This window comes from Natrix helvetica, assembly GCF_964273705.1.
Source record: "Natrix helvetica genome assembly, chromosome: 3".
NCBI lineage: Eukaryota > Metazoa > Chordata > Lepidosauria > Squamata > Natricidae > Natrix > Natrix helvetica.
This window is the reverse complement of record NC_138549.1, coordinates 3,899,511-3,971,599: the sequence shown is the minus strand read 5'-3', so window position 1 is coordinate 3,971,599 and position 72,089 is coordinate 3,899,511.

The following is a 72,089-nucleotide window of genomic DNA, read 5'->3' as shown; positions in this document are numbered from 1 at the left end:
ATTATTATTATTATTATTATTATTATTATTATTATTATTATTATTATTATTATTATTATTATTATTATTATTATTCAGTTCCAAGCCAACTTTTGTACTCTCCTTCTTCACCTGCACCCAGAGTCTCTTTAGTTCCTCTTCACTTTCTGCCATTAGAAAGGTATCATCTGTATATCTGAGGTTGTTGATATTTCTCCTGGCAGTCTTAATTCCAACTTTTGATTCATCTAGCTCTGCCTTTCTCATGATGTGCTCTGCATATAAGTTAAATAGGTGTGACTGGGAGGCACCTCCAGTTTTGGATGGTGCCTGATTGGGCCAGGTGATGGACATGTGGGTGCTGGGCAGGGAGTTGAACTTTCACTTGGGTGGGCAAAACCTGGAAGCTTTCAGATTTGGGTTTTCCCAGATGTGCCAATATGACATCTCTAATACAATGGAACTTTGAGGAAACTCAACTCTCGGAGTCTTCTTTCATTGGGGGTGTTTCTTGGAACACTGACAGATTCATGTTTATTATTGTTGGTTGTTGTTTTGTTTTTAATGAAAAGTATAAATCCGGGAAAAGTCAATTCACCAGAAGACAGCATTTGCGCAACCTTATACATGAGATCAAATTGGGGAGCAACCCAATTATTATTATTTCATGATTGCATTTGTTACCTGCCTTTTCTTGAGGCAAGGAATGAATGAAAATAATACAAATGTGTTTTTCATGTCCTAGAAAGAGAAACAGACAGCCTGGTCTATGTTCTCTCAAGAAAATGTATGAATTTCCCTCACATCGGCATTACAATGTTTAGTTTACTAAATTTACCAAGGCAAGGTTGAGAAAATCCATAAAATCTTATTATACATAAATATTCACAAAGGAATGTGTTTAGCAGTGTGTCTGCATAATTGAACAAGGCTCAGATACAGTCCTAAGTCTTCTGTATTCTCCTCCTCCTCCACCTCCTCCTCTTCTTGTTCTTGTTCTCTTTCTCCTCTTCCTCCTTCTCTCCTTATACTTCTTCTTCTTCTTCTTCTTCTTCTTCTTCTTCTTCTTCTTCTTCTTCTTCTTCTTCTTCTTCTCCTTCTCCTTCTTCTTCTCCTTCTTGTTCTTGATGTTCTTCTTGTTCTTCTTGTTCTTCTTTTTTTCTTCTTCATCTTCTTTTTCTCCTTCTTCTTCTCTTTCTCCTTCTCCTTCTTCTCCTCCTCTCCCCTCCTCCTCCTCTTCTTGTTCTTGTTTTCTTTCTCCTCCTCCTCCTCCTCCTCCTCCTCCTCCTCCTCCTCCTCCTCCTCCTCCTCCTCCTCTAGTTGTTCTTCTTGCTCTTGTTTTCTTTCTCCTCCTCCTCCTCTTGTTGTTCTTCTTGTTCTTGTTCTTCTTGTTGTTCTTCTTTTTGTTGTTCTTCTTCTTGTTGTTGTTCTTGTTCTTCTTGTTGTTCTTGTTCTCCTCCTTCTTCTTCTCCTTCTTCTCCTCCTCCCCCTCCTCCCCTCCCCTCCCCCTCCTCTCAGTTTTGATTCCTACCAAGTCCCTGTGAGATTTCAGAAGTCATTCATCTTTTCTTCCTAGGACTGAGAAAGTAGGACTGGCCCAAGGTCCCCCACCTGGCTTTATGTATATGGCAGAATTAAAACCTATGGTCTCCCAGTTTCTGGTATGATGCCTTAACAACTTTATCAAACTTGCTGTCCTAAGCATGTAAAAAAATCTCCTTCTCTCACTGCTAGACATCCTCAGCCACCCACCAAGACAGTCCAAGTGACTGAGGTTATTGCTTTTAGGTGATATTTGCTGGACCAATTTCTTATCTTTCCCCTCTTAGTAAGGGGTATAATGTAAAAACTAGGATGAAAGTAGGAAAAAAATATCTTTCTACTGGTTGAAAACAGAGACAATCAATACAGCCAGTTTAAATATTTTGGCTAGTGGTCAATTCATATTGAGGCTTCTTACTAAATTATATCTCACTAAATTGCAACCCCCATGATACAAGCTGGCACCATAAATTTATCTTTCAAGTAGTACTGAGAGTTTATTAAGGCAAACACAACAGCAAGATGTTTGCTAGGTTAGAGGGAAAAAGGGATTAAGATTCAAAGCACCTGTGCAAACAAAGGAACAAAAGGTAGCCTGGTCCAAAATAGATGATGGGCCTCAGGAAAAATCATTTTTTAATGAGTCTCACAAGGCTTTCACCCTATCAAAGTGAAATTAAATAAAATAACAAACTGCATCTAGAAGTGGCACCTCGCTCAATAGTAGTAACTATGAGAGGGGTCTTGGAGTCTTAGGGGACAATCACTTAAATATGAGCAAGCCATGGGCGGCAGCTGCCAAAAAAGCCAACACAGTTTTTCTAGGCTGCATCAACAGAGGGATGGAATCAAGATCACGTGAAGGGTTAATACCACTTTATAAGGCCTTGGTAAGGCCACACTTGGAATATGGCATCCAGTTTTGGTCGCCATGATGTAGAAAAGATGTGGAGACTCTAGAAAGAGCGCAGAGAAGAGCAAGAAAGAGGATTAGGGGACTGGAGACTAAAACATATGAAGAACGGTTGCAGGAACTGGGTATGTCTAGTTTAATGAAAAGAAGGACTAGGGGAGACATGATAGCAGTCTTCCAATATCTCAGGGGTTACCACAAAGAAGAGGGAGTCAAGCTATTCCCAAAGCACCAGAGGGCAGGATAAGAAGCAATGGGTGGAAACTAATCAAGGAGAGAAGCAACCTAGAACTAAGGAGAAATTTCCTGACAGATAGAACAATTAATCAGTGGAACAGATTGCCTCCAGAAGTTGTGAATGCCCCAACACTGGAAATTTTAAGAAGGGATTGGTTATCCATTTGTATTAAATGTTACATGGTTTCCTGCCGGAGCAGGGGGATGGACTACAAGACATCCAAGATCCTTTCCAAATCTGTTATTCTGTTCTATTCTATTCAATTCCATTTTCTATTCTATTCTATTCCATCTATTCTATTGTTGCTGCATGTAAATTTTTCTTTCCAGAATACCGAAAAGTGTCACTCCATTCTTAAATTGACTTGTTTTTTGTCTTTTTTCAAAGCCACATCCATTGTTTTTCCAGGATAAATTAAAGAATGATTTAATCACGAGAGGAAAGAGCGTTATCTGTTCCTGAGTTGCGGATCGATTACCATTTTTTCAGCAAGCTGTTCGCGCATTCCAATTTCACTGAGAAGTCTGGAACTTGCTTTGAAAGAAAGAGGAACTACTTATATTTTCCTTTTTCCTTCAGCACCAGTTGGTCTTGCAAAGTGTGAAAATTAGGGAATGGTCTCGCACTGAAAAAACCCAACTGAACCGACTCTCTGGGTTAAATTGTCAGTCTGATTCTATTAAAGCCAGATTAACATGATCTTTTTCAGCGCACAGCAGGGAAACTCAAAGGTATGGTATTCACCATTCTGACAGTACTAAGCCTTCTGGGGTTACTCAAAAGGGGTGAGGTGGCCTCGCAGTTAAGATGCTGGGCTTGTCAACTGGAAGGTTGGCAGTGCAAGACCCAAGTACCACCTAGTGGTGTGAATTCTTGTCCTTCTACCAGCCCCTGCCAAAATAGCAGTTTGAAAGCATGCAAATGCAAGTAGATAAATAGGTATCACTTTGGTGGGAAGGTAACAGCATTCTGTGCCCTTCGGTGTATATTTATGGTGGCCACGTGACCAGAAAAGCATCTTCAGACAACACTGGCTCCCCTTACTAGGAAACAGAGATAAACACTGGTCCCTAGATTTGGACATGGCTGGACAGGGGAAACCTTTACTTTTTGCCATAAAGTGCCTCCCCATAAAGTGAATATGGGGAGTCTTATCTAGAATGAGATACCTGTGAAAACTTTCTGCAAATACTAATTTTTTACCTCAGTAAGACAATCAAGGGCCCATGATAGATCATCACCATCATTTAATGACCCCATAATCCCTTGTGAGGTGGAGTCTAGACAACTGAATGGAGTGTTGTAATGGCCAGATGCCTTTCCTGTCACCAATGCAGAGTTTTGTTCAGCAGATATAAGCTTATTGTGCCCAGAGAGAGAAATGACTGCCTCTACCTAGGATTGAACTCACAACCTTCTGATTGTGAGATGAGATCTCCACCTCTAGACCAGCAAGCCACTCAAGGGGTCGTAATAGATGCCTGGATCTATATTGGGTTTCTTGTCACCATCAAAAATTTCTCATATCCATGCTCCTTTCCAGGCGCATTACAGTATAGGATGCTGCTAGGGTACCACACAATCCATATTTTTATTGTGTCTATCAGCAAAATCTAACACAAAGCAGTGGATTCCCATCTGTCCTATTCAAAAAACATGATTCCCACTTACATTGTAATTAGATAAGACTTCCCAGTTTGAAAGAAGTACGGTGCTGCCTTCATGACCTTTCTACAGTATTGATTGGTCCTTTTACAAAAATTAGGAAATTTGTCATATTTTCCCACTTTATAGCCAACTATTTTTCTCTCTGTGTGGAAAAAAAAGGGGAAGAAAAGTCAATTCTCTGCTAAAATGATCTGAAATAATGTATCTTGAACAAATGAGATGAGAAACAAAGATCCAGGCAATCACACCAGAGAAATGCTGACATGGTTGGCCACATGGTCAACCAGATGTTTAGACTGATTTTGGCATTTTTATTCCCATCTTGAGTCCTTCCCAAGGACTAGGGATAGGCAGATGTTGTTCATTGATGGTGTTGTCATAGGATGTAAGCTGGAACCAGATTAACGAGTAAAGCTGCCTTGATTCATGTAGAATTTTGCCAATGCCAATGGTGTTCAAGTGATGCTCCAGTTGTTTTGCGATTGTCTACCAATAACATTGTTGTCAACCCTGTGTCAACCCTGAAGCTGACCACACTGAGGCCATTTTGAGGCTTTTGAAGCTAGAGTGTTGCCACACTGAAGCTGAGGGATAGGAAGGGGAGAATAGAGATAGTGGAGGTTTGTAGTAAAAACAAAATACCTTCTTTGGGAACCAAGGACATTCTCCCAGGTGGTTGGATGGAGGAGGAGCGATGTCCCATAACAACCGGACAGGATCTTGATTGGAGTATGTGACTGATTGTTTGGGGAAAGGAAGAAACTTTTGCATTTAATTAGGTGAAAACCACAGGAATATTCAGAGTCGGTTTTCATCAGCTGATGCCAATATGATATGTCCAATAAACCAGTTATTTGAGGAACCTATTTGCCTCAGAGTTCTGTTTGTTATCGATGCATTACTTGGAACCTTGACCCTGCTCCAAGTAAAGCCACCCTTCACAATTGATTCATTGGAAATTTGTCAATGCCAATGGTGTTCAAGGGATGCTCCTGTTGTTTTGTGATTGTCCATCGATAACATTGTTTAATCAAAGGAATCTGAAGCATGGTAACACTGCAAGATTGAATCATCCAGGGAAATGTTACGACTGATCAATGTTCCTTCAATGAACCAGTTTGTAAGACATGTAAGGCTCTGTGAGTCATAACCAGGCACTTGAAGCTACTATAGACTAATGAGCAACTATTCCAAGGGTGCTTTTTCAAGAGGCAATTGGACTTCCTGGTTTTTCTTTGAAGATCTTTTGCTGCTCATCCAAGAAGCTTCTTCAGCTCTGACTGGGTGGTGGGGAATGGAAGGATTTATGCACCTTTTAGACAGCTGGTCATTTGCATTATTTTAGAGAGTCACTTGTAGTGACCCTGATATATAGAATAACAGAGTTGGAAGGGACCTTGGAGGTCTTCTAGTTTAACCCCTTGCTTAGGCACTGCACCACTTCAGACAGATGGTTATCCAACATCTTCTTAAAAACTTCCAGTGTTGGAGCATTCACAAGTTCTGGAGGCAAGTTGTTCCACTGATTAATTGTTCTCACTGTCAGGAAAATTCCTCCTTAGTTCTAAGTTGCTTCTCTCCTTTAGTTTTCACCCTTTGCTTCTTGTTGTATCTTCCACCTGATGACACAGATAAACTTCCAATTGGTCTCAAAGACTCTATAAAAGGATGCAAATGTCTGAAAGGAATATAAATCCTTTCATTCCCCATCATCCAGTCAGAGCTGAAGGAGCTTTCTTGAATGAGCAGCGAAAGGCCTTCAAAGAAAAACCAAAAAGTCCAATTGCCTCTTGAAAAAAGTACCTTTGGGACAACCATGACCTGGATGCCTGAGAATCTTCATAGATAATGAGCAACTAGTTCAGCTCCAAAGTAAAGTTCTTACATAGACATACTGATGTCCATTACTGCTTGTACTGCTGCATTGCAGACCAACTGTTGCTTCTGGTTAGTCTTCAAGGGCAACACCATGTAGATCTCATTGCAGAGATATGAATAGTGCCAAGAATGGATCTGATGAAAAAAAAAAAACACCTAGATTTGCAGATGGGCCCCTAGATCAGGGGTGAAATTCAGCAGGTTCTGGAGAACTGTTAGTGGAAATTTTGAGTAGCTTGGAGAACTGGCAAATGCCACCTCTGGCTGGCACCAGAGTGGGGAGGGAATGGAGATTTTGCAGTATCCTTCCCCTGGAGTAGGGTGGGAATGAGGATTTTGCAGTATCCTTCCCCTGGAGTAGGGTGGGAATGGGGATTTTGCAGTATCCTTCCCCTGGAGTGGGGAGGGAATGGAGATTTTGCAGTATCCTTCCCCTGGAGTAGGGTGGGAATGAGGATTTTGCAGTATCCTTCCCCTGGAGTAGGGTGGGAATGGAGATTTTGCAGTATCCTTCCCCTGACATGCCCACCAAGCTACACCCACCAAGCACACCCACCAAGCCACACCACACCCACCAAGCCACACCCACAGAACCAGTAGTAAAAAAAAATGAATTTCCCCACTGCCCTAGATCGATCACAAGTCAGTACCACCGAAGGCCTTGTCACCTTTCTTGAGATCTCTGCCCAAGGAAGAGATAAGATAAGAGTTGATAAATCAAACCTTTGACTAAACTGAAATGTCCCTCACCTGTCTGGCTGTTATAATGGAGCTTTGGCAGACCAAGCATGGATTACTAATATCTGCTTTCAGGGAAAGGACTGTTCTTTGATGACAGCTTGACTGGGATATTTCCTTTAGATAAAATGTCCGGTGTCATCTGTCATTAGAGTTGAATGCTCCTGGCTCCTTAGGTGACTTAGTGCGAGTGTAAAATTGGGCATTGTTTTTCTCCATTTGGCTGAAATATAGGTAGAGATATAGAGATAATAGAATAAGATATTAGAAAGCTGGTTGCAGGTATTTCATTTGCAGATGAGAAATGTTTTTTATGCCCAGTTGAAAATCTTAGATTCTGAGCCTAATTTACGTTAGACTTCCACAGTTATTTCTTTTATTTCATTCGGTGATGAAAATGGGACCTTCTAGTAACACGTAAGGTAGAATTATGCTGTAGAAAAACAAATATCTGTATGGAATGTTATGCAATGCACAGCTTTTGGTAGTCGCAAAAATTGGTTTATTAAAAATAGCAACAACTGCTAGAAAGAAAAGCAACTCTGCTGGCATCATTATAACAATGCATATCTTCATAGCATGTCAGAAAGTCAAGGTCTCTTTAGTAGCAATTGAGCAAGATTCCTGGATCATTTGATGACCCCAAAACAGTTGTGAAGTTGACATGAGATCTGCCAGCAAAAAAAAAAAAGTGTAAATGTCATTCCTAAAGCATAGGAAAAAATGGTAATGAATGGCTGTTACTTGTCGCAAATAAAGACATCAGTTCCAGAATAACAATCAAAGTGGCATATTTTAAGCTATTTTAGCAGTGTGTTTTCTTATCAATTGTAGTAGGTGAGATAGATATTATTAGTGGAAAAAGAAGACACACATATCACTTAGGTTCTGTATGAAATGAGGGGGGGGAGGGAAGAGGAAGAGAAATAGAAAGAGAGAGATAGAGAAAGTGAAAGAGAAGAAAGAGAGAGAAGAGAGAGAAAGAGAAGAAAGACAGAGAGAAGAGAGGGAGAGGGAGGAAAGAGAATGAAAATAAAGAGAGAGAAGAAAGAATAAGAGAAGAAAGAGAGAGAGAGGGAGAAAAGAGAAAGAGAAGAGAGAGAAGAAAGAGAGCGAAGAGAAAGAGAGAGAATGTTATGCCTACATATTATGGCTATCAATGAGGTTTCGGAATCTCAAATGAAATCCATATAGTTTTTAAATTAATTCAACCAAAATTGAACAAGGTTTCCCAATCAAGTCTAGAACAGAAGTAAAAACTACAATTGATCCTAATCGTCAATGTTCATCATTAGTACATAATTCAATTTCAAAATGTAATTTTATCATGTGCAATAGAAAACTCACCGATTAATGCTAATTGGAAGTGTCTTTTGGACTTTTCAGGTGAAACGGGAGGGGAAAAAATGAAATTATAATATATGGATTTGATGCTTAGTAAGACTAATAGACTATAAAAAAGGATGTAACCATAGAGTAAGAGTTTGTTTTAATTTTCATTTATACCTGCTGTAAAAGAGCTCGGAAACCTTTTTTTTTTGGGGGGGGGTATTTCTGTTTCCTTTTTTATTTTTATTTTTTTACTGCATTGTGTTCTCTCTCACACGCTCTGTTCTTTCTTTTCTTCTTTTCTTTTTTCTTGGTGATTTGTTCTCATTCATGTTTATCTTTTTGCCTCAACATTTAAGAAAGTTTTTTTTTAAGTTACCAAGTACTGAGGATAAACTTTCGTAGCACACAAGATAACTGGCATATGGCCCTGGCCCCCTCTCATTAATGCTGGTAGCAACCCATCCCTGTGAAATTCCCTTTAGTTTCAAAAACTCAAGATGTTCCAGTGAATTAGACACATTACAAATACTACCTTCATACTTTTTAAAGTTTTCCACACTTTGGTTCACACTTCTATTATAGGCCCCATTTATACCCACAGTAAGCTTTTATCTGTAGGTCATATCACAAGGATATGGAAAGAATTTACAAAATTGAGGAAGAGGAGAAGTCCTATGGTTTAATTACGCCTTATAGCTTGAGGAAAGTTGGGGAATTACAAGGTGAAAAGGAGAAAGAGCTCACACTTCTGAGCTTCGACTACAAGGAGGATATTTTACCAAGCTGGAGTTGCTGGTGTCCAACTCACCACAAGTTCTATCATGTATGTATGTACAGTATTCATTTTATTGAGAGGCAGGTTGTACGATGGTTAAGGCATCAGAGTAGAAACCCGAAGTCCATCATTTTTTAGTCTCACCCTGGGCACAAAGCCAGATGGATGACCTTGGACCAATCTCTCTCAGCCCTGGGATGGAGGAAATGGAAAACCACTTTCGAAAAACTTTGACAGGAAAACAGCAGGGACTTCTCCAGGCAGCCAGCAGGAGTCCAAAATGGACTTGAAGGAACCAAATACACATAGACATACATATTTCGGTGCCGTGGCAAATCATAACAACTCTTGACAGGCTTTGTAGAAAACAACAACAACAATGTAAAAGATATCCAACACACACACACACAAATCAAAATACAACAATGTAAAAAAGATATCCAACACACACACACACACAAATCAAAATACAACAGACTGAAATAAATAAATTGGGGGTGGGGGCGGGAAACCCTCCAAATAATAGAAAGATAACCGAAAAACGTGCTGAAATATTTCCTGTAAATGGGTCAAATGGCTTTGTTTTCTCTCTTTTTTTTAAAAAAAATAGCATTATATTTACGAGGATTGCTAGTTTTATATTTTAATAATGTAAGCCATTCAGCGTTACTGCTGGGCGACGGATACATTTTAAAAATAAATAAAATTTTTTGACAGAGACTGAGATGTCAAAAGTAAGTAAGGTTCGGGCCCTTTTCTACCCTTAACACTGGAAAATGAAGCTTTCAAATAAGAAGAGAGGAGATCAAATGTACGAAATGAGAGTTCGCTTTCGTAAGATTAGCTACATCGGATTATATTCCTCACAAAAGATATCTCAATGGGTAAACCTTATGCACAATATAGTACCACATACAGGGGTGGGATTGAAAAAAAAAAAGCAATTGGATCTCTGCCCGGTTGCTGGGTGGGCGTGGCCATGGAGGCGTGGCCTGGTCGGCTTCCTGCACTACAGTGAGGGGCGTTTTTGCCCTCCCCAGGCTCCAGAGGCTTTCTTTGAGCCTCCGGGAGGGTGAAAAAGGCCTCCCCTGGGCTCCAGAGGCCCTCCGGAAGCTGGAAATGGGCCTGTTTCTGGTACTTCTGGGAGGCCCATTTTTTGCCCTCCCAGAGCCTCCATGCGGGCCATGCACTTACCTGGCATCCAAAACGGGCCATGTGTAGACTCCTGGGAGAGGAGGGGCAGAGTGGGCAGGGTCAGCCAGTAACAGTGATGGGTTGCAGGCAGTACGCCCTGGTACGGGCATTCTGGAGCCTGCCCGGAGCAACGGATACCATTCCGGTACGGTGCTCCAGAGGGCCCACCGACCCGCCTGAGCTCTTTACTCATCTTTTAAGTCTTTGGGGCTTCTGCGCACACATACAGCACCTATATGATGCTCCGCTGAGCAGCTGGAGCATCGTGGAAGCTTGCGGAGGCGTTAAGAGGATCCGGAACCCACCACTGGCCAGTAACCCGAACTGGTACGAACCAGCTGAATCCCACCCGTGATCCATATATATTTATTTGCTACAGTGAAAAAAAAATGGCTGCCCTGATATGAGAAGTTGAACATTATTCTAGGACTCTAACAAATCTTATTTTTTTTCCTTCCCCTTTAATTTAGCTACCTATTATTGTTTTTGTTTCTGCTTTCCAGATAGGGATAAAGCCCAGCAGGGACTGTCATCAGGGTTTTTATTATTTTTTTATACACCATAATAATCGTTCTGTATTTGCTGAGTGATCTGGAGATGACATCAAACGATGTACTGGAGGTAGGTAATCAGGCGGTATCTTTTCTCCTCTTTTCATAAGATAAAAATAACGTAGATAAAAGGAGCGTCTCTTTTACAAAGCAGAATTCGAGCAGTTTCAAGGTGGAGGTCCCATATAAAAGCCCACGTAAAAAAAATCCTAAGTATTGTTGAAATGATGAATCACCTCCCAAGCATAATCTATTTATCTGCATGTTCCCATAATTCCTTTGAAGTCTGTATCTTAGGAAATAATATGTAGTTCCTTGAAATAAGTTCATTTTTCCATTGAAATCAATGTACTGCTTCTCTCTCTCTCTCTCTCTCTCACACACACACACACACACACACTCACACACACAAACACACTTACCACAACACATAAAGGTTCCTCTCGCACATATGTGCTAGTTGTTTCTCACTGTAGGCGGTGTTGCTTATCTCCGTTTCAAAGCCGAAGAGCCAGTGCTGTCTGAAGATGTCTCCCTGGTCATGTGGCCGGCATGATTCAATGCCGAAGGTGCATGGAATGCTGTTCCCTTCGCACCAAAGGTAGTTCCTATTTGTCTACTTGCATTTGTGGAATGACCTTCCCCCGGATATTAGGACTACCTCTGACCTCCGCGCCTTCCGGATAAAGCTCAAGACGCACCTATTTCAAGTAGCTGGCCTGGGTCAACCATAGTTCGTTCACACTGCTCCTGACGGGTTTTTTAATTTTTGTGACTTTTAGACTTTTATTAGGGGATTTTAAACTATGCTTTAACTGTCTTTTCTTATCTTCATACCTCCTCCATGTGCGCGTGTTCGTTTATTCTGTGTGTGTATTGTCCATATTGTTTTTTATGTGTTTTATTGTACGCCGCCCCGAGTCCTTCGGGAGAGGGTGCGGCTAAGAAATAAATTTTTTATTATTATTATTATTATTATTATTATTATTATTATTATTATTATTATTATTATTATTATTATTATTTTTACGTGCTTTCAAACTGCTAGGTTGGGAGAAGCTGGGACAAGTAACGGGAGCTCACTCCATTACACTGCACTAGGGATTCGAACCAGCAAACTGCCAACCTTTCTTATCTACAAGCTCAGCATCTTAGCCACTTTACCACAACCTCCATCACCCCATTTAATGTTACTAGTAACTCTGCATTTATACTGAATATCACTGGGTAAAATTCTGCCAAAGACAAAATATTGAGTTTTCTTACATTTGGGCTCAGCATCAGTTAGTACTTGCGTATGGGGATGGGATTTTGGAGGTATGGCAGGAGAGAGGAAATGGAAGAAGTCTGGGATGAACAAGAAGGAGAGATGATATTGTCTCCTTCAAGAAAGTCCAGTTGCCTCTTGAAAAAAACACCTTTGACCTGGATGACTGAGAATCTCCATAGATGAATAATTATGGAAGCAGCCTACTATGTCTGGGTTAGCCAAGAAGCTTCTTCAGTTCTACAGTGGGTTATACTCTTTTATGTGCCTTTCTCAAGGGACTATATCTGTTTTAATTGGACTTTAGAATTTAGAATAGAATAGCAGAGTTGGAAGGGGACTTTGGAGGTCTTCTAGTCCAACCCCCTGCTTAGGCAGGAAACCCTACACCCCTTCAGACAAATGGTTATCCAACATCTTCTTAAACACTTCATGTGTTGGGCCATTCACAACTTCTGGAGGCAAATTGTTCCACTGGTTGATTGTTCTCACTATCACTGTTTCTCCTTAGTTCTAAGTTGCTCCTCTCCTTGATTAGTTTCCACCCATTGCTTCTTGTTCTACCCTCAGGTACTTTGCATAATAGTTTGACTCCCACTTCTTTGTGGCAACCCCTGAGATATTGGAACACTGCTATCATGTCTCCCTTAGTCCTTCTTTTCATTAAACTAGACATACCCAGTTCCTGCAACCATTCTTCATATGTTTTAGCCTCCCGTCCCCTCACCATCTTTGTTGCTCTTCTCTGCACTCTTTCAAGAGTCTCAACAACTTTTTTGCATCGTGGCGACCAAAACTGGATGCAGTATTCCAAGTTAAGCAACCTTTAATCATTTAGCTGTTTCCTGATTAATTGAATGGCCCACTGTGGGAATAAAGGGAAGGGATAACTCTGAATGGAATGGGGAAAAAAGGAAGAGGCTAAAAACACAAACCAGAATCAATTTTTAATGTTTCCTCTCTCATCATACCACACAACAGGTCTGCAACCTTTTGGAAAGAATTGTTTCCTGGTTGTTTTTTTAGCGTTGCTTTCCTGGATAGGGGCAGCCCACTTGTGCATTCTGTGTTGCTTCTTCGTGTGTGTGTGTGTGTGTGTGTGTGTGTGTGTGTGTCTGTGTCTGTGTCTGTGTGTCTGTGTGTGTAGCCTGTTGCTGCTGAATTATTTATGGTGGCCTACCATCCACTCTTGAAAGATCTTCTGCATTGGGAATTTCATGAACACAATCTCACCAGGCTGATTGAAGGCTTATTCATACAGCTATCCTGAAAGTGTATTCTGATGTTTGAACTCTAAGAAGTGCCATCAAGACAGGAATTCCTACACGACTTGTATCCTCAGGTGTGGATGGAGAGTAGAGAAAATCATTGTGCAAGGAGCTTAAAAAGCAGTTGTGTTGCTGCAGATAACACAAGCAGGGAATAGAAAGCTTCATTCAAAAAAACTCCTTATCAAATCTAGAATTCTGGACTTCCAGCCACCATGTGCAGATCTTTCTTCCAGCTGGAATATGAACTTCGAGGCACTGTTGACTCCTGGATCAATCCCTGTAGTTTTCTCAGTAAGATTTTCGAAGTAATTTGTGATTGCTTGTTTTTTAGAGCTAAGAGAGGCTGACTGGCCCTAAGGTCAGCAGATGGCTTTATGCTAAGGATGCACTACAGTTCAATGTCACTTGGCTTTTAGGACTCAGTTGGTACCTTAACCACTATATCAAATTGGCCCTTAGAGTCTGGAAGTCTACTAAGGATGTACTAGAGCTCACAGTAACCTGGTTTATAGGGTCCAGCTTGGTGCTTTAACCACTATATCAAACTGGCCCTTGGAGTATGGGAAATAATTAAGGAGGCATCAGATGAGAACAAACAAGAGCCATGTTGTCCTTCTATTGTTCTCTTCCAAGTTTAGGGGTGAGTGGGGGAGAAGCAAGGTGCATGGCTACTAATATTTTACTTCATCAAACAAAGGACCCCGATCAGACATTTGCTCAGCTCTGCACACCGTTCATTTTGAAAGCCACAAAACTTTGGACGCTTGGTGGGAACTCAACAAGGTAAGGAAGGCATTTTGTCTTTCCCGGAGATACTTGATTTATTACATGAAGGAGTCTCGGGGCAAGGATTAATTCCGCTTTCATCACAAATTCATCCAGGAAATGTCATCTCTACTTTATATACTTTTAGACTCTCTCCTCCTTGTGATACAGGTCGATCCATTTCATTAACATCTTTTAAAATATATTAAAAGGAACCTGCTTTCTGCGTGTGGTCTCCAGAACACAGAGAGTCAAGATTTACGTTACCTTCTCCAGAAAAAAGGATGGCAATTGTGACCAGGCTGAATCAAACACATGTCATTTATATGCAAATGCAGTCTTCATGGGGGCCTTTGATGAGATGCCAAGGTCTCTTGTCACATTATGATTTAATGATAGAATGCTCCTGCTATTTATTGCTGCGTTTGGAAACATTAACTGACCAGAAGAAGAAGAAGAATAAGGGAATGTGTAGGGTGTAATTTTCATGGGAGCAGCAGCGGGGGGTGGGGGTGGGAAGGGTGGGATGCACAGCCATATTCATAATTTCTCTGGAGTCCTTGCTTTCATTTTTTTTAAAAAAGGAACAATTTTATAATCCTTATAATGAAAAAGGAAGGAATGTAAGCTTTCACTAAGAATCAGCATGACAGGACTTTGCTGCTTTTTAGTCTGGCCTGTTTCAAGGCTCCTTGCAAATTGGATGGAATTGGGATCGTACTTCAGGGCAAAGGAATTAATCTACCTCATTATGCCACTGGAATGGATCCCATGTGAGCTCAGATGTTGGGGTGAACAGACCCTGGAGATCCAGTGACCCTCCAGGATGATTTTGCATTTCCCCTATAAGGGTGGTTTCCACTATACAGTAGTTGCTGCTACTATTGTTCTTGTTCTTGTTCTTGTTCTCCTCCTCTTCCTCCTTTTCTCCTCCTCCTCCTTCCTATCCTCCTCCCATCCTCCTTCCATCCTCCTACTCATCTTCTTCTTCTCCTCTTCCTTGCATCCTCCTCCTTATCTCCTCCTCCTCCACTTTCTTATCCTCTTCCTCCTCCTCCTTTTTGTTCCTATCCTCCTCACCTCTTCCCCCTCCTCTTTCCATCCTCCTCATCTTCTCCTCCTCCTCCACTTTTGTCTCCTCTTCCTCCTCCTCCATTTCTTGCTATCCTCCTCCCCACCTCCTCCTCTTCTTCTTCTTCTCCTCCTTCTCTCCATCCTCCTCCTCCTCCCCCTCCTCCTCCTCCTCCTCCTCCTCCTCCTCCTCCTCCTCCTCCTCCTCCTCCTCTTCTTCTTCTTCTTCTTCTTCTTCTTCTTCTTCTTCTTCTTCTTCTTCTTCTTCTTCTTCTTCTTCTTCTTCTTCTTCTTCTTCCCCTCTTCCTCCTCCAACTCTTTCTTTTCCTCCTCTCTTAGACTTCTTGGTGGTCTTCCATTTAAACTTGTTTGAGGTCATCACTTTTGGCTAAGTGATTTTTGTTCCTACTGATCCTTTTCAGAATTGACTTCAAACTTAGAAAGATAAGCTTCCTGGTTAGGAGATAAAATGAAGAGAAAAAAACTGAGGATATGTTGTGAAATTAAAAAATAACATACTAAAATGTAAAATATAATTTCTGACTCTATGGGATGGAAATTGGACTAAAATTAATTATAACTTTCCATTTCCATGCTTAGAAGTGAGTTAATGACGAATTTGTAATGCTCTGGAGCGTAAAAGCTTAGAGGTTTTTGATCCTAATATTCCCTTGGTTTGTTTATAAAAAGAAAAAGCATCATTGCATTTCATAATCCCACCCTCTTCTTTGAACACATACTAATTCAATGTTTTCTTTTGTTTTAGCTTTTTTTTTTTTAAAAAAAAAACAGCCATTCATTTATGCAGGAATTGTGCCATCAGCTTTGTAAAATATTATTATCCCCATGCAATTCCTCTTTTATTTTCATTGTTCAATGATTTAAACAATGTACTGGACTAACAACATGGGTTTTTGTTTTTAATAATTTAGAGAGGGGAAAAAGGCGGAGCTAGATGAATCAAAAGTTGGAATTAAGATTGCCGGAAGAAATATCAACAACCTCAGATATGCAGAGGATACCACTCTAATGGCAGAAAGTGAAGAGGAACTAAAGAGCCTCTTGATGCGGGTAAAGGAGGAGAGTGCAAAAGTTGGCTTGAAACTCAACATTAAGAAAACTAACATCATGGCATCCAACCCTCTCAATACTTGCCAAATAGATGGGGAAGAAATGGAAATAGTGACAGATTTTATTTTCCTGGGCTCCAAGATCTTTCTTGACTTCAGCCAAGAAATTAAAAGACGCTTGCTCCTTGGGAGGAAAGTGATGGCAAATCGAGACAGCATACAAAAAAGCAGAGGCATCACCCTGCCAACAAAAGTGTGTATAATCAAGACTATGGTTTTCCCAGTTGCAATGTATGGCTTTGAAATTTGGATTATAAGGAAGGCTGAGCACCAAAGAATGGAGGCCTTTGAACTCTGGTGCTGGAGAAGACTCCTGCAAGTCCCTTGGATTGCAAGGTGATCAAACCGGTCAGTCCTAGAGGAGATCAATCCTGACTATTCTTTAGATCCTGAAGAGGAAACCGAAATACTTTGGCCACCTAATGAGAAGGAAGGACTCCCTGGAGAAGAGCCTAATGCTGGGAAAGACTGAGGGTAAAAGAAGAAGGGGACAACAGAGAATGAGGTGGCTGGATGGAGTCACTGAAGCAGCAGGCGTGAGCTTAAATGTACTCCAGAGGATGGTAGAGGACAGGAAGGCCTGGAGGAACATTGTCCATGGGGTTGCAATGGGTCCACGGAGACATCTTTGGACAGTGCTGCCTCTTTAACTTTGTAACGTAGATGAGTACCGCCCCCTAGAGTTGGGAACAAGTAACACATATGTGCGAAGGGAACATTTACCTTTACCTATCTTGTCTTTTATAGGACAATTTTATTTCACTTTGTATTGATATACCATTTGGTTGGTGTGAGAGATGGGGGGCCAGCAATCAAGTAGGTATCAAATTAAGACTTACTCCACCAATTGAAAAATATAGCCACTATGAAGCTTCAGAAAGTGGAAAAGGAAGAAGCTTTCCATCAGTACTGGAAAATAAAAGTTACAATGACGTTGATGACATCTATACTTCAATCAGAATAGAGCTGGAAGGTACATTAGAGGTCTTCTAGTCCAACTCACTGCTCAAGGAGAAGACCCTAGACCATTTCAGACAAATGGCTGTCCAGTCTCTTCTTAAAAACCTCCGGTGATGAAGCACCCACAACTTCTGAAGGCAAAGCTGTTCCACTGGTTAATTTTCCTCACTGTTAAGAAGTTTCTCCTTAATTCCAGGTTGCTTCTCTTCTTGATTAGTTTCTATCCGTTGCTTCTTGTCCTTCCTTCTGGTGCTTTGGAAAATAAATTGAACCACCTCCTCTTTGTGGCAGCCCCTCAAATACTGGAAGACTGCTATTATGTCCCCCCCTAGTCCTTCTTTTCTCTAGACTAGCCGTACCCAATTCCTGAAACCGTTCTTCATATGTTTACGTCTCCTGGCCCTTAATCAGGGGTGTCAAACTGGCATTGTTATGGCGATGTCACATGATGTATCAGAACTTTTTTCCCCTTTGCTAAAACAGGCATGGCCATGGCCAGCGCATGACACATTCGGCCCATGAATCCTGAGCTAAACCATTCTTTCAACTAACAATCCACCTTATTGAAATCTACATGAATCCTGCTAGTAATGTCTGACATTTCCCTCCCCCCTCCAATAATTCGGTAGGATATCTCTTTGACAGTGACTTCCAAATTGTGCTTGCTATTTTAAAAGAGGAGAAGTTAGTGAAAGGAAGAGGGGAGGAAATGTTTCCTAAGCATGATAGAGTGAGACAAACAGAGGGACACGTAGACAAACAGTATATCCTAATTAAATTCAAGGCTGAAAAGATAAAAGGATTGCAATTTTATTTAATACAGATACTGTAATAGGAAAGCCATCATACCCTACTAGTAGAAGATTGTTTGCAGTTTGGAAAATCACAGCACTATAATATTATTTGCAGTTTGGGAAGCCCTGAGGCGAGTGGTATAATACAATTTTTTATGCAGGACTAAAATGATCTCTTATAACAGAACAGACAGAGCACTTGCATTTACTTGGAGACCCTGAAAATAAATAAACATTTATTGGCTTGATATTAACTTGCAAATGGAGTTTTGTTCTCAGGGCATTTTCAAAAGTATCTGCAAACATTTTAACTAACCTCTGTCATGTCTACATTGATAAAAGAGATGGATAAACCTAAAGTGAGTGAGGCATTCAGATCATCCTTTTTAAAAAACTTAATATAAGAATACTGAACTCACATTTTTGGAAATACTATTTGCAACAGTTAAGGAAATGCACATTACAATGCATATATCAAGGGAGAGTCTGATTCCTAGGGGAAAAAAAAGAATGCTTCAATTGAAAAATTGCTAGTGAGAGGATAGAAACGTATAAATAGTGAATGAAAGCATTCCAGCACATGTTTCCCTCTCTGTGGGAGTTAAAAACAACCAGAGGTTTCTGTAGATAACATGACATAATGTGGTGTGGTGATTATAATCAGCTTGTGGGGAGGGCTATTGGTGAAGACTCTTGCCTACTACTTGGCAGGTTGTGTTGGAATTCATTGTTGGAATATATTTTTATACCACAACTTCAGCCAGTAGATGGCAGTATTTAAAACTTTGGATCTATGGTATATACTCTATGGGCTTTTGTTCTGAGTAGAGTTTCCTGTATCCTGTTGCATTTAAATAGATGAGAAGTAAAGCGCATGGTGATTGTACTCCTCATTTGCTCTGTGTGGTGCTTTATATAAACATAATTTCTAAGAGGTTGAGAGCTTAATCTTAAGTAGTGGCACATATTTTTGTCCCGGGCGCAAAGAAAAAAATAACTTCTGCGAACTCCACGTGGCATCGAGAAAGGCCTTCAGCCAGTAAATGCTCAGCTCCATCCAGTCGCCCTGACTCTAACCTGAAATAAAGGGAGTACAGGTTCATAAAAACTTAATAAATAAATAAATAAAATTTAAATAAATAATGAATAAAATTTAAATAATAAATACAATTTAAATGAAGAATTAAATTTAAATAAATAAGAAATGAAAAATGAAAAAATAAATAAATTAAATAAATAAATAATTTAAATAAATATTTTTAAATAAATATAATTTTGGTTGAAGTTTGGCTGATGCAATGAAGGGGCTTGTTGGGCAGATCCTATTGTGGCTAAGGGCTAACCCTACCTTTGTTCAGACACTGCAGCAGGAAATTTGCTTATGAATAGAGCTACCTAGATCTCAATAAGCTCTTTGTTTCTTAAGTGCTGACATCTGCTGAGGGCCACCAAGAAAGGTGAGTGCTGCTTTCTGCCTCTAAAAACATATTTCTCCATTTCTCATTCAGGGAAATGTAATATTCTGGCTTTTTAATATTTCTCAAATATTAAAGGAGAGGTGTGGCGCTAACTTTCTACAATATGCTATGAAACAATGATCAGACCACGAACAAAGAGGATGACGATTTACTGGAACTCTTTATTTTATTGTCAAGAAAAGAATGATTATTTTTAACCAGATAATCACCATCCAATGCAGCTTCAACCTTTTATACTCTCCTCTTATTATGAGTACATTTCACTGTAATATAGTGGTTTCATTTAGAGCACATCAAAGGGCAATAAACGGTTCTCTCCAGTAAAATTAAGGAGTGAGTGCATGAGAAGTTGGAACTTTTATTTGCTGTAACTTCAGTTTAAATGTATTTCGTGTTCAGTGCATTTTCTTCCTTTTCATATCAAGGAGAGAAGCAACCTAGAACTAAGGAGAAATTTCCTGAGAGTTAGAACAATTAATCAGTGGAATAACTTGCCTCCAGAAGTTGTGAATGCCCCAACCCTGGACGTTGAGAGCATTAACTGTTGCAAGATCCTCTGATCTTGGTTTTCCATGTTTTTCAGATCTGATGTCAATTTTTTTTCCATCTCTCTTTAGAGATCCTTAGAAAAAATAGAATAGAGTAGAATAGAATAGAATAGAATAGAATAGAATAGAATAGAATAGAATAGAATAGAATAGAATAGAATAGAATAGAATAGTTGGAAGGGACCTTGGAGATCTTCTAGTCCAACACCCTGCTTAGGCAGGAAGCCCTACACCACTACAGACAAATGGTTATCTAACATCTTCTTAAAACCTTCTAGTGTTAGAGCATTCACAACTTCTGGAGGCAGGTTGTCCCACTGATTAACTGTTCTCACTGTCAGCAAATTTTTCTTTAATTCTAGGTTGCTTCTCTCCTTGATGAGTTTCCACCTATTGCTTCTTGTTCTGCCATCAGGTGCCTTGGAGAATAGTTTGACTCCCTCTTCTTTGTGGCAGCCCCTGAGATATTGGAAGACTGCTATCGTGTCTCCCCTAGTCCTTCTTTTCATTAAACTAGACATACCCAGTTCCTGCAACTGTTCTTCAAATGTTTTAGCCTCAGTAAGGCCTCAAATAGGATACTGCATCCAGTTTTGTTTTGTTTTTAAAACTTGTAAGTGTCATAGACCTGACATGGAAGATGCTTATCCTTGGGAAATAAATGTGCAAGCACAAAATGTGGAGAAAAAAGCAGACATGAAGGTAAGGTGAAAAAATCTTACATGAATGTTCTTGAAAGTTATGTCCCTATCTCTCACAAACCTCTCCTCCCCACTCCCATAAACAAACAAACAACTAAACAATCCTACCAAATCTAAGAAAGTAAAAAGAAAAAAGAAATACCTCTCGCAATGTTCTCTTTAAGAAAAGCCATGGATAGTTATATTATGTTGTGCATCATCTGAATATTTTTTCCCCAAGACTTTTTCAAAGTGCATATTTCTGTCTGATAATGGTGTTTTATGTGATCTCGCTAAACCTGAACAAAGTAGCTTTCCTTTTTGTTTACAACCATCTCAATGGCTTCTATTTTCTACTTGTTCTTGTTTTTGTTTTGCTCAGTCCCATCTGCCACCTGAAGGACCTTGGCTTACATTGCTTCCAACTCCGTGAAAAACAGTATATTTGCAATCCCTGCTGGGCTAAACCCTACTAAATGCTTCTTCACTTTGCTTAAAAAAATAACAAATCCACCAGCAATGGATATCAGTAAAAGGTGATGTGCTAAACATTCAATTGGTAACTAATTGTTCTAACCTAGGCTTCACCAAATCACGAAGCAGACTCCTTGTCCCAACAAAACCCCTTTTTATTAAGCTCATGTGAATTCCTCTCATTCACATCCAGCAAAGTCCTGGCAAACAATCTTTCAAGGGTGAATTTACAACCACAGACCTTATCAGGCTTGGAGAGCTGCCAGGCTGATATCTTCCAAATGTCATGCACTACAAGAAAATACTTGACAAGGAGTCTGAGAGTCACAAACAAATCTTCACACTAATTAAGAAAACGAATTGTCTCCTGCAAACTCCACTCCCCTTTCACGCCTCTTTTATTCCATATGGGAGGGGCCGTTCACCATCCACCTGTGGCCATACTTCCAAGTCGGCCCTTGTTCCTTAGCTGTTCCCTTCATATGGCAACTCTGTGCATGCGCACACTGGGAACAGACTCCAGCTGTTCATCTGCCTCACTGATGTCTGACTCTGAAGGCAGCTGATAACAGTCGTCGGCCCTGGCCCCCTCTCTGCCTCCGACACAGAGCCCTCATCAGAGCCTTCCCCAGACTCCAGGATTGGCCCATGTTCCTCCCCAACCTCCTCACTGTCTGAGTCTGTCCCCAGCTCTGCTGGCTGCTGGTGGGCCACAACACTAATAACATTACTTATATTTAAAGTGCTAAGTGAAGTTTAGGGTTTTTTTCATAAACATGCTATTGTGCGCATATTTCTCAGGCACAAACAACCACAGCCACTTGTAAATATCTAAAATAAGCAACTTTATTGCTCTCTACCTACATTACAAGAATCTTCTCAGATTGCTTCCTGGGAATGACCAGATAATGTTTCGTGGATCTTGGAGGAGATCAAACAGATCTAGTGACCATGCAAGGATTCTAAGCTACGTTCACACTTGACACCCCCTTCCAGCCTAGCTGGCAGTATCCCAATAGTATTTAAATGTTGTTCTATGTTTTTCACCATCCATAAAGCATATTTTCTCTTTTTATTTTTACCAATATCTGTATCCCACTCATGGGTTTTGACTGAGCCATCCTTTTTCTGAAATACCAAGGTTTCGTTCCTTTCTATTCCGGCATAGTCTTTATATTGGTTTTCCGGTGGAATAGTCAAACAAGGCCTGGTAAACTCTGTGGTGTTGAAACGGACTGCAGCCATGTAATGGCAAGCGTAGAATTTAATTGATTGAACTTCCCGGCCGATATAACATAAAAATCTGCAGCAGGCTGTTGTAAAAGATTGTTGTTTTTTTTCCTGATGTGTTTCTCGCTCCCTGTTTGCAGGGTCAGAAGTAATGCACCGCAATACATCCTCCAAAATAACAGAATTCAGGTGCCTCTCTAACTTTATCACTTGCTAGCCTTTGCTTAGGTTTCGTGCAGTTTCTCTCAATGGCAAATACCATCTGAGAAATAAAGAATAAGGAGAATTTCAGTACTTCCGTGGCCAGTCCATTATAAAAATCATTGCATTGCATTGCAGTTGAAGCACTCAACATCCCACCCCCCACCCCACCTCAAAGAAATGTGCTTTGATTTCTATTTTATTAAGTATAAGCAATGCACTTAATATATGCCATGAGATTAAACTGAAGAGATGAGATGACATTGTTAGATCTCTAGAGGATGATGATGATGATGATGATGATGATGATGATGATGATGATAGACAGACAGACAGACAGACAGACAGACAGACAGACAGACACATAGAGATAGAGAGGGGGGACAGGTAGATGTAGATAGATAGATTATGTATATAGATGAGTGATACAAAATAGATGAGAGAGAGAGAGAGAGAGAGAGAGAGAGAGATTCTTGATTACATGGGAGTGTTGTGCTGTTTCATCAGTAGATGATATGTCCTTTTTAAAAATTAAAATTAAAAAATAAAATTACAGTATTCATTATTGAATGGATGGATGGATAGATGGATGATGGATGGATGGATGGATGGATGGATGGATGGATGGATGGATGAATAGACAAGACAGACAGACAGACAGCCAAACATACATACACATTGAACATTTGTCCATTATACCAAACATCTGAATAATTCTAGATAACACACACACACACACACACAACAGAGAGAGAGAGAGAGAGAGAGAGAGACAGACAGAGATTTTCCATTTCCCATTGCTTGACTGGGAATTGAACGTTTATGCATTGCTATGCTAGGCCTGTTGGGATCAAGCCGATATTTGGGGAGAGTGTTGAATTGGCCAATGTGGTTTATCTTCTTCCTCCACCATGAAGTCATCTGGTAGCTATTGCATTGGCTACATGACAGCAAGACCTATGCGGCGTTACATATGTAGAGCTGTGTTGCCCAAGGCTAGTGATTAAAGCTTCCTGCCATAATACAATGCAGGCAGCAAAGTAAATAAGGAGCTGTCCGTCAATTCTTTCAAAGACACGCTACAGGATTAGAACAATTACTTTACAACGAGAGACGTTTGTGTTCCTCATGCAAGTTTAAAACCTGCAGAAACCGATAGGCCCACCGGAGGAAGGAGAAATGGCAGACTGCCATGTTAGAAGCTTAGTCCAAATTCTGATATCGGGGAAATGTGTAATGTCCCAACAGACATCTGCTTAAAGCGCAAAGATGCCGCTTTAGAAATCACATGTGTGGTTCAGGTTTCTTGTTCTCACCATGGATTATCCTGCCCTGCTACTTGGTCTCTCTCTCACACACATACAGGGATTAAAGTAAATCTGCAGAGGACAGCAAAAAATAAAAGGCAGCAAGCATCTAAAGAAAGTAGGAGAGCAATTCCCACAATAAGCTGGTGAGAGAAAGCTGTCATATTTTGTTTTGGAGAATTCCTGCAGCAACTATTATATGCACATTGATGGAAGTCTATGGAGATTCTCAATCATCCATGTTGTGGTTGTCCCACAAGTCTATTTTTTTAAAAGTAACTGGACTTCCTTGGTTTCATTTGAAAATGAACTTTTCACTTTTCATTCAAGTTCAGTTCGACCAAGAAAAAGTGCAGAGAAGAGCAACCAAGATGATTAGGGGACTGGAGACTAAAATGTATGAAGAACAATTGTAAGAACTGGGCTTGGCTAGTCTAGTGAAGAGAAGGACCAGGGGAGACATGATAGCAGCCTTCCAATATTTGAGGGGCTGCCACAGAGAGGAAGGGGTCAAGCTGTTTTCCAAAGCACCTGAAAGCCAGACAAGGAAGAATGGATGGAAACTGATTAAGGAGAGATTCTAGAAATAAGGAGGAATTTTCAGACCCTGAGAACAATCAACCCATTGAACAGAAGTTGCCTTTGGAAGTTGTGGGAGCTTCATCCCTGGAAGCTTTCAAGAAGAGAAATGTCAGAAATGGTGTAGGATCTTCTGCTTGAGTGGGGGGTTTGGACTAGATGACCTACAAGGTCCCTTCCAACTCAATCTGAAGAAAAAAAACAATACCTGAGTGGTGGGGAAACTTCAGCTAGAACTGAAGAAGCTTCTTGGATGAGTACTAAATTATTAAAAAAAACAACCCAAGAAAATCCAGTGCAGAAAAACCACTTTTGGGACAATGATGGAAGATGAGGTGAATGTCCATTCTCCTACCTCCTGTGGGTTGGTTTCCAGATGTTTCTTTACCAGGCTGAGTAACATCTTCACCTGATTTAGGAGATGTCTGTGTGCCCCTGTTTATAAGGGCTTCATGGGGTCAGTAGGCCAGGAGGTCTTGCGATGGAAGAAAAATGAAGAATAATGAAACTGGAAAGTCCAGTTGCCTCCTGAAAAAGCACCTTTGGGACAACCATGACCTGGATGGCTGAGAATCTCTACAGAAGGAATGTATTGTTAAAATTCCAGAATTTGCAGAAATGTCAAAATTAACCTGTCCTGTCAAAACCTGTGCACCAAAACCCCTTCTTGAAAAGGCTGGAAGTCTTACATGGACATTTTGCTGACAGAAGAAAAACAACAACCAATGGACAATTTGTGAATTTGAAAACTACAAAAGATGAGAGTAAAATAAAGTGACTTTATTTAAGCATGGCTGTTGTTAGAAGGAGGTGGTGGCTCAGTGGCTAAGACACTGAGCTTGTCAATCAGGTCGGCAGTTCAGCGGTTCGAATCCCTAGCACCCCGTAATGGAGTGAGCTCTCATTACTTGTCCCAGCTTCTGCCAACCTAGCAGTCCGAAAGCATGTAAAAATGCAAGTAGAAAAATAGGAACCACCTTTGGTGGGAAGGTAACAGCATTCCATGCACCTTTAGCATTGAGTCATGCCGGCCACATGACCACGGAGACGTCTTCGGACAGTGCTGGGTCTTCAGCTTTGAAACGGAGATGAGCACCGCCCCCTAGAGTCAAGAACGACTAGCACATATGTGTGAGGGAACCTTTACCCATGTCAGGATTCCAAATAGCATCCAAAAGTAAATCAGAGACAACTTTGATCTTTATGGCTATTGTTGTTGGCTTTTTTGTGTGAAATGCCCCTGAAGTCCAACTGACTCTACACAAAGGGAGGACGGAAGACGAGGTTCAATTTGATTTGGTGAGTTTCTTGGAGCTTCTAAGAGATAATGGCTACCACGCTAGGAACTTTCCTGCTGTTTAATAAAACGCAGCAAGCTCTCCAGAAAGGTACTACATGATATTGATTTTCTTTTGCCTGTTGCTAATCATATAACAGATGTGGACCACAACAAAAGGGGAAAACAATCTCCAATCCTTTGTTCAGCTGAATGATGTGGAGTCTCTTACCTGGTATCGAAAAAACAATTAGCTTCTATAAATTCAGAAAGGATGGCTTTTATCCAAGGAAATTTCGTTCCAACTTTGGCTTATCTTGCAGAAGGCTCAGAGGGGGTGATCAGTTTTTATTAATCTGCTTATATATATATCTTAGAGAAGCCTTTGAACATTTGCGAGTCACCGTAGTCCAGTGGGTCACAATCTTGACAAATAGGTTGTGGTTTTTTTTTTTTGGTTTTTTTTTTTTTAAGTAAGGAAAAAAAAATAGGTATATAGTTTTATCTCATTTTGCTTATCTATATATGGAGTTATTGTATTTTACTCCAATTTGATTTTAAATTGTTTTTTATGGGATTTTACTAATAATTTGTATTTGGGACTCTGTATTTTGATACGGCCTAGGGCAGGCATGAAATCATCTTAGCTTTGCTATTGGTTTGGAGTGGGTAGAGTGTGATGATATTTGGGCAGGTGGGCGGAGCCTCCCATTGCTGCCTCTACCGATTCACCCGAACTGGGGTGAATCAACAGAGTACCAGCTCTAACCTAGGGGCTAATTAATAAACTAAACTGACCGACTGACGGAATGACTGACTGACTAGATAAGAAGGGAGATTGTCTTTCTTTCTCTCCCTCTCTTTCTCCCACTCCCCCCCCCCGTCTGTCACACACAGAGAAGTATGTATGTGTGTGGGTATGTATGTATGCATGTCTCAATGTATGCTGGACATGGCTGGTCTAGTGAAGAGAAGGACCAGAGGACACATGATAACAATATTCTAATATTTGAGGGGCTGCAACAGAGAGGAGGGGGTCAAGCTATTCTCCAAAGCACCCGAAGGCCAGACAAGGAACAATGGATGGAGACTGAACAAGGAGAGATTTAACTTGGAAATAAGGAAAAATTTCTAACAGTGAGAGAGCGATCAACCCATGGAACAGAAGTTGCCTTCGGAAGTTGTGGGAGCTTCATCACTGGAAGCTTTTAAGAAGAGACTGGGCTCTTATTTGTTAGGAATGGTGTAGGGTCTCCTGCTTTGGGGGGATGGACTAGATGACTTACAAGGTCCCTGTTCATCTGTAATCTGCAAATATCCCATCTTTCTGAGCTCTGCTTCTGATAACTCCTCCTTATTGAGGAGGTGAGGTGAGCATGTGTTTAGGGATTTTTTTTTGTTTCCCTTTTTGTTTTGTTTTTTGTCTTTTTTGAATGGCGTGTTGATGTTGTTTATCTCTATGTGCCTGTGGATGGCTGATTTGTCAGAGTGCCAAGCTGTCTAGCATTCTTACGCTTCTTATTTCTATAAATAAAAAATAAGAAAGCCTCTCTTCCCTTCTTTACATATTCTTATTTATTTGTTTTAAATTATTGTCAGGTGAAGGATAAGTACCAAATATATTAACTTCTTTTTTCACCTTCCACAAAGAGACTGTAGTGCAGTAATTTGCCATATGCTTAAATGTGAAAGGGCTCCTCTTAATTTCTGACCTCACCATCTGCTTGAAGCCTTAGTGCCAGTACATAACACTCACGGAGACGGGCAAATGGTTTGACCTCAGCAATGGCAGCTTTGATAGATTCCAATAAGCCGCAGGTGAGTTAAAACAAATCAAAGCCTTTATTTTTATTTTAGAGGAAATTACTTCAGTTGATAAAAAAAATGGAAGAGGAAATGGATGAAGGATTTTTAAAAAAATCATTAAAAAACACCATTCTCTTCTAGTAAAACCTATCATAGGTTTTACTAGAATGGTGTCTTTTTATGATTATACACAATGGTGTATAATTTGAAGGAGCAAGTAAGTGTGTGTGTGTGTGTGTGTGTGTGTGTGTGTGTGTGTGTTTCTGTGTATGTAGGTAACTCAATATGGGTAATCCTTGATTGGGTCATGATGTCAAAGGAGCCAGGGGGGGTGCAGTGATTAGAATGCAGTTTTGGAGGCTAATTCTGCTGTCTGCCAGCTGCTAGCACTTCAGCAGTTCAATTCTGACCCGTTCAAGGTTGACTCAGCCTTCCATCCTTCCAAGGATGGTAAAAATGAGGAGCCAGATTGTTGGGGTCAACAGGTTGACTCTGTAAACTGCTTAGAGAGGGCTGTAAAGTCATTCCTTCCTTCCTTCCTTCCTTCCTTCCTTCCTTCCTTCCTTCATTCATTCATTCATTCATTCATTCATTCATTCTATGGTTAGAATGCAGTACTGCAGGCTAACTCTGCCAACAGTCTAGAGTTCAGTATGACAAGCTCAAGGTTGACTTATCCTTCCAGCCTTCTGAGTTGGGTAACATGAGGACCCAAATTGTTGGGGGCAAGAGGTTGATTCTGTAAACTGCTTAGAGAGGGCTGTAAAGCCCTGTGAAGTGGTATATAAGTCTAAATGCTATTGCTATCATGCTAAATGATGAAAATTGCAGAAGCCTCCTCTGGTTAAATCATTCAGAATGAGTGAGAATTTTTTGTGCAACTTTTCACTTTCCACAATGGGTAGCATCACAATGAATGCCACCTGAGTATGCATATATATTTGCTTTGAAATCTGTGCATTTAGTAGGTCTAATTCCAAAGGGATACAATAAGAGAATAAGAGAATTGGAAGGGACCTTGGAGGTCTTCCAGTCCAACCCTCTGCTCAAGCAGGAAACCCTACACCACTTCAGACAAATGGTCATCCAACCTCTCCTTGAAAGACTCCAGTGTATACACAGGACTGCATCTTCTGCCTGAGTTGACTAAGCTTCTTAAATCTTATCTTCAGGTATTAAGAATGGTTACAGGAACTGGGCATGGCTGGTCTAGGGAAGAGAAGGACCAGGGGAGACATGATAGCAGTCTTCCAATATTTTTTTCCAATACTTTTTTATTTTATTTTTTATTCTCTTACATACTATTTTAAGTATACATTCACATAATTGTTATTCTTCTTTACATTTATCATTCTTATACATTTATTACTTCATTTAATAAGTTATAACATACATTTTGGGTTGCTTTATTTGCTACCCCTTCCTCCTTTTGTAACACCTCCTCGTTTTCCCTTTCTTTTCTCCTTCCCTCCCTTCTCTACTTCCTTCCTTCCTCCTCTCATTCCCCTTCCTTCTTCCCTTATTTCTCGCCTACTCCTACTCTTCCTCTTCCCCTTCCTATCCTCTCTCTTTCTCTCCCTTCCACCCTCCTCTCCTTACCTCTTTCTTCTTTCCCCAGTCTTCCTTTCATTCTGTCCTCCTCTCTCCCTTTCTTTTTCTATTATTGTTGGTGTATATTTCAAAACTCAGTCTATGCTTCCTTGCGATGGTATTTCCACCAACTCAAATATAATTTAGTATTATTTCTTATTCTCTTACCTTCACTAGTCTACCCTAGTTATGTTTCCCCCCTTTATATCTCACTCTTGAATATATACTTATATATTTAATATTTTCTTTTCTGTTTTCCAATATTTGAGGGGCTGCCACAGAGAGGATGGGGTCAAGCTATTTTCCAAAGCCCCTGAAGGCCAGATAAGGAATAATGGATGGGAACTGATCAAGGAGAGATTCAACCTAGAAATAAAGAGGAATTTTCTGATAGAGCAATCAACCAAAGGTCCCTTCCAAATCTGTTAATCTGTAATCTGTAAATATCCCATCTTTCTGAGATCTGCTTCTGATACCATAACTCTGAAGATGAGCAAGTTTGTTTGAAATTAAAACATATGCAACCAAGCAATAAAATTAAGGAAATGAATGTTACATCATGCAGGAAAGTTGAAGCTTATCTCTAGATTGAGATCTGTATTTCTATCAAGTTCTTCCTCCTGTCATAATATTATTTAAATTGGTTGCTACAAAAAATAATTATGTTCCAAGTAAGAAGTCATGAAAACTGCCATGATTTCTTTTTCTCAGTTACGGTGTGAATGTCATAACATGTTGCTTCTATTTTACCGAAAACCATTTTGCAATGAAAGTTCATTTTGCACTCCGACAATTTTCCTAAAGCGAGGCCAATATAGAATGTTTGATAGGGCAGGAATGATGCATTTTAATTGGGGCTCTTTAATCCTGCATATCACCAGAAGGCAAGAAAAAAGAACAATGGGTGGAAACTAATCAAGGAGAGAAGCAACCTAGAACTAAGGAGAAATTTCCTGACAGAACATCAGTGGAACAACTTGCCTCCAGGAGTTTTGAATGCTCCAACACTGGAAGTCTTTAAGAAGATGTTGGATAGCCATTTGTCTGAAGTGGTGTATGGTTTCCTGCCTAAGCAGGGGGGGTTGGACTAGAAGACCTCTAAGGTACCTGTTAGTCAGGATACTGTTTTTAAGTGCTATGTGTTTAGAGCTCAAAGCATTGTTAGAGTCTCCACACACACTTTGTGACTGTTTCTGTCTCTCCCTGCTGGGAGGAGGTTTTAGAGTATTTCTAGCAGGACCACTAGATTCTGTAACAGCTTTGCTCCTTAGGCCATCCGTTCTGGTAAACTCACAAGATTTCTTTTTCTCACCATGTACAGATATACATCCAAACTAGACTGTGTTGTTTCTCTGTGCCATATAATATATGTAGGTATCTGAATACGTATGTATGTGTGTGTGCGTGTGTATGTATGTATGTATTTATTTATTTGTTTGTTTGTTTGTTTATTTATTTATTTATTTATTTATTTATTTATTTATTTAGGCTAGTTAGTTAGTTAGTTAGTTAGTTATTTTGTCATGTTTCTGTAGTGTTTATTGGAGATGGTGACCCTTTGAGAGCTGCATGCAAGAAAATTTCACTTTAATGTACACTGATTAGTGTACATTCAAAGTGGCAATAATGTTATTCTATTCTATTCTACTCTACTCTACTCTACTCTACTCTACTCTACTCTACTCTACTCTACTCTCATTTCTATTCTGTTCTGTTCTATTCCATTCCATTCTATTATTTTCCATTGAAACTCTGTTATGCTGGTCTGTTCGGTTCCCTCTCATTTGTTCCCATCAGCTCTTCTGAAATGCTTGAGCAGTAGGTTGGACTAAGTAGACCTCTAAGGTCCCTTCCAGCTCTATCCTAATTGATTCATTTGATCAGTAGCTTCAATAGAGCACTAACACACACACACACACACACACACACACACACACACACCTGTATCTATCATCTATACTTCTTTATCTACATATCTATATGTCTCTATCTTTCTATCATCTATCTATCTATCTATCTATCTATCTATCTATCTATCTATCTATCTATCTGTTTTTGTCTTTGTCTTTGTCTCTGTCTCTGTCTCTGTCTCTGTTTCTGTCTCAGTCTCTCTGTCTCTCTGTCTCTCTGACTATCTCACAATCCATTTGGACAACGCCGTCAGAGACCAGTCAATGACAATGCATATTAAGAAGAGTCAGAAGTTTATAACGTCTAATAAAACCTGAACTAAAAGTCAAGCAAAGTATCCCTTTGCCATCTGAGAATGACTCCAGGCTTGTGGTGATTTGTAGGCTCCATTACATCCCAAATGTTTTTTCTGTATCTAGCCCTTGGCTGGGAGGGTGTCAAGGACAAGACGTAATCAGTCTTCCGAGATCTCTCTTGAAATACTCTGCCCTCTGCTCCCTTTGGGTGACTCATTTTTATTTTTATTTTTTCCCTTCCAAGTTGTCAAGGGGCTGTTGATGAAAACTGATGACTTTCAAGGACTGGTGACAAGCAGAGCAGCCCAATGCTTGGGGGTGGGGAAAGTGTCTTGGGCTCTCACTACTCACTAAACTCTGTGAGTGATGGATAGTTGTAGTGCTCGGCAAGCAATTGCTCCTTTAGATCCCAAGTTATCCCCAAAGAGTTAAAACAAATCAATCAACCGGAAAATAGAATAGAATGGAATGGAATGGAATAACAGAGTTGGAAGGGACCTTGAAGGTCCTCTAGTCCAACCCCTTGCTTAGGCAGGACACCCTACACCACTTCAGACAAATGGTTATCCAACATCTTCTTAAAAACTTGCAGTGTTGGGTCATTCACAGCTTCTGGAGGCAAGTTGTTCCACTGATTAATTGTTCTCACTGTCACTGTTTCTCCTTAGTTCTAAGTTGCTCCTCTCCTTGATTAGTTTCCACCTATTGCTTCTTTTCCTGCCCTCAGGTGACTTGGATAATAGCTTGACTCCCTCTTCTTTGTGGCAACCCCTGAGATATTGGAACAATGCTATCATGTCTCCCCTAGTCCTTCTTTCTCTTAAGCTAAACATACCCAGTTCCCGCAACCGTTCTTCATATGTTTTGGTCTCCAGTCCCCTAATCCTCTTTGTTGCTCTTCTCTGCACTCTTTCTATAGTCTTCACATCTTTTCTACATTGTGGTGACCAAAACTGAATGCCGTATTCCAAGTGTGGCCTTACTAAGGCCATATAAAATGGCGTTAACACTTCACGTGATCTTGATTCTCTCCCTCTGTTGATGCAGCCTAGAACTGTGTTGGCTTGTTTGGCAGCTGCTGCACACGGCTGGCTCCTATTTAAATGGTTGTCCACTAGGACTCCAAGATCCTCTCACAGTTACTACTACTGAGCAAGGTACCACCTATACTGTACCTGTGCATTTTGGGGTGGGTTTTTTTTTTTTGGCCTAAATATAGGACCTTACTTTTTTCACCATTGAATTTCATTTGGTTAGATAATATTGTCAGAGAAAATGCAGGGAAGAACATTTAGAGAATGAAAAGCAGACTCAGTGGGCTGATTTAAATATTCCCCAGGTCCTTTTATCCACCTGCTAGTAGTTCTCAAGAAGAATGTCCTTCGATAGCTCTGTGTCTTTTTTTTTTCTTAAAAAAAAAAGCTATTGTTTATCGCTATTATTTATAATCTCTATTCCCTTTCTGCTTCTGTCATGAAGAGTATTATTTTTCATTCCTCTTCAAATGACTAGAGCCAGGGGAGACGCAAAAGCTAACTTTTACTATCAATACACTGTACCGTCACTTTTTCTCCCCCACTTTTGCTGAGGATTTTACATGATATCTCCATAATTTATTAAATGCAAAGGAATCCTATTGTGGGGAGAGCCATGTTTCCTGTTCACGGTTAAATGGGAAACACTGATTTCATTTTTTTTCTGCTTTGGGGGAATATTTCCTCAGCTTCTCTCCTCTTTTGAGATATTGTGTGATAAATCTTGATTCTTGCTTGTTCACAAATGGGGCATAAAAAGGCCAACGATTACAGAAGCATTTTCTTCTTCAGAGAAGCATCAGATCAGTGGGGTTAGCCTTTGATTGACATGCATCAAATCAATGGATCATACGCTCCAGTCTAGTCTGCCATATAAAAAATGTAGTCTAGTTTTGTTCAGTGAATCTCATTTTTAGCATGCTTCTGTAGAATAATAAAAACATGTTGGAAAGCGGGAAGAACTGGTTAGTGCTAACTTCCTTCTTGTATGGTGGACATACAGAAAGTATTTGCATGAATGTCTTTTACTGCATTCTCTCCTATTGCAATATTATCTTCATGATGCCTTCCCCCCTCCCTCCCTCCCTTCCTTTCCCCCTCCCTCCCTTCCTTCTGTCTTTCCTTCCCTCATTCCTTCCTTCTGTCTTTCCTTCCCTCTTCCCTCCTCCCTCCCTCCCTTCCTTCTTTCCTTCCCGCCCTTCTCCTTCCTGCCTGCCTTTTGTTCTCTCCTGCCTTCCTTCCTTCCATCTTTCCTCCCTTCCCTCCCTCCCTTCCTCCCTTCCTTCTTTCTTTCCCACCCTTCTCTTTCCAGCCTTTCTTCTCTCCTTCCTTCCTTACTTCCATATTACCTTCCCTCCTTCCTTCCCTCCCTCCCTTCTCTCCTTCATTCTCTCTTTCCTCCCTCCCTCCCGCCTCCCTTCCTCTCTTCTTTTCCCTTCTCTTTTCCATTTTTTATAGTGCTTCTCTAGAGCAATAAAAATATGTTAATCAGTACTAACTCCTTTCTTGTAAGGTGGACACACAGACAACATTTGTATGAATGTCTTTTTTCCTCCTTTCTCTCCTATAGCAATATTATCTTCATCATGTCTTCCTCCCTCCCTCCTTTCTCTTTCCTTCCTCCCTCTCTCCCTTCTTCTCTTTCCTGAGTCTCTTGGATTTACTCAAACTTCAAAGAATTTCTAGTGACGTTACATGGACCAGTCTTTGTTTTTCTCTTAGACAAATATAATCAATTGGGGGAAACTTTACAGTTTTTAATCCTGCTTGGGAAAATGGTAAACAGATACAGATACTACATTCAAATCCAGTGTATTATCAACTAAGTTGAGTGACTATACATTTCCTTTAAGCTTAACAGAATTGATACTAACTTTGGCAAAAGTGTATAAGAAATGAGTCCATCGAATTGGGATAAGTTCAGATTTACACTGATTCACACTTGTATACACCCTTCTATTACCCATAACAGAATGGTAATCCACTCACATGCAATGTTATTTACAATATCTCAACTTTCTTGAGCTGCCTTTTTTAATCTTCTTTGCGCAGTCAGAAAGAAGCCTGAAGCCTGACGGGCTTGGGAAACACAAGCTGCGCGAAGCTCATACCAAAAAGCTTTCACACTCATTTGCAGGGAAACCTCCTTTGCTACATTTTTTCAAGAATTTCCACCCTTTGTGTATTAAAATAAAAATAACCCAATAACTTAAGAGCAGTGGCAGGTAGAATTTAGTTTGGAGTCAAGATCCAGTCACCGGAATCAAGTAGAAATGTGCCCGTGTTGTTGAGGCATATTTTTTATGTTATGTTTTACGTTGCACAACAATGTTTAATCCAGTTAGCCATTAACTCTGCCAGATTTCCTTATGGTAAGTCAATTACCTGGCTCTAATGTGACACCAGGGCCGGATTTTCCTATAGGCTAACTAGGCTTCAGCCTAGGGCCTCAAGATCAAGAGGGGCCTTTTATTTTTATTTATTATCCATGCCACATTTTTTATAAAGGTTAGTACCAATTACAACATGTTTCATTTAATAAATTGATATATATCACAGTAATGATGTATTTTATTATCTCTCATGTAATTTACAAACTTAAAAATGGGAGGTGAAAGGGCCCCATAAGTGGAATAGCCTAGGGCCTCTTTTCATCTAAATCCAGCCCTGTGTGACACATAATCCAGTTTGGTCAAAAAAAAGAGACCATTTTGGAAGGTCCTTGCCACTTTCTCCAGGAAATTAACAAAGAGAAGGAGAGGAGTGACGTGATATCAGCCTTCCAATATCTCAGGGGTTGCCACGAAGAAGAGTATTGTATTCTTTCCTCCCCGACTTACGACCGGGGAATTCCCCCTGTTGTCAGCCAGCAACAGCCATGCTGCGCCTTAGCCAATCAGGCGCGGCATGGCTGAAGGCGGGCTGACTTGCGCTCCTGATTGGTTCCTTGGCCTGACAGCTCTTGTATAAATAGCTGTCAGGCTAAGGAAAGGGGCTTCTCTCCTGTATTGCTTGCCGTTGTTTAAATCGCAATAAAATAGTGTTGGACGTTCCACAGTTGTCAAGTCTCATCTTTCCCCACACTTCTTCACTGGCGACGAAGGTGGGATCCTGCTGAGGCGACGACCCTGACGGAACCCGACCTCTGTTACTCAGCCGCTTGAGTTTAGCTCCCCGAGCCGCACAACTCCAAGCCGCTATGTCTTCGCTTCCCCCGTTCGCTCCCTTCGGCACCGACGGAGAGGGATGGACGGGGTTTTTGGAGCGTTTTGAATGCTTCCTGCAAGCCAACGGGAAGCGGGGTATTCCGATGGAGGAGAAGTGCAGCTTCTTCCTCAGTAGCTGCGGAACCCCTATGTTCAACGCCGCCCGGGCGTTGGCAGCCCCTGTGCCAGTCCACGACCTAGACTGGGACACGCTGATGGCCAAGCTGAAGGGACATTACGCCCCGACCCCATCGAAGATCACCAGGCGATACGCTTTCCGTCAGTGCGTCCAGAAGCCGCACGAAGACGTCAGCCAGTTCCTCCAGTCCTTGCGGACCACAGCCATTCCCTGCGAGTTCCCTGACTTGGAGGACAATCTGGTTGAACAATTCGTCAGCGGCATCAGGGACCGACGGCTGAGGAGGCGTCTCCTGGCCCGACCAGAAATCACCCTGTCAGAGGCGGTCGCTGATGCACGGGCGGCGGAGTTGTCGGAGCAATCTGTTGCTGAGATGGACCGCCACCCGTTTCAATCTTCCCCAGCGCAAACCTGCCTCATCGATCAGCTGGTGCCCATTCCGAGCCCGGCTGAGGAAGAGGAAGAACTCGTGGCTCGCCTGGCAGAACTGCAAAGGCGCCGCAATCCGCGACCTCCACGCCAGACTGTGACAGCCTGCCTTGGCTGCGGTGGCAGCCACGACCGGTCAGCCTGCCCATTCCGGGCATCCATCTGCCGCCGGTGCTCGAAAAAAGGGCACCTGGCCCAAGTTTGCCGTGCTGTGTTACCACCACCACCATCCCAGGGAGCCACAGGCCAGCAGATGACAGCCGGACCGCAGCAGCAGCCCCGCCGCCAGCCGCGCTCGAAGGCCAGCTGTTACACCGTGGAGCCAGGCCCTGCAGCAGCCGCCCCTGCAGAGGCGATCTACCAGGCCTCCGCAGGTGCGGACAGAATCAAGGCGGCAGTCCTCATTGAGGGCACGCCTTGTATAATGGAGGTGGACTCCGGCTCGTCCCGCTCCTTAATCGCCTGGGCGGACTTTCAGAAACTGTGCCCCGGCGTCCTAAAACGCCAGCTGTCTGCTAGCCCCGTGGCCTTAAGGGACTATCAGGGGTCACTTATCCCAACCCTGGGCTGCCATACAGTCAGGGTTGAATACGGGGGGTTTTCGGGGTGCCTGCCAATCCTAGTGGTTGAAAAGCCCCTCCCCGCTCTATTGGGGCTAGATTGGTTCCCCGCCCTTGGTCTCTCCGTGCAGGGGGTGCACTCCATCTCAGACACACCCCCTGACGTAGCTGCTGTCCTCTCCGCCTACGCGGACGTCTTTGACGGCCAGCTGGGACTATACAAGGGCACCCCCATCTCTCTTAACTTAGATCCCCAGGTTGCTCCCATTAGGCTGAAGGCTCGCAGGGTGCCTTTTGCCTTAAGGGCCAAAGTTGATGAGGAGATTGACCGCTTGTTGGCGCAGGGCGTACTGGAGCCTGTTGACTACTCGCGTTGGGAGACCCCAATAGTGGTCCCTGTGAAGGCCGACGGTTCCATACGCCTCTGCGCCGATTTTAAGTCAACCATCAATTTGGCCCTTCAGGCAAACCCCTATCCAGTCCCTGTCGTACAGCACCTGCTCCACTCCCTGGGGCAGGGCTGTATTTTTGCGAAACTGGATATGGCGCAGGCTTACCAGCAGCTCCCGGTGGATGACGAAGCGGCGGCTGCGCAGACTATCGTCACCCACCGAGGGGCTTTCCGTTGCCGCCGCCTCCAATTTGGCGTTTCCGTGGCCCCGGGGATCTTCCAGAGCCTCATGGAGCGTTTGCTCCATGGGCTCCCTGGCGTTGTACCCTATTTCGACGATGTCCTGATCGCTGCATCCAGCCGCTCAGGACTCCTCGAAGTACTGGGGAAGGTCCTCGACCGTTTTAGGGGCGCGGGTCTCAAATTAAAGCGCAGCAAATGTTCATTTGCTGTGCCTAAAGTGGATTTCCTCGGCTTCTCCATAGATGCCCACGGAATCCACCCCACCCCTGCAAAAGTCGCAGCCATCAAGAACGCCCCCACCCCCGCCACTAAGGCGGAGTTGCAGTCGTTCTTGGGGCTGTTAAATTTCTACGCGCCATTTTTGCCACACAAGGCGTCACTAGCCGAGCCGCTGCATCGGTTGCTCGACCGATCGGCAGCCTGGCGCTGGGGCAGCCGCGAAGCGCATGCGTTCGCGGCTGTCAAAGACATGCTGACGTCAGAGGCAGTCCTAGTCCAATATAGTGACAGGATGCCCCTGACTCTAGCGTGTGACGCCTCCCCCGTGGGTTTGGGGGCTGTCCTGAGCCACGTCCTTCCCAACGGCTCAGAAGCCCCCATAGCTTTTTATTCCCGGACACTCTCTCCAGCGGAGAGGAACTACAGCCAGATCGACAAGGAGGCTCTGGCTGCCGTGTCCGGGGTTAAAAAGTTCCACAGAGCTCTATGGACGGCATTTCACGCTCTTCACTGACCACAAGCCGCTCCTTGGGCTTCTGGCCGGTGACCGTCCGACCCCTCCCATTCTGTCACCCCGGATGACACGTTGGGTGGAGTTCCTAGCGGCATACTCGTATGCCCTGGTCTACCGCCCTGGCAAGCAGCTAGGGCATGCTGATGCCCTCAGCCGCTGCCCCTTGCCCGTCTCCAACCCTCAGACAGTGCCTTGCATGTCTGTTTTGGCCATTGCAGACCTCGCCTTGCCGCTCTCTGCGGGCGATGTGGCGGCAGCGTCTCTGGCCGACCCCACCCTCTCCCAGGTGATGACCTGGGTTCTGCGGGGGTGGCCTGAGGGGCCGGTGTCCGACGGCCACCGCCCCTACAAGGCCAGGCAGTTAGAGCTGTCCCTTCACAGTGGGTGCCTCCTGTGGGGAGACAGGGTGATCATTCCACCCACACTGCGTGACCAGGTGCTATCTCGCCTCCATGAGGGCCACCCTGGCATAGCGCGCATGAAGGCATTGGCGCGCAGCTATGTCTGGTGGCCCCGGCTGGACGACGAGATAGCTACCTGGGTTGCCAGGTGCTCGACCTGCCAGGTCTCCCGTCCAGCGCCTCCGGCGGCCCCGCCGCGGGAGTGGGAGATTCCCCGCGGCCCGTGGTCACGCCTCCACCTGGACTTCGCCGGGCCTTTCCGAGGTCAGGTTTTCCTGGTTGTGGTGGACGCTTACTCGCGCTGGGTGGAGCTCATCATCATGACCTCCACCACAGCCGAGGCCACTGTCCGAGCACTGACGCGCCTGTTTGCCACCCACGGCTTGCCAGACGTCGTTGTGTCGGACAATGGTCCTCAGTTTGCGTCCACCGTGTTCCAGGGTTTCCTGGCCACCCAAGGCATCAGGCATGCCCTCGTCGCTCCCTATCATCCGGCCAGCAATGGCCGGGCGGAACGCGCTGTCCGCTCGGCCAAAGACGCCCTTGGCCGAATGGACAAGGGCGACTGGCCCACGAGGGTGGCTGCTTACCTCCTGGTTCAGCATTCCACCCCGTGTCCCTTGTCCGGCAAAACCCCAGCTGAGCTGCTGATGGGCCGGCGCCTGCGGACCACCTTAGATAGGTTGCACCCAACCTATTCTGAGGCACAGCCGAGCAACCTGGGGCCCCCTCCCCGTTCCTTCCGTGAGGGCGATCCAGTATGGGCTAGGGCTTTCTCCGGGGATATTAAGTGGGTGCCTGCCACCGTCACTTTTGTAACCGGCCCCTGCTCTTACAGGGTCCGGACCGCCGACGGTGCAGACTGGCGCCGCCACGTGGATCAATTAAGGCGCCGCGAACCTTTGGATCCACACAACAACCCCGCAGAGTCGGCCTCGCCAATTCCACCCGAGGCCCTGGGGTTGGCGCCGCAACCGTTTCCCCAGCCGCGGCAGTTGCCCAGGCCGCAAGATGTTTCGCCAGAGACTGTTCCAGGCGCCTTCCGCCTTCCACAGCCCTCCATCGTTTCAGCCCCCGTTGGGCTACCAGCTCCGCCATTGCAACCGACTTTGGCCTTCCCTCAATCAGGCCAGCCTGTCCCTCGCAACAATTCAAAGTTCCCTGACTCAAGCCCGCCAACGGCCGCGCCACCCCGGCCCTGCCTACCTGTTCCTGAGTCTCCGCCTCCTCCTCCGGCTGGGGTAGGCCTTCAAGATGGCGCCCGGAGCTCCACTCCCTTCAGGGAGGAGCTCCCACGGACACCACCTCCTCCTCCGACGGTCTGCCCAGTTCTGCGGCGTTCTGGGCGTGTCCGTCGCCGCCCAGCCTATCTTAGCGACTACGCATGCTCCACTGCTACGCATGCGTACTCGCTGGGGGGAAAGGAGTATTGTATTCTTTCCTCCCCGACTTACGACCGGGGAATTCCCCCTGTTGTCAGCCAGCAACAGCCATGCTGCGCCTTAGCCAATCAGGCGCGGCATGGCTGAAGGCGGGCTGACTTGCGCTCCTGATTGGTTCCTTGGCCTGACAGCTCTTGTATAAATAGCTGTCAGGCTAAGGAAAGGGGCTTCTCTCCTGTATTGCTTGCCGTTGTTTAAATCGCAATAAAATAGTGTTGGACGTTCCACAGTTGTCAAGTCTCATCTTTCCCCACACTTCTTCAAAGACGAAGTCAAGCTATTCTCCAAAGCACCTGAAGGCAGGACAAGAAGCAATGGGTGGAAACTAATCAAGGAGAGAAGCAACTTAGAACTAAGGAGAAACTTCCTGACAGTTAGAACAGTTTATCCATGGAATTCTTCACCTCCATAAATTGTAGGTGCTCCATCACTGGAGATTTTAAAAAAAGAGATTGGACAACCATTTGTCTGGAATGGTATATGGTCTCCTGCTTGAGCTGAGGGTTGGACTAAATGACCTCCAAGGTCCCTTTGAACTCCATTGTTCTGTAAAACATCTGCAAGGAAACCACCAAACTCAAAGAGTCCCAAAGACCTCACCAGTTCAACATTAAGTTACAAATATTCTCTTCTCTAGGTATGCCCTTGTCCCATCTATTTATAATCAAGCAGGTTGATTATAAATGTGAGAACTGGCTGAGCATCGTATCATCATATCACATCACAATAAATATCATATGATATTGATATTATAAATCATAACATAACGGATGGAAAATAATCAAGAATGAAATGAGCACTGCAAAGTCATGATATGACTCCTCCTCCTTATCTTGCAACGTCACAGGACAAGCAGGACAACAAGCAATCAATGGGAACTAATCTAGGGGAGAATCAATCTAGAACAAAGGAGAAATTTCCTGGCAGTGAGAAGAATTAATCAGTGGAACACCTTGGCTCCAGAAACTGTGAATTGTGAAATTGTGAAACACTGGAGGTTTTCCAGAAGAGATTGAATAACACAGAATGGTATAGGGTCTCCTGCTTGAGCAGGCGATTGGACTAGAAGACCACCAAAGTCCATTCCAACTCTGTTATTCTGTTATATTGAGTAGGGGATTGGACCAGCTCACACTACTGCCAGTTTGCTTGTGTTCACGCTGCATGCATGCTTGATGTGCTCTGTGCCCATATGCACAGTACAATTAAAATTGGTCTGAGCATGCGCAGAACTGAAAAACAAGATGGCGGCACCATCAGCACCATCCGGGAAACCGGTTTGGGGGCGTGGCAGGCCACCAAACCACTATTGGTTCCCCCGAACCAATCCGAACTGGTAGGAACCCACCACTGAGTTGGACTAGAAGATCTCTGAGATTCCTTCTAGCCCTCTGGTTCTATGATTGTTGGTATCCAAACAATTTTTAAAGGAATATTGTCATACAAAAATGCAGGGTTTTTTTCCACCTCAGCAGGTTAAAGGGCGAAGAAAGGAAAATACCTAAAATGTTCTCGACTGTTGGGTTTCAGAAAACCTTGATGACTTACTGGAAATCTCCCCCAGATCTTGTAAATAGATACCGATCTCCTTCTGTCTTTCCACGACTGTGTGTTTCACGATAAACAGAGATGCTAAGTTAATTTAGCAAGGTCTCTCAGGAAGATTACTGAGATGCTCCTTCTTGTAGAAACCCATGCTGCACATCGCCGTAATCTTGTTTGCTCAGAAACCTATTTAATCCGAAGCTTCACTAACGTTCACATCTGCTTATAATTGTGCCTTACGCCGTCGTCTAAAAAGGAATTAACAAATTGTCCTCCCTGCTCCCCTTATTTTTTTAACCTCCCCATTTTTATGAAACTTGCTTCCTGAGCCCGCCTTCATCTTAATTGTCACCAGATAGAGGGGGAGGGGGGGGATCGCTGAGGCTTTTAGCCATGCAGACACACGTCTCTGTAGCTTATTTTCAGGGCCTTCATAAATCTATCACTATCCTCAGGCATGCAGACAGCCTTCTGTCCTCCTCACGGATCCCTGCATCTCAAGTGGTGCATCGACGGCAAGCGCATGGAAATGATGTGCAAATCAGTTGCCCTAATGCTGAGCATGGTCTGGAAAGAGCCTTCCATTAAAGTAGCTCTTTCAGTTGGTTAAAGTTGCACATCCTCAATTGACGGCCGCAATTGAGCCCAAGGTTCCCGTTCTTAAGCGAGACATGGGCTGAGTGCGTTTTGCCTCATTTCATGGGCTTTCTTTTCCCCACCATTGTTAAGTGAATCACGCTGTCAGACCTAGAAGCCATCTTTTATATGTGGGCCTTCAGGCCTGCCACATTTTCTGCTGTGGGAAAATGGGAGAGGGGAATGTATAGAGCTGTGATGGCAAACCTATGACACACATTCCAGAGGTGGCATGCAGAGCCCTCTCTGTGGGCATGAGCACTGTTGCCAGCTGGCATTCGTTGGCACTGGAGTTCTGGAAAACAGTCTGAAAATGGCACAAAAATGCTCCCCAAAACAGACCGTTTTTGGGCCATTTTCCAGGCCATTTGGGGGACCAAAAATGACCCAGAAAATGGCTTCAAAAATGCCCCCAAAACAGATATGCACATGCCGGCCAGCTGGTCTTTGGGTTTCCAGCACATGCACGCACATGCACAGATGTTCCTGTTTGGGCACTCGGTGCTGAAAAGATTCACCATCACTGGTTTAGAGTGTGGGTGATATATAGTCATAATAACATTCCTTTCTCAGAGAGTCAAGGACACCTTGCCCCGCAGCTGCAATGGTGTGACTGGGGGGCATCTCCAGTTGGAACGGTGCCTGATTGGACCAGGTGACGGACACGTGGGTGCTGGGCAGGGGCTTGGACTTTCCTTTGGGTGGAGAAAACCTGGAGCCTTTCGGATTCAGATTTTCCCAGATGTGCCAATAGGACATCTCTAATAAAAGGGAACTTTGAGGAAACTCAACTCTCGGAGTCTTCTTTCGTTGAGGGTCTTTCTTGGAATCCTGACACACGGCAGTTGTTAAGGTAGACAGCTGGTTGTTAAGTGAATCTAGCTTCCCCCATTGACTTTGTTTGTCAGAAGGTTACCAAAGGGGATAATGTGACCTTGGGACATAGCAATGGTCATAAGTATGAATCAGTGACCAAGCGTCTGAATTTTGATCATATGATGTTGTCATGGTTGTAAGTCTGAAAAACTGGCATAAGTCACTGTGTTCAGTGCTGTTTGAATGGTCGCTAAACAAACCGTTGTAAGTCCAGGACTCTGTGTAAATAATATGTACAATGTAATAGTATTTAGCCATATATATCACCCCATGGCACTTTTGCCCTACCCTCTGGATGGTTTATAGTGTCAGCATATTGTCCCCAACAACGTGGGACCTCATTTTATCAACCTTGGAAGGATGAGTCAATCTTGAGCCCCATCAGGATCGAACTGTGGGCAGAATTTCCCTGCAATACTGCACTCTAACCAGTGCGCCATCAGGGCTCTTGGTAATAAAACAGCATTAGCAACAAATTTGTAGCTCAAGGTTGGAATGAGGGCTCCTTGGTGCTCTCTCAACTTGGTGGTTTTCTTGAAGATGTTTCAATTTAACTTGGCCAGTCTAAAAGAAAGAAAGAAGAATTAAGGGTGACATGAAAGCATCATTCCAGTATTTGAGGGGCTGCCACAAAGAAGAGGAAGGGGACAATTTATTCTCCAAAGCACCAGAAGGCAGGATAAGAAAGAATGGTTGGAAACTAATCAAAGAGAGAAGCAACCTGGAATTAAGGAGAAACTTCCTAACAGTGAGGACAATTAACCAGTGGAACAGAAGTTGCCTTCATAAATTGTGGGCACTTCATCACTGGAGGTTTTTTTAGAAGAGATTAGAGACAGCCAATTCTCTGCAATGGTCTAGATTCTTCTCCTTGAACATGGGGCGAAACTAGAAGACCTCCAAGATCCCTTCCAGCTCATTGATTCTATGTCTTAGCCCCATCCAGTCCTCCCGACTCTATCTTGAATTAAGGGATTCCAGGGCCGTTAAAAAAATTGTTAAAAAGGAGGGATTATTATTACTGTAGAATCTAAGAGAAGCAGTAGTATGAGACATATGAAGGTGCTAGAGTATTATCTCTTCTACCCATGTCATCAGTGGTGGGATTCAAACAATTTAACAACCGGTTCTCTTCCCTAATGACTGGGTGGGTGGGCATGCCCATGGTGTGGGGGGGTGTTATAGGCAGCATTTGGCCTCCTGCAACCCCCTGGGAACAAAAACAAAAAACAAAACCTGTGCCCCATTTTGAGCCTAGTAGATCTTCATACAGCCTCCTGGGAGCAAAACTGGGCCATGGGGGCCTGCACCACACACACACCCCTAAGTCACAATTTTGGCCTAGTAGCCCACCCTGCACTTACCTAGGAGGCAAAACGGGGCGTGGGGCCAGCCAGCAATTTGACAATCTGTTCGGCACTAACTGGTCCGAAACAGCTGAATCCCACCACTGCATCACTGTCTCTGTTTCTGTTCTTCCTTATGACTTCCTTAGTCTTAGTCTACTGTTTTCCATGCTGTAAAACATCTGATAGCTGTACAACATAAATGTTGGTGACGAATATCAAAGTTATGCATCTCAAAAGGTTGGTCCCTCTAAGGAAAGCAGTTGAGATACGTTTCAAGGCTAACCCATTTCATTCATAGCTCCGAGAAGCACAGTACGTTTTCTATTCAAATATCCAAAAGCTTATATAAACAGGGTTAACTCTGATTTATACTCGCTTTCACTCCTGATTTCACGGCATAGGCTTCGGCAAGCCACCCAAACCTCAACTCAATTATTTCTACCCCAAGAAATGTATTAATTCTGATCTACAGTTTACAGTGTTCAGATATGGCAAGAGAATCACGTAAACAAAAAATGACACATCATAGAAATAGTTCTAGCTCAAGTTCCATAGCTTAAAGAGAGAAAATGAGTCAACTTTAAATCTGTTCAACTAGAACATGTGTTTCTTATTTATGAAAAATTCTTCCTACCATGAAATCATGCCCTGGATATTTTGAGTATTCAGATTTTGTTGTTGTTAGTTGTGAAGTCATATCTGACCCATTGCAACACCATGGATCATGTTCCTCCAGGCCTTCCTATCCTCTACCATCCCCTGGAGTCCATTTAAGCTCACACCTACTGCTTCAGTGACTCCAGCCAGCCACCTCCTTTTCTGTCGTCCCCTTCTTCTTTTGCCCTCCATCTTTCCCAGCATGAGGCTCTTCTCCAGGGAGTCCTTCCTTCTTATTAGGTGGCCAAAGTCTTCGAGTTTCCTCTTCAGGATCTGGCCTTCTAAAGACCAGTCAGGATCAATCTCCTCTAGGACTCCTCTAGTTTGATCGCCTTGCAGTCCAAGGGACTCGCAGAAGTCTTCTCCAGCATCATAGTTCAAAGGCCTCCATTCTTTGGCACTCAGCCTTCCTTATGGTCCAACTTTCACAGCCATCCATTGCAACTGGGAAAACAATAGTCTTGACTATACACTTTTGTTGACAGGGTGATGTATCTGCTTTTTAGTAGGTTGTCTAGATTTGCCATTCAGGTTTATAATAATTGATGTATTGTTGCTTAGTAACCAGTCATCAAAAATTAATTGCCAGGGAGATTTCCAAGTACGTTTATCAATTGTGCATCCATTTCTTCAGCAGAGATGGAAGAGCATAGCAACCTCTCAATCAATCATTGAATAAAACTATGGAGTTTATACTAGTTATTTTTAAGACCACGTTTTCACTGCCAATGTTTGTAAATTTAACATGAAGCCATATGTCAGTGTTTGCCTTATGGTGCCCTTCAAGTCATTCTAAACCAGAACATTCAAAATATATCTAAAAATGCTGCCGCCCATTTCATTTCCAACAATTATCTTCAAAGTCGTAGGCTTTGAGCATCATTTACCTGATGTGCCTCTTGCATACTGAACTGTATTTTGCTATCTAAATTAATACTTATTATGCTAGTTTATTTTAATACTCCTATTTACTTCGCGGGCCTGTATTTCATTGGGTGTTGTTGTGTTTGTTTCTTTTCATCTAAATGACACAACCAGGATCATGTGGCTGCCTGGTTCCTTGAACAATTTATACAAGGGAATTTGGAGAACATCCACCAACACACACACACACATCCCATACCAACAAACAGTAGCATACATGTGATAACATGCACACTGTATTTCACATATCACATCCACTGATAGATTTATTTTTGCAAAGGTAAAGGTTCCCCTTGCACATCGGTGCTTCCTGACTCTAGGGGGCAGTACTCATCTCCATTTCAAAGCCAAAGAGCCAGCTCTGTCCGAAGACGTCTCCGTGGTCATGTGGCTGGCATGACTCAATGCCGAAGTCACACAGAACGCTGTTCTCTTCCCACCAAAGGTGGTTCCTATTTTTCTACTTGCATTTTTACCTGTTTTCGAACTGCTAGGTTGGCAGAAGCTGGGACAAGTCACGGGAGCTCCCTCCGTTACGCGGTGCTAGGGATTCGAACCGCCAAAATGCTGGCCTTTCTGCTCGACAAGCTCAGCATCTTAGTCACTCAGCCACCACGTCCCTTCTTTATTATTGTGCTACTGCTTAAACTATCAACAGATAACTTCAGAGATTGTCTCAATCGTCTAAAAAGACCTATGAAGTAAGGATCTTCATCAATGATCAATATAACTACATCTGTTTTCTGAATTCAAGGTATATAACAAGTTCATAAGTGGGATCAATTTGACCAGTGGTGAAATTCTTTTTTTTTTTTACTATCGGTTCTCTGGTCGTGGCTTGGTGAGCGTGGTAGGGGAAGGATACTGCAAAATCCCATTTCCCACCCCACTCTGGGAACAGCCAGAGGTGGTATTTGCCGGTTCTCTGAACCACTCAAAATTTCCACTACCAGTTCTGCAGAAGAACAGCTGGAGCCTGTTCCTGATGTGTGCATGCGCAGAGCTGCCAGGAGAAGGGAACAGCTAAGGAACAAGGGCCAACTTGGGAGTAAAGGCACAGGTGGACAGTGAATGGCCCCTCCCATAGGGAATAAAAGAACAGCGAAAGGGGAGGGGAGTTTGCAGGAGACCATTAGTTCAATTCATTCTGGTGAAGATCTTTTCCTGACTCCTTGCCAATTAATTGCTGCTACAGCTTGGAGTTTGGAAGATATCGGCCTGGCAGCTCTCCAAGCCTGATAAAAGGTCTGTAGTTGTTAAATCTCATGAAAGACTGTTGGCCAGGACTTTGCTGGAGAGGAATTCTCTTTCAACTTTTAGCAGGACGAGGAGTCGGCTTCATGCTCTTGGGAAGCCTAGGTCAGAACACTTTCCACATCAACCTTAGGAGAACTGGAAGGATTCACAAACTCTGTAGAAGCTTCCTGGGTCCGAGAGAGAACCTTTCTGTAGCATGGGGCATTGCTTAATGCTTGCTTGCCAGATTTCTTGAGCTTTACTCAATATTGTTTTAAAGTCAGCCGATATCCAAGCATTGTCTGTGAGTAAACAACTCATACATTCATTTGAGAACAGAAGGCTCCCACTACCAGAGAGCCATCAGCACTGTCATTTGATAATGTGAAGGCACTTTAGATGAGACGCCTAAGTTGGTGCCATCTGTGCCACCATGTTTCTGTTCCATCAGCAGAGCTTCTTCATGGTTCTTTGGAGACTCATCCATGCTTCAGTATTTTTACTGCAAGAAAGTAGAAGAAAGGAGGAGATATGACACCCAACTTACTGTCTATTTGTTCCCTCTATCTATCCATTTATCCATCTAGAAAGAGTGCAGAGAAGAGCATCAAAGAGGATTAGGGGACTGGAGGCTAAAACATACGAAGAACGGTTGCAGGAACTGGGTATGTCTAGTTTAATAGAAAGAAGGACTAGGGGAGACATGATAGCAGTCTTCCAATATCTCAGGGGTTGCCCCAAAGAAGAGGGAGTCAAGCTATTCTCCAAAGTACCTGAGGGCAGGACAAGAAGCAATGGGTGGAAACTAATCAAGGAGAGAAGCATCTTGGAACTAAAGAGAAATTTCCTGACAGTTAGAACAATTAATCAGTGGATCAACTTGCCTCAGAAGTTGTGAATGCTCCAACACTAGGAATTTTTAAGAAAATGTTGGATAATCATTTGTCTGAAGTGGTGTAGGGTTTCCTGCCTAGGCAAGGGATTGGAGTAGAAGACTTCCAAGATCCCTTTCAACTCTGTTATTCTATTCTATTCTATTCTATTCTATTCTATTTATCAGTACATCGACCCTTACATTTATGCATACCTAGAGGGCATAACATACTATTCTTTTTCAGTAACATTACTGATAGTGACATAGTGGTTAGAAGGCAGTATTGCAGGCTAATTCTGCTGACTGCTGACTGCCGACTGCCAGCAGTTCGGCAGTTCGAGTCTCACTGGCTCAAGGTTGATTCAGCTTCCTTCCTTCCATCTGATGTCAATAAAATGAGGACTCAGCTTGTTTGGGAAACTGGTGTCAAACTCGTGGCCGTCCCGTGACATATTGCAACACTTTTCCCCTTGGCAGAGCTGGAGTGGGCATGGCCTGCATTGATGATTCCGGCCCCTGGGCTGCCAGTTTGACACTTCTGGTTTGGGGCAATAACTCTGTAAACCATTTAGGCAGGGCTGTAAAGCACTGTGAAGCGGTATATAAGTCTTATTGCTATTGCTATTATTGCAAAAAAATAGAAAGGAATACACAATCAAAGAAAGCAAAGAACTGAAATAAGGAAATGAAAAGAAAAAAAGCTGGAACTCATTTCATTAGATTGGCTTCAGATATGGCCCTCTGTTGTCCATCATGACTTTGGGTAATTATAGCTTTCAAGTTCACCTTTCCAGGTGGAAAACACAACAAATATTAGGTTTTTTTTGATTGACATAGGACAGGGCTGTCAAACCGATGGCCCAAAAGCCAGATGTATCACACACAGACCACACCCACACCAGTTACCCGAAAGGGGGGGACTCAGTGATATGTCACGTGACAGCAATGTAATGAGGTGAGTTTGACTCCCGTGATTTAGAATATAAGAAGAGAATCTTGAAAACTGATAGCACTGATCCTTCCCAGCTTCTTATACTGTAGAGCAGCGGTTCTCAACCTGTGGGTTGGGACCCCTTTGGGGGGGTCGAACGACCCTTTCACAGGGGTCGCCTAAGACCATCGGAAAACACATATTTTCAAAAACCTATGGAAAACATAAAAGAATTGTATGGTTGGGGGTCACCATAACACGAGGAATTGTATTAAAGGGTCTCTGGCATTAGGAAGGTTGAGACCCACTGCTCTAGAGTGTCAGGGCAGCAGGGGTGGGCTGCTGTGGCTTCACCCGGATTCAGGAGAACCCACAGCTAATGTTATGGCTGGTTTGGAGAACCTCCAAATCCCACCCATGGCTGGCCCCTCCCACCAGGCCCTGCCCCACCCCTCTCAGGAGTCTCCACACAGTCCGTTTCTTTCTTTTTTATTAAAGAATTTAATAGTTTTTTACAAATATTTTCCCTTCCCTCCACCCCAACCCTCCCTCCCCCCAACCTCCCAGAGCAAAATACAGGGTATAAACATTTAACAATCATACACTAACATAGGCTAACTAACTATAGCATCCTACCTCCTCTTGTACTTTAAATCCCCTTTTATTAAACTAACTTTAGATAAATTGCAACATTCCTTGTTCATTCATAAGCTAAACAGAATTTCTTACTCCGATATTTATTTTGAATGTAGTCAACCCATCTTCTCCACTCCCGCTTGTATTTCTCATCTGAATAACCCTTCAAATATGCTGAGATTTTGGCCATCTCTGCTAAGTTTACTACTTTTAACGTCCATTCTTGAGTAGTAGGCAGTTCTTCCTTCTTCCAGTACTGCGCCACCAACAATCTTGCTGCCGTTGTTAAGTTCAAAATCAAATTAGTCTCTATAACTGTACAGTCTGTAATTATACCTAGCAAGAACAGCTGGGGAGTGAACTTTATCCTCTTTTTAGGAATATTTTGAATAATCCACCATATTTTTATCCAAAATGCTTTAACTTTTTTTACAAGTCCACCATACATGATAATACGTAGCATCAACACAATCACATCTCCAACATTTAGATTGTAAATTCGGATACATACAAGCTAACTTTTTGGGATCTAAATGCCATCTATAGAACATCTTATAAAAATTCGGTCCGTTTCTGATGCGAGGTAAGTACAGGGCCTGTATGGAGGGAGGGGGAAAAAAAAACAGGTCTCCCGAAAGTTCCAGAAGGCCAGAAGTGCCATTTCTGGCCTCCAGAGGGCCTCCAGCAATGGTGGGTTCCAGCTGGTATGGCCCTGTACGGCTGTACCGGTAGTAGTCGTGAGAAGCGGCCACCGTGAAAAGCCCCCCCACGTTGCAGGAGGCCATCTAGGCCACGTCCACCATGGCAACACCTCCCCCCCCAGCAACCAGGGAGAAAACCTGTTGCTGAATTTTTGAAGCCCACCCCTGCAAGGCAGGCACAATACCGTGAGAAGACAATTATTTGTAGCTCGGGGGTCGAACTGTGGACTCCCTGGTGCTCTCTGAGCTTGATGGTTTTCTTCAGTTCCAGCTCTGAAGACGTTACCCAGTTAGGTAATGGAAGGTTTTCAAGAAAACAACTAAGCTCAAAGAGCACCAGGGACACCATCATCTTGAGTTTCTTCAACACTTTCCGATTTTACTTTTATCAGGGTGGACCATAACAATCTATAACGGTCAATGTTGACTTGATGGAATACAGTCCAATCAATTACTGTATTTTTCAAAGTATAAGACACACCAAGATTTTCAAGAGGCAAATTAAAAAAAAAAGTTTTTGCACTCTGCAGACCTCCCCAAAATGGCCCATTTGCAGACTTCCCCAAAATGGCCAATTTTTCATGAAAATGGGCCCATTTTTGTCAAAAAAAGGGCATGCATAGACTTTAGAAGGCTTGTATAATGCTCCTGGGGGCTGAGGGAGGCAAAAACAAACAAAAAAACGGCCCATTTTCCACGAAAATGGGCCTGGTTTTTGTCAAAAAAAAGGCATGCATAACCTTTAGGAGCCTTATAGAGTGCTCCTGGGGACTGGCGGAGGGGCAGAAACAAGCAAAAACGATCCATTTTTAGCTCATCTTTGCCCTCCCCAGCCCTCAGGAGCACTCTGGAAGCCCCCTAAAGGCTATGCACAACCATTTTTACAAAGGAGGTGGGGTTTCGGGAAGCCAAAAGTGCTGTATTCAGTGTATAAGACGCACCCAGATTTTCACCCTGTTTTGGGGGGAGAAAAGTTGCGTCTTATACTCCGGAAAATATGGTAAAGTGAAACTTAACCAGCCACACCCGTGGAAGAGACTCCACATAAATCTCACCAGTTTAGCTACAAACTGTCTGAGATTGTTAATTCAGAGGCAATATATATATATATATATATATATATATATATATGTATGTATGTATGTATGTATGTATGTATGTATGTATGTATGTATGTATATATATATATATATATATATATACTGTCCTGTTTTTGCAGGACAGGTGAACAGCTTGTGGAATTGTCCATGTTTGAACTCAACTTTCAGTGCCAACAAACTTTTGTATTACAATATTTTTATAGAACTCCCAATGCAATTATTTTCCCTCGATCTCAGACAAGAAAAAGAAAAGTGAATTCCTGATGGCAGAGATGAAATTGGAAACAGGCTTTCCAGCTGACACCTATGAAGTGGCATGCCACACATGTTCTCATTATTTAAGAGGGGAAGTTCCAAAGCTGCCTTCTTGGGGACAGATGTGGTTTCATGTTACCTTTACTTGCCTTTTATTATTTAACATTTTCCAGCCTTCTGCTTTAAATATATACTTAATGGGTGTTTTGCCGGTGAATAAGAAAATTTACTGCAGAGTTCATACTCAACTTTTTTAAAAGAATCTCAATGTGACTCATACAAGTTCTTCTAAAAATCCATTAATATTGATCCCCCAAATTTAATGAGATCATTACCTACTGTAATATTAGAATATTATAACAAATAGGGTGTCTGCGTTGTAGCCAAAGATTCTTTTAAAGAATGATGCCATTAGAAATACTTCAACTAACAGAAAAAGGTGCGTCAAATTTTTGAAAGCCATCATCAAATTCTTAGAGAGTCTTCTTTATTGAGAAGATGAAGGGAGAATAATGTTAAGTAAACTTTTTGCTTTAAGATCCCATTTATCTCTGAGTTTGTTGAGAGTAGGAGATAGCAGTCAATTGTTTACCTATAAAGGAGAATATTTGTAGTTCAGGGTTGATTTATTACCTATCAGAGAGGGATCCTCAAATGTTCTGAGCTAGCACTGTTTCCATAAACTTTGCCCTCTCTTCCAGGTCAGAGAGGACTATAACAAGCACTAAGCATCACTTAAAAATACATAGTTAGATACTTTGTGAATTGATGATAATTAAAAAAAAACTGTCTAACTTCCTGTAGGTCCTTAATTAAAGATAGAATTGGGGTGAGAGACTGAGCATTTACTGGCTGGATGCCCTTACATGGAGTTCGCAGCAAATATTTTCTTTTTGTGCCCTGATAGAGAAACATCTGCTGCTACCTGGGCTTGAACTTTCAACTTTCCTAATGGGAGGCAAGTATCTTCACCACTAGGCCACCACACCATTTGAATTGATGATAATCAACTCTAATAAAGAATAAATATCTCTGAGTCAGCTTCTAGTGATCATGTACTTTTTGGGGCATGGTATGGAAGTGATTTGGTATTATGATTTTTTAAAAACTGTGGTTGGTTGCACAGTCATCCAGATATTTAGATTGGATTGGACATTTTTATCTACCTAGTACTTCAGAAGGACTGAAGTTCTTTTTGAGAACCTGAGATAGGCAGATATAGTTGTTGTTTTATTGTTTGTTGATTTTACTTGCAAGGTATTTAGCTATAACTGCAGCCACATTGCTTGTTTTGTTTCTTTCAGTAAGCTGGTGATTATATTTGATATTACAGTACTGACAACTTTTAATACTTGTGCTAGCTGTTTCTTTGCAGCAAGATTCAATGCAAGCAATCTTGTTCTGTTCTGTGCTGTTCTAGATGCTCAATTATTCTTTATTTCTATTATTATTATTTTAATTTAGAGGACTTTATTATTCTATTTGATACTTGAGCCTACAACCTTGGGATTTTCTGTTATTCTTCCACCCCAATACAACCCAAACCTGGTTCTGTGTACTTTCTGGATCCAGACTACATTATCCAGATCCTCATTCGAATGAAGAAATATTAATGAAGCCCAACTAATTAATATATTATTGAGTAATCAGACTATATTTTCTGTTGAAATAAGAGTCAGACATAGATTGCTCGTGACAGCCCAAAAGGCAGAGTTATAAAATGGCAAGTTCAAAGTCAAGTTTTTGCAACAAAAAATCATTGCAACTCAATAAATAGTAATTGCATTTCTTCTTTTTCAAAAAATGTAGCCGTAAATGTTTCTTCCTGTTGGAAGTTAAAGAAATGAAGGACAATGAAGTTGAAGCTTCATTTCATTTCCCCCTGAAGCTCGAGGCAGCTATTAATTCTGCTGCCCTAGCCACATTTCCATTTTTCTCCCCTACTGGGACAAGCTTGAATATGTCTGACAGTATGTTGTAGACATATTAGTGAAAGACATTAACCTTGGATGCCACTTAACATGTGGGAAGAGTTGTTAGTTCCTGCCCTGTGTATCATGATAAAATGAGAGCCAACCTCCACTGCAAAAATAAAGCCAGGCACTCTATGCTTGTTTCTACATCTGTCTTCATAAATTGTTCCTTTCGGTGACAGCAGCCACTGTGCATGAAAAGAGTAAGATGTGCATTAAATTCCGTTGAATAAAACGATCGCACTGGGCTGTTCCAGAAAGATTTTGCAGCTTCCTAAGTCAAGCAGGAGTTTCTTCAAAATAACCTTTTCAACTTTGGGGGGGGGGGGGAACAATGGAAAAAAAACTCAACCCTGTGTTGCCATCATTGGTAGAAACAGAATCAATAAACTTTATGTCAGGATGACTAGAGGAATATATCATGTAGATAGGATAGGACAGAATAGAATGGAATGGAATGGAATAGAATAGAATAGAATAGAATAGAATAGAATAGAATAGAATAGAATAGAATAGAATAGAATAGAACAACAGAGTTGGAAGGGACCTTGGAGTTTTTCTAGTCCAGACCCCTGCTTAGGCACGAAACCCTATTTCAGACAAATGGTTATCCAATATCTTCTTTAAAACTTCCAGTGTTGGAGCATTCACAACTTCTGGAGGCAAGTTCTTCCACTGATTAATTGTTCTCACTATCAGGAAATTTCTCCTTAGTTCTAGGTTGCTTCTCTCCTTGATTAGTTCCCACCCATTGCTTCTTGTCCTACCTTCGGGTGCTTTGGACAACAGCTTGACTCCCTCTTCTTTGTGGAAGCCCCTGAGATATTGGAAGACTGCTATCCTGTCTCCCCTAGTCCTTCTTTTCATCAAACTAGACATACCCAGTTCCTGCAACCGTTCTTCATATGTTTTAGTCTCCAGCCCCTTAATCATCTTTAACTGATACAATTTACACTGAGCTAAATTTAATGTTATCATATCATTGTTGTTCCTTGGAGTGGTGTATTGGCCTAGAGGTGGAGCTCTCATCTCACAATCAGGAGGCTGTGAGTTCGATCCTAGGTAGAGACAGATATTTCTGTCTCTGGGCACAATGGGGATATATCTACTGAACAAAACTCCGCATTGGGGACAAGAAGAGAATCCAGCCATAAATCACTCTGCTAGCTCCTTTCAGTTCCTCAGACTCCATCTCACAAGGGATTATGGGGTCATTAAAAGATGATGATGATGATATAATTGTTGTTCCTATAAAGTTTCTGGCCTGATATTCTAAAGCAGATCTTCCTCCCTATATCCCTACCCTTCAGATAAGGTTTATGCCAGGGTTCCAAATAGCATCCAAAAGTGAATCAGAGTCCAAGGCAAAGGATTCCTCAAAGTTCCAATTTATTAAGAGAGCCACATTGGAATGTTGGAAAAACCCAAATCTGAAAGCTTTCCCATGCTGGCAGTTCCACCCATCCAGATCCAATCAGGTGCAGAGGTGCAAAGACAAAGGATGACCTTGGCTTTCTAGAAAGAATTTGACTACATAGCATCTAACTCCGTACCATCCCCCTCCCATTTTCCCCACAATAGAAAAAGGCACAGTAGAATAATAGAAAGTATGGCAGGCCAAAGAGCAGAAAGAAAACTGCAGACCTGACAGTTTAATTATGCCTTTCTTGTGGAAATCACACTTTCAACAAACTTCTGTGATGATATAACTCATTCCTGTTCAGTTACAGTTAGCACAAACCTTGTACACTTATGACCTCAGTTTCAGGTCAATCGGTTGACCAGGTTGCTGATGAAACTGCCATTGTTGTGACTTCTAGTGTTGGAATCATTGCTTCAAAGGGTGGTGTTTAGAAGATGATTTAAAATTGTTGGGAGCTTTGATGGCACTTTGAGTGGCACCAGGCTATACTCTTGGCATTTTCCTTCCAGATGTTTTGTTTCATGACTCAGTCACATGCCAACCGGAATCCCTTTCGGTGAGATAGGCAGCTGTACAGATTTGATACATGAATGAATGAATGGATAAATGAAAACATTAGAAAATGCCAACCCTTATAATTAAGGCGCAAGAGGATTCTATTGGGTGTTCCTCTGCAGGAGTCTGTGATGTGTCCGATGAATTTCATTGGACACAATAAGACCCCTAATTCAAAAAGATAAATCAATATCAGAAAGGAAGGTTCCAAGAGCTACCACTCAATGGGGCTAACTCAAAAACCGATGCTTCTTAGGGCTTACAGCACTCACTGTGTAATTTCTCAGTTGTAAATTAAAGTTTTACTAACAGCCCATTCAAGACTTGTTAGCCTGCTGGCTTATAGGAAGTCTAGCAGGAAAGCAAGACGTCTCCACCATCTAGAGCTTAAATAATGGATTTCCCTTGTCTATTGATAGGACTGGGTAGGTCTATTGGTCAGAATTAAATGGAGGCTGTGTTTGAACAGCAGGGTCCAATGTGATAGCAGCTACAGATTTCCCCTACCAGATTTTACAATTGAAGAGCTATGAGCTTCAATATTACTATTGTTAACTCCAGGAAGCAATCATCTTCTTCTTCTTCTTCTTCTTCTTCTTCTTCTTCTTCTTCTTCTTCTTCTTCTTCTTCTTCTTCTTCTTCTTCTTCTTCTTCTTCTTCTTCTTCTTCTTCTCTTCTTCTCCCTCCTCCTCCTCCCTCCTCCTCCTCCTCCTCCTCCTCCTCCTCCTTTTCCTTTTTCTCCTCATTCTCCTTCCCCTCCTCATTCTCCTTCTCCTCCTCTCCTCCTCCTCCTTTCCTCCTCCTCCTCCTTCTCCTCCTCATTCTCCTCCTCCTCCTTTTCTCCCCCTCCCTCCCTCCTGCACCATCAATCATTTTATGCAATCCTCCAGAATTCAAGAGATATCCTAATCATAAAAGAGAACTGAGTCAAACTCTTAATCTGTATCTCTTCTTCTAATCTCCTCTTCTAAATGACCCTTCCACATTTTACCTTCTGGCTAGTGCTGGTGTTTGGTGGGTGGCCCACACTCTAATTACACAAACTGTTCTGTCTTTCTTTTTTTTTCTTTCAGAGATGTCATAACAAAACCAAATGCATGTCTCATCGGACAGGTTAATGAGTGTCACTGAGGTCAGTCCTTGTAGATCATCTTTACAGGTTAATCATGCAGGTCAATGAGCTTCCTTGCAGGTTAATCACTACGGGGCAAAAATGCAAGTCAAGGATCACCATGTAGGTCAATGAACGGAGATCTGAGCACACAATCTCAAATGCTTTCCAAATGCAGTCACTTTTGATGCCTTCTAGTCTCCTCTTGCTATTTCTTAATGTTTTGCCTTTCTTCTCTTTCTTTCACATGAAAAAAACACCTCACATGTCAGTTAAACATATGTAGGGATTCTCAGTCATCTAGGTCATGGTTGTCCCAAAGGTGCTTTTTTGTTTTGTTTTCAACAGACAACTAGAGGTTTTTTTTTGTCTTTTTTCTTTTGAAGATGTTTCACTTCTCATCCAAGAAGCTTCTTCAGCTCTGAGTGGGTGGTGGGGAATGGAAGGATTTATACTCATTGCAGACAGCTAGGTAAAGGTTCCCCTCACACATTCCCAACTCAGGAGGCGGTACTCATCTCTGTTTCAAAGCCAAAGAGCCAGCGCCGTCTGAAGACATCTCTGTGGTCATGTGGCCAGCATGACTAAATGCCAAAGGTGCATGGAATACTGTTCCCTTCCCACCAAAGGTGGTCCCTATTTTTCTACTTGCATTTATTACATGCTTTGAAACTGCTAGGTTGGCAGAAGCTCGGACAAGTCACGGGAGCTCACTCCATTACACGGTACTAGGGATTCGAACCGCTGAACTGCCGACCTTCTGATCAACAAGCTCAGTGTTTTAGCCACTGAGCCACCGCATCCCATGTTTGTGCTATAAGAGGACAGAAAAGCTGGTATCATTCTATGCTTTGGTTAAGCCCATTGTTCGTACCAAACCAATGTGGTCTTATAGTAAAAGAAGCTCTTTTTAAAAATGTTTTCCCATTTTTCAATCAAAATGTGGGTAGCTTCTTGATATATGTCATCATATTCATAGGAGATAACATTTTTAATATGCGTAGTTGCGCCTTGGTGGTGCAGTGGTTTGAATGCAAGAATTGCAGGCTAATTCTGCTGACTGCCGACTGCCAGCAGTTCAAGTCTCACCTGCTCAAGGTTGACTCAGTCTTCCATCCTTCCAGGTCAGTAAAATGAGAATCCAGATTGTTGGGGGTAAGAGACTGACTCTGTAAACTACTTAGAGAATGCTGTAAAGCATTGGCAAGTGGTATATAAGTCTAAGTGATATTGCTATTTACTAGATTCACTTAATTTTTGTCTTTTGACTTTCCTTTAAGTACTCCAGAAAGTATCAAAATGTCTGAAATAAGAAGCTGCAGTACTTTCTAGACTCGGTTGTCTCTGTGTCTGTCTGACTGTCTGTCTCTGTGTGTGAGAGAGACAAAGAAAGAAAGAAGGAAAGAAAGAGAGAGAGAGAGAGAGAGAGAGAGAGAGAGAGAGAGAGAGAGAGAGAGAAAGAGAAAGAGAGACAGAAAGATCCTATTGCTAGAAGATTAAGTCAGGATAATAAGCTTACTTACTGCCTATTCTTCCCATAATGTGAATTAAGTTGGGATGAGCAAATGTTTACGGATGAAGGTAGACTTGAATGAAAAAAATATGGGTGGCCGTTCTGTGTAGTGGTGAGAGTACTAGACTAGAATTTGGGAGACAATGAGCCTCTCCTCCCTGTAGCTGTGGAAGGCAACTGGATGGCTTTGGGTTAGTCAATTCTTTCTCATCCCAAGCCAACTGAAAGAGCTGTTCTGAAGAAGAACATTTTGTACGTCACCCTGGGTTGCATAAAATCTAAGATGGGAGATAAATTAGTAAATATATATATATTTAAAAACCTCCAGATCGTACACCAACATCTTAACTACTTCACTGCAGTGTCACTCTGTTTGCAGCATTTCCTGTACAGCGACAGTTACTAAGCACTGAAAAAATGGAATATTGCACCTTATTTATAGCTGCTTTCTATATCCTGGTTTCTGATCAATACTATTCTACCAATACTAGCATCCCAGTCAGAAACAGAGCAAGCCAGGTTTATTCCTAGTAAATCAATAGGGTGTTTTATTTTCCCTTTGCTGTACAATTCTTTAGAGAATAGCCTGGGAATCCATCTAGCAATGATTATCATTATATAGCTAAGTCCGAGTTGCTTTTTTGCTATCTACGGCTTTTGATCCTGTAAAACCAAGAATTGATTTTTCTTCTTCTTCACACACATGCACAAATCCTAAATCGATGTTGTGTTTCCATTGTGTGGTAGGTAGGCCAGAGCAGGTAGTTGTGTGGCATGTGACCACAGCATGTTGTAGAAAGAAGATGCTGGAAAGTTTCAAAAGCAGCGTTGTTGTTAGTTGCAAAGTCATGTCCGACCCATCACAACCTCATGGACAATGTTCCTCCAGGCCTTGCTGTCCTCTACCATCCTCTGGAGTCCATTTAAACTCATGCCAACTGCTTCTGTGACCTCAGACTCTGTCGTCCCCCTGTTCTTCTGCCCTCAATCGTTCCCAGCATTAGGTTCTTCTCCAGGGAGTCCTTCCTTCTCCTTAGGTGGCCAAAGGATTTGAGTTTCCTTTTCAGGATCTGGCCTTCTAAAGAGCAGCCAGGGTTGATCTCTTGTAGGACTGATTGGTTGGATCACCTTGCAGTCCAAGGGACTCGCAGGAGTCTTCTCCAGCACCAGAGTTCAAAGGCCTCCATTCTTTGGTGCTCAGCCTTCCTTATGGTCCAACCTTCACAGCCATCCACTGCAACTGGGAAAACCACAGCCTTGACTAGACACACTTTTGTTGGCAGGGTGATGTCTCTGCTTTTTAGAATGCTGTCTAGATTTGCCATAGCTTTCTTCCCCAGGAGCAAGCATCTTTTAATTTCTTGGGTACCTGGACTCTAAAGTACCTGGACACAGGCTCTAAAAAGCTATCAGTACCTGGACTCTAAAGAGCTATTTAGTTTCCATGTCTTGGTTGCAACCAAGTAACATTTGGTGGAGATCCACATTTCTCACTGATTTTCCCCCTTGGTGGAATTAACTGTCAGCCAGAAAGTCTTTGCTTCTAATGCTAGCTATCTTGCAAGATGTATAAACCAATCTTGCAAGCATGAATCGTCTTGGGCTGGAAGCTCCTGTATCTAGTCCGTCAGTTTTGTTTTAAAGAGCTTTCCACTTTGCGTGTGGCTTCATGCAGCATTTGACCCTTTGAGGCCTACAAGCAAGCATCGGTTAGCTTAAATCAAAGGGCAGACCCATTGTGATTTTCACTCAATACTGAAAAATAGAAGGGGCACCGCAGTCAGAAAGCCAGCTCTCTCCCCAAGCTTTGTCCAACTATCCTCAAGATCTTAATCTGTCATAAGTCATGTCAAACAACCACAAAATAGCATTTCTGTTTTGGGGGAACTTGCTGGCTTCATTAAAGCTCTGTGCCCTGCAACACAAATAGGCTTTTCATCATTGTTATCTCTGTTCTCACTTAGGAGGTATGATAACACATATTTCATAATGCCAATTTTAGAGGTTTTTTTTTTTTTAAGCAATCCTCCCTCCCAACCTACTGTTTGTATTCTGGAGCTATTTTACTTTGTTTCCCTTCTAATTTAAAAAGCTTGGTATTCAGAAAAGAAACGCAGTGGCTCAGTGGCTAAGATGCGGAGCTTGTTGATCAGAAAGGTAAGCAATTTGGTGGTTCGAATCCCTAACGCCGCGTAATGGAGTGAGCTCCCGTTACTTGTCCAGCTTCTGCCAACCTAGCAGTTCAAAAGCACGTAAAAAATGCAAGTAGAAAAATAGGAGCCACCTTTAGTGGGAAGGTAACAGCGTTCCGTGCGTCTTCGCCATTGAGTCATGCTGGCCACATGACCACAGAGACGTCTTCGGACAGCGCTGTCTCTTCGGCTTTGAAACGGAGATGAGCACTGCCCCCCAGAGTCAGGAACAACTAGCACATATGTGCAAGGGGAACCTTTACCGTTACTTTATTTAGATATACAAATCAACCGAGAAGAATTGAGCCCGTAAAACTATTATTAAAAATAACCCTTTGGGGCAGAGAGCAAATAAGGAGGAATAATTCAAAGTAATACAAAACTATGTTTACTGTCATAACTTGAGTGGATGTAACTAACAGCTTTTCTGCGAGGGGGGAATTATCAAATGATGATGAAAAAGGAGACCCTCTTTGCTAAATTTTATATACCCTGTACCTATTTACTCGAGAGTAAATCTTATTTTGATTGTACGCCGCCCCGAGTCCTTCGGGAGAGGGTTGCGGCTAATCAAATAAAATTATTATTATTATTATTATTATTATTATTATTATTATTATTATTATTATTATTATTATTATTATTATTATTATTATTATTATTTGTAGGATGCAAGCAATATCAGCTAGGTGACTGTTATTTTGAAGAAGATATTTTGTTAGAAATATGTTCAGTTTTTCAATAAATGTTATTTTCCTATTTTCCTATTTACTATCTGTATTTTGAAGCCCAAAAGCAAAAACATTGGAAATCGCTTTATAATAACTCAGAACACTCCAGTGAGAATGTAAGACGTTTATATGTAAAATTATTTAAATCAGCCGTATATTTACCCTTCCCATACAGCTGGTTAATTCACATCTTAACTCCCCTAAAGTTGAGAAGTTAGATGGAATTCTTGGTTTGCAGATAGATTTATACGATTTTTACCCTTTTGGGTTTTGAAATGATAATGCACCCAATTTCTCCATTCAAAATGTAATTAAATTTGAATCCAACCTAGTGTAAATGTAAATATCAAGTGAGCATCTGGATCAAACCCCAGGAAATGGTGATTTCTCTTCATGATGGTATTTCGGCTTCTGTAATTTTATTTTAAGGATGTTGTTACTGTTAAAAAAATATTTTTTTTTCCAGAAAAGCATTCCAGCTGAATTCCAGTAAGTTATACTACAGTAGCTCATTTATCAACCTCATTAGCCAACATGTTCTTGCTCATTCAACTTCCAACCCATAGACTTTATATTAATGTTTGCAATTTAACACAGTTACCCTGCAAGTCACAGCCTAACAACTTCATTATCTTCTCAATTGCAAATGAATAATTCCAACACCAGCTTGCTCCGTGTTTCAAAAATGGTGGGAAAAAAAATAGGTAAAGGTTCCTCTTGCACGTATGTGCTAGTCATTCCCAACTCTAGGGGGCAGTGCTCATCTCCATTTCAAAGCCGAAGAGCCAGTGCTGTCTGATGACAATTCTGTGGTCATGTGCCCAGCATGACTAAATGCCGAAGGTGCATGGAATACTGTTCCCTTCCCACCAAATGTACTCCCTATTTTTCTACTTGCATTTTTACATGCTTTCAAACTGCTAGGTTGGCAGAAGCTGGGACAAGTAATGGGAGCTCATTCCATTATGTGGCACTAGGGATTCAAACTGCCGAACTGCCGACCTTTCTGATCAACAAACTCAGTGTCTTAGCCACTGTGTCCCATGGGAAAAATGTAGAGAGGCTTTATTTATAGAGAGATAGAATGTTATCAATCCTGACATCAGAGGTTAATGGAGTTTTTTCTGCCTTCTGGTGCTTTCCTTCTTCAGTAGTTCCTCTCCTTCCTTTCTTCAGATTTGCACTGGAGAATCTATGAAAAGTGATCTGAGAAAGTTCAGGGAAAACTTATTGCATTCCAGTGGTACACTCTCTCATGTCAATTCAATTCAACTTGTTACAATCAAAGCTCAGCCAGTAGGTCATTATTAGTGATGAGGAGAACTTAGCAGATAGAAAGAAATGGATAAGGATGGTCTGTGTTGTTCCTCCGTGTCGTATAATATCTGTGGGTATATGCATAATTTTGTATTTATTTATTTATGTATTTTCTTTGAAGATGTTTTGCTTCACACCCAAGAAGCTTCTTCAGCTCTGGATCCTTGGATGAGAAGCAAAATGTCTTCAAAGGAAAAAAAAAACAAGGAAGTCCAGTTGTCCCCTGAAAAAGAAAGAAAGAAAAATATTTTGAGTGCCTTTGATATTCCACTTATTTTTTTTTTAAAAAGTGATGATCCATCAACACATTACAAAATTATAGAAAAGAATAACAGTTGGACGGGACTTTTGAAGATCTCCTAGTTCAACCCCCTGCTTAAGCAAGAAACCCTACACCACTTCAGACAATTGGTTATCCACTCTCTTCTTAAGAACTTCCAGTGTCGGAGCATTCACAGCTTCTGGAGGGAAGTTGTTCCACTGATTAATTGTTCTTACTGTCAGGAAATTTCTCCTTAGTTCTAGGTTGCTTCTCTCCTTGACTAGTTTCCACCCATTGCTTATTTTCCTACCCTCAGATGCTTTGGAGAAAAGCTTGACTCCCTCTGCTTTGTGGCTGAGATATTGGAAGACTGCTATCATGTCTCCCGTAGTCCTTCTTTTCATTAGGCCCAGGGTACCTGCGAGACCACCTACTGCCACCAGTAGCCTCCCACCGTCCAGTACGATCCCACAGAGTTGGCCTCCTCAGGGTGCTGTCGGCCAGGCAGTGTCGGCTGGTGACCCCCAGGGGGAGAGCCTTCTCTGTGGGAGCGCCTTCCCTCTGGAATGAGCTGTCCCCGGAGCTTCACATAATCCCCGATCTCCGGTCCTTCCGATGCGCCCTAAAAAGTTGGCTTTTCCAGGAAGCCGGCCTGGCCTGTTAATTTTAATTTTAACTTATTTTAAATTTATTGTTTTTCTTTAAATTCGGTTTGTTTTTTTGGATATGGATTTAATCTTTTTTAACTTTTGGGATGTGTGTGTTTTTAATGTTGTACGCCGCCCTGAGTCCTTTTGGAGAAGGGCGGCATATAAATCCAAATAAACCAAACCAAACCAAACCATTAAACTAGACAAGCCCAGTTCCTGCAACCCTTTTTCATATGTTTTAGCCTCCAGTCCCCTAATCATCTTTGTTGCTCTTCTCTGCACTCTTTCTAGAGTCTCAACATCTTTTTTTTGCATCGTGGACACCAAAACTGTTCCAGACGCAACTGCTTTGATTTTAGATTGGAATATCTTTTAAAAAAAACATTTTCATGAAAGTCAGAATGAAAACAAAATTCAGTAAAAAAAAAAAGGGGGGGGGGACAGAGAACACAATGTATGTGAATATGAGGCAGGAAAACTGAAACATCCAAGAAGAAAGGCAAAAGGAGCCAATTGAACAATATTGCTCATTTAAAAAGGAAGAATTTCTAGTTGTTCAATATTGGCTCAGTTTAGTTTAGCTACTTATTGAAAAATGCATTATTGAGTGGGAAAAGATGCCTAAGAGTTGCCTTAGGGAAGTGATAATTCATGTTCTGACAGGTAATGCATTTAATGCACGTATTTACTTTTTATTCATGAGGAATGACTTGTTTCCCTGCTAGTTGCCCAATCCACTAGAGATTTGTCTACCTCTTTAATGCAACTCATTAAAATATCAGACAAATTTCTATTATTAGAAAATTAGGAGAGAGTGATCAAATATGTTCAAATAAGGGTACGTTCATAAGGGAGAACAATAGATTTCATACACAATTACGAGTAGTACACTCTTAATATTAGTACTGGTAAGGGAGCGTGGTGAAAATAATCAATTATTTGGCCATACAGCTAGAATAAATAAAGACAAATTGGAAAAACAAATTAGAATGGAATGGAATAACAGAGTTGGAAGGGATCTTGGAGGTCTTCTAGAATAAATAAAGACAAATTGGAAAAACAAATTAGAATAGAATGGAATATCAAAGTTGGAAGGGATCTTGGAGGTCTTCTAGTCCAACCCCCTGCCTAGACATGAAACCCTATACCACTTCAGACAAATGGTTATCCAATCTCTTCTTTAAAACTTCCAGTGTTGGAGCATTCACAACTTCTGGAGGCACGTTGTTCCATTGATTAATTGTTCCTCATTGTTAGGAAGCAGGGGGTTGGACTAGAAGACCTCCAAGGCCCCTTCCAACTCTGTTATTCTATCTTTATTCCTGCCTGGAGTTAAATAAGGGTTAATGGAATTCAAGTTCACTTGTGGTTATGTAGCGATCCTTGGCTGATCCCTCTTTTAACTCTGTCCCCAACAATTGTGGGCTGCAGGCGGTACGCCCCGGTACGGGTGTACCGGAGCCTGCCCGGAGCACTGGATGCCGTTATGTTCCGGTGCTCCGGAGGGCCCGCCCGAGATACTTACCGACCTGAGCAGCTGGAGAATCCCTGAAGCTCGTGGAGGCGCTAAGACACCTGTTGGAACGGGATCCGGAACCCACCACTGGTCCCCAGGTTTTGCCAGCCCTTTTCCTATCTTGAGTGAACTAATTCCTTTTCCTTTCTCTGATCTCATGCCCTAATTTCTGTTTCTTACTCCTTTTCTGTGCTTTGAATAATGCTGTTCCCTCTGCAAGGAAATACTGTCAAAGGAACGTGTGCAATTATCAATTCTCACTAATTCCCTTTTCGCTTTGTGAAATAAGTAGACTTCATTCAGTCGTGGCAAACCCGAATTCCATTGACTTCAAACAGTTTAGTATGTCTAAATATGGATCTAAATCTTGGCAATTAACCACACAAAGATTGTTCTCCCTTTTAATAGAAGAAGTGAAATCTTTTTTAAACAAGCAAACAGAATATTTAACTCTATGAATGTGTTATTATTTTGATTGCCGTTCCTGTCCAGAATTCCCTAATGCTTTCACACAGATGTTACATGATTTTATGACTGCCCATAATTGATGCATTTCTATGCTGCCTGGTAGGAGAAATTGAAGAGATTTAGCAAGTTAGGACAAAAGGCAGTCACACTTTCCTGTTACAGCTTCCCTATTGATCAGAGATCCCAATCCTTGCAAATTTGTGTTCTGAACAAGTGTTGTGATAGCATTTGTGTTACTTCTCTGAGCAGCCCCAACGCAAAAAAGATAATTGCACCAAGATCATTCAGGGCTTGTTCTTTTCATCTATGATGAATCCATGATGGATCATGACAGACGTGAACCCTGGACCCTCCCTAACAAAATGAAATTCAATGTAGAGGAAAGAAAAGTCTGACACTTAGGCAAGAAGAACCAAAAGGACACATATAAACTGGTATCTGGTGAAACCAGGCTTAATAGCTGTAACTGTGAGTGAGACCTTGGGGTCTTAGTGGACAATGAGCTAAATATGAGCTAGTAGTGTGCAGCGGCAGCCAAAAAAAACCTCCAATGCAATCCTAACTTGCATTACAGTGTCAACTCATAAAGCATTGGCATGTTGTTATAAATTGTCATGGTGAGGAAAGAGGGGAGGCGCATTCCACGCATAGCTTCGGCTAGTGTCGGATCTCGGATTAATACAGCAGGCTTGTGAGGCATGCACCTTGTTGGAGAATGTGAATTATGACACAGACTCAGGGGAGGGAAGGAACATGGGTAAAATTCAGCCATAATTCAAATGCGGTTAGATCTGACTGCAATGAAGTATTGCCGAAATGGTGTTCCTAATAAATGACTGGTTTTCTTTTGAAACTTGGCCTGAGGCTCATGAATTAATCAGGACATCTTTCAGAAACCTGTCATACAGAGGAATTAAATGAAGATCAACTGAGCTACTAATACCACTCCATAAAGTCTTAGTAAGACCATACCTAGAATGCTGCATCCAGTTTTGGTTACCAAACTATAAAAAAGTTGTTGAGACTCTGGAAAGAGTGCAGAGAACAGCAAGCAGGATGATTAGGGGACTGGAGACTAAAACATATGAAGAAAGGTTGCAGGAACTGGGCATGGCTAGTCTAGTAAAGAGAAGGACCAAGGGAGACATGATATCATCTTCCAATATTTGAGGGGCTGCTACAGAGATGAGGGGACCAAGCTATTCTCCAAAGCACCTGAAGGACAGACAAGGAATAATGGATGGAAACCAAAGAAGGAGAGATTCAACCTGGAAATAAGGAAAAATTTTCTGACAGTGAGAACAATCAACACATGGAACAGAAGTTGCCTTCAGAAGTTGTGGCTTTATCACTGGAAGCTTTCAAGAAGAAACTGAACTGCTATTTGTCATAAATGGTGTAGGGTCTCCTGCTTGAGTGGGGGGTTTGACTAGATGACCTTGAAGTTCCCTATCAACTCAGTTAATCTGTTAATGTCCTCCTGGATCTGAAAAAAGATAATTTTCTGGTTAGGAAAGTTAGTGAATCACTTCGCAGGTAGATTAAATATGGAGACTGTTTATACCAGAGGGGTTTTATTCCAGTAGTTCACAAGCACCATCTATTTTGGGCTGGTCTTCAATCTCATTCCCACCCTAGAGGTCATTCTTCAGATCATAGTCCATCTATCTATCATAGCCACAATGTCATAGGAAATCTTCTATCATCTATGTGGCATCTGTTAATTATTATTTTATTGTGATGCATTGGAGCAATCTGCCTGTGGCATGTTATTTTCTAGCTGACAACTCAGAGGGGTTCTTACGAGGAATGTAGAATAGAAAGAAGGTCCAATAATGTAGCATTGGACCAAAGACTGGGAAGTGACAAACAGAAGCTGTAAATTCCAGTTGCTTTCAAGTGCTACAACCATCTCACCTACTTTCAGGGACAATAAAAGGCATCCATAACCGAAGCTCAAACTGCTCAGACATTCAGTCGGTGATATTTTACTTGTCAGTGAATTGTACCTGAAATGAAATTTCAGGAAACTTTGGAGACTGAACGGAATTCAAAGAGCCAGCAATTCGAAAACTGGAAAATGTGTTTGAGGTTGCACCGGGAGAAGTGTGGTTGCCAAAACACGGGGACAACACAGTTCCTTTCTAGTCTTCACCAGTTGGAAGACACTTTGAGTACTTTGTCCAGTTCTGAGCATCAGGTTTTAGAGAGAGATTTTGGAGAAATTGAAACATCGATAAAGCTAGATATTAGGGATTGAGAAATCAAGAGTGTGGAAACTAAGTCTGTTTAGACTTGAAAAAGATTGTCTGATGTGTATGTAATGTCATTTCTGAAGTACCTGAAGGAGATTGCTTAGGAAAAGGTCAAGGCTTCTTCCTTCCTTCCTTCCTTCCTTCCTTCCTTCCTTCCTTCCTTCCTTCCTTCCTTCCTCCTTCCCTTTCTCATTCCCTCCTTCCTTTCTTTTTATTTCTTTCTGTCTGTCTTTCTTTTTTCCTCTCTCCCTCCTTCCCTCTCTTTCTTTCTTTCTTTCTTTCTTTCTTTCTTTCTTTCTTTCTTTCTTTCTTTCTTTCTTTTTCTCCAGAGTATAAGACATTGGAATAAAGTCTATATATCGGAATAAAAACTACAACAAAGCCATTCTACTTGAATATTACAAAAACTGTTTTTATTTTATGTTAAACATTTGATATGGTAGTACCAGTTGTCCAGATCAGTGGTAAAGTGCCTGTCAGAATGTGACCAAGTTAAGGTTTGAACGTCATTGGGATCATTTAATTTGTTTTTCTACACAATATAGAAATTTAAGTTTTCTCATGGATAGTATAATGTTAATTAATGTGACACTTTGACCCCTCTTTTTTAGGATGAAGACAATTTGCTCGGGCTGAAGTAGCAAACCTGAAATAAATGAAGCAAACATGAAAAGGGTCAGGCTCAAGGAATCCAAACCATTCATAAGATTGCAACATTTTATTTATTTTAGTTGCATTTCATTTTATTTTACTTGCAAGATTTATTCAAGCCTATAAACAGGAATCTAGTCAACTGAAGTTCAACATTAAATTGGCACCAGATAAGGCTCAACAAAACTGCATATAGTCAAGGTTATGGTTTTACCATTTGCAATGGATGGCTGTGAAAGCTGGACCATAAGGAAGGATGAGCGCCAAAGAATCGAGGTCTTTGAACTATGGTGCTGGAGAAGATGGACTACAAGGTGATCAAACTGGTCAGTCCTAGAGGAGATCAACCCTGACTGCTCTTTAGAAGGCCAGATCCTGAAGAGGAAACTTAAATACTTTGGCCACCTAATGAGAAGGAAGAAGGACTCCCTGGAGAAGAGCCTCATGCTGGGAAAGATGGAGGGCAGAGGAAGAAGGGGACGACAGAGAAGGAGGTGGCTGGATGGAGTCACTGAAGCAGTCGGCATGAGCCTAAATGGACTCCAGAGGATGGTAGAGGACAGAAAGGCCTGGAGGAACATTGTCCATGGGATCGCGATGGGTCCGACACAACTTAACAAATAACAACAAAGGCTCAACAGATTTCAGAGGGGGTTGCACTTGGAGCACTTGTGGGAATGTAACAACTCCAAGCTGATGACTTCCTTAAATCCACCTCCAGCTCTTCTACCTGCTCTTCTCCTACAAAAGGGTGCCCAAATGATATATTTTCTTTTGGGATTCTTTTTTTGTCTTTGTTGTATTCTGGGTTTCTCTCCCTCCAAACAAATACTATTGAACATAAACATGGGTTGCCAGCCAGAAGTTGTGTACTTGGTCAAGGGTATCTGGAAGATGACAGATCTCTGAATTTGAACAAAAATTAGAACTTCATTTAGGTAATATTGGCATTTCAAACTAAGATACATTATTGTAAGGATTGTTTTATGGGGCTTAGAGTCCAATCCAATACACAGAAGCTTACAAATGAGAATTAATGACCTAGAGTTGTGAGTTGGCATGATGGGAGGTGAATAATGGACCATTAACTCAAGATTTTCTCAGTGCTTTAGGTGGAAAATGGACTGGAGAGAAAGCTTCAGTTCATGATTATCTGACCATCTGAGAATTATTCATTACATTTCATTTGATTATTTAGGCTTTGATATATTACAGAGACCTGTTGCAAATTTCTTACAGTTGTTCAGTCATTGCCTTGTTAACAGTGTGAGACTAACTAACTTGGAATCTTCATCACTTTCAAAACTCTATACAAAAAAGCTATACAAAATAGTAGGAAAAACTGTGCAGATGTCATGTTTTCCAGAACATGAATGCAGCTGCCATCTGGATTTTGTAAAAATTTTGCCTTAAAAAAGAAGGAAACATGAACTGTGCTCTCAATCTGAGTTTTTGTGGGTGAGGTTCATGCAAACTATTGGCAGAAGCATAAAGTAATGACTTCTGACTCCTAATTTTGACTAGGGATTTTTGACTAAGGATTCCTACCAGCATTTTGTTCATTGTATTTTATGATTTCTGAATGTATTTATGATTTTGTTGCTTGTATGTTCACTGAGAGCTTATGCACCGGAGACAAATTCCTTGTGTCTCCAATCATACTTGAAAATAAAGAATTATCTTATCTTTTCCTCTCCTCTCCTCTTTTCTCTTCTCTTCTATTCCTTGTTCTCTTCTTCTCCTCTCTTATCCTCTCCTCTCCTCTTTCCTATTCTATTCTATTCTCCATTCCATTATTCTATTCTATTCCTTGTTTTATTCTATTCTTTTCTACTCTACTTTACTCTTTACTCTTCTCTTCCCCTTTCCTCTTCTCTTCTCCTCTACTCTTTCCTCTTCTCTTCTCTGTATTCTATGTATTAATATGAAGCAGCTTGGATATCCCCAGGCTGTGGGGATTCAGAGAGATCATACTGAGTCCATGGAAATAGTAAAGATGCCCTCAAGTTGAACTTTTGGATATCCCATTGGCCCAACCATGCCCAGCCAGCTTTCTTGACTGCAGGATAGAAATGGTTTCCCATGGTCATTTTCCAGTCTTTCTGACTGTTCAATTCAGCCTATTTCTCTGGGTTTTCCAAAGCTAATCCTGCTGAACATCTCAACCCAAATAAGAACAATCAAGGTATGCCACCTGCTGGAATTTTAATACACAGCTTCTTTGTCTCCCGTAGGAAGTTCCTTTTCATTCTAATGGAATTCCCTCACCTCTGGCAGCAGCAGAGAGTTGGATTTCCTCATTGAGTCCCGTCTTCCTTGGAAATCTCAGCCAAAAACTGCAATGGAAATAGTTCTGTTTGGAAGTTAGATCAGTGCCAAATGCCAAATGGATTTATAAGATTATAATGGGTCCCTAAAGCTACCCTAATAGTAAAGCTACCCTAAAAGCTACCCTGTAGTATTACTAATAGACTAGTATGTTGTAACATTCTAAATAAGACTGATGGGTTTTCAATTGAAAAAGAGTCTAAAGAGTCACATTTAGAGATCTTGTCTATGTATGTATGTGTACATAGAGATAGTTAGATAGATAGATAGATGATAGATAGATGATAGATAGATCGCTAGATCGCTAGATCGCTAGATCGCTAGATCGCTAGATCGCTAGATCGCTAGATCGCTAGATCGCTAGATCGCTAGATAGATAGATAGATAGATAGATAGATAGATAGGAGATAGATAGATAGATAGATAGATAGATAGATAGATAGATAGATAGATAGATAGACAGACAGACAGACAGACAGATACGATAGATAGATAGATAGATAGATAGATAGATAGATAGATGATAGATAGATAAGAGATAGATAGATAGATAGATAGATAGATAGATAGATAGATAGATAGATAGATGATAGATAGATAGATAGATAGATAGACAGACAGACAGACAGATACGATAGATAGATAGATAGATAGATAGATAGATAGATAGATAGATAGATAGATAGATGATAGATAGATAGATAAGAGATAGATAGATAGATAGATAGATTGACAGACAGACAGACAGACAGACAGACAGACAGACAGACAGACAGACAGAAATGCTTTAAAAGAATGCTCTTTTCCTCCTTTGGTGGTGTAATACAGTAGTGGTGGGAAACAGAGAAGTAATCTTATTAATTTCCATCAGCCATGAAAATATTGTAACCATTGATGTGTGACACATCCCCACACATGCTCACAATTCAGTTAGAGACATTATTTATCTAGTTATTAGAATCTTCAAATTATTTTTCAGCTCAAAAATAAAAAGGACCTCCTCAGAGACTTTCACTTTGGAACTTGACATTGGCTTGAAACTTTAATAAGCTATCTAATTCAGAAAATAAAGAATGAGGAACTGTCTTTTAAAAATTCAGAAAAAAATATCAATACATTTGAAATTACTCTAAACCCATTCGATGATGACGATGATGATGATGGTGATGATGATGATGAAGAAGAAGATGAAGCCTAGGTGTAATGGAGTGTGCCCTGAAGGAGAAGAGGAGGAACGAATTAAGAGACACTGCAATCCCAAACTGCATAAGGGAGAAAGGAAGAGGTTTATGGGAGCCCCATTCTAAAATCTCTCATGATACATCTAGTAGGTAATAGAATTATACTTTTACTTCAGCAAGATTCTGTCCATAGAGTGTAAGCAAATAAAGAGCCTTGCTGGTG